Genomic DNA, 70,373 nt, shown 5'->3' on the forward strand with positions numbered 1-70,373 from the left:
CCGATGGTCCTCTCCATATACGATGGTCAGTCCGTGGCCCCATCGCTCGGGATATTGGAATTCCGCACGGATATGTATATAGTGGGTAGAAACATACACGATATGATATTGTGGTGGGCGGACTGCAAGGGTTGCAGAGATAGGAGAAGGTAGCGTAGGCGAAGTACGAAAGTATGCTGGGCTTGAGGTAGGTGACGGTCTAGATTCTCAGATTTCGCGCCTCAACAGTAGTTGGTGATGAAAATGGAAGAGGTTAGTTGAAGCATCGGTACCCTAGTCACAAAAATTTTCAGTATATTTTGTTGGCAGAGGGTACAGTGGTTGTATTGATTTTTTTTTCAGGCGAAAAATTTTACGGCGTCTTTTTTATATTCCGTAAGAATGAGCACATATGGAGCTGTGTCATATCGTTGGTATTTCATCGTACGTACTACCATCATTAGTGTCGTGTGCGTGGCCTATTGATAAAAAAGGGTTCGACAGAAACACGTAGCAAAAAAAATCTGCTCCTAAAAAATTGCGCTCATAAATATTACTGCTGTAATATTTGTGTGACAAACAGTAAAAAAAGCCAGTGGAGTCGGTTGTTTTCTGCTCATTTTTGAACCGAATGCCATTTCTATGCTTGTCAGTAAGAGAAATAATTGTTGGGAATGGCTCCAATTTGGTGTACCGTTTTTAATGCTACAAAACATTCGGCGGTACAAATAAATACTTTAGAATTACAAACCTGCTTCCATGACAATAACTACTCATTTATAAGGCACTTCGGTAAAACCTGTCACCATGCCTCCAAGTTGGTGGCTTGGTGGGGTGTGTGAAGCTTTTTTTGAACTTGATATTGAATGTTTGAGGAATACATACGTCGCGCAAACTCTAACGCGGTAAAGAGTTTCAGTCATGTGGAAGCCCCGTGTGTTATTTTGAGGTGCGCGAGTGAGACTACAGACAGTACACAAAGGCACCTCGCAGAACAAAAACCATTTCATACACACATTCTAAAGATCTGAGCTGTACTGTTGCTCTAACAAGCCTCACAGATGCCACTCTCTCAGTCATAATTCTTCCGAAAGCATTCGACTGTTGTTCTCTACATTTCTCCACCACTCATTGTGTGCCATTAGTTAATAAATATAACAAAAAAACGACTTTCCTGAAACGTAAGGCAACTTTAATGTTCAGCTGTATGTAACAATTACGGCCAATCAGCTCGAATGCCGCCGCCAATTAATAGTTAATAAAATATGTAGCGCGTCTCCCGGTGATCCTATTACGTGGGGAAGGGTTTAAGGAATGTACAAAATAAAACTGCGACCCACAGAAAATTGCAGTTGGATTAGCCGTCACAACGACGTCTCATTGCCCCGGTTTCTAGCTTGCGAAAATATAGGTAGGAATGCGTCTAGTGTGTCAAAAGCTGACGCTGACATATAAAGCACCAGAAAAGGCATTCTTTCTTGTTGTCACAGCATGGGTAGAGCCTGAATGCACGCTCAACAATTTATCTTTTTCTCCCAGTTGTCAGCTGCTTTGAAACTTGGCCATCGCACTTCAAAAAAATAGCAGCTTAAAAACGTTTCGCACCAGCGTAGGTGGGGGGGGGGGCTTTTTTGACAGGCAATAACATTCCTTTTGTGTTTTTAATTTCACCGATCCCTATGTAATCTAAGAGATACCATGATAGAAATAGCAAAGGCATATCGCGCCACAGACATTTGTTTTACTGCACTGTTGCAGGGGTTACTGCTTCATGCGGTAAATTAGACAAATGAGCATGGCTACAATTGACTGCTTTTCTTTATTCTTCATTTTAAGGAACAAAAAACGGAACAAAAAACGCTCAGCTGAACGGAGGAGCGCTAATCTTTCCACTACAGGTGATTATCTTGCAAAATTCATTCTTTATTATTAGCTAACGCTTTCTGAAGGTACCAAAAGAGATGTGAAGACACGTGGTTGTTTGAATATCCTGACGTATAATTACTGAATCTTCAATGTCCAAAATAAAGCTTTAAAATCTTCCATTTTATTTCAGTGCAAAACGTTCATTGAAATAAACCTTATTACTTCTCCTAAAAGACATAGCATGCGGTCGTCATGCCTTTCAAAAGCCTGAAAGCATTTTTATATTTGTAACGCGTTATTCTTAGCTATTTTTTCTAGAACTGCTGATTATTATGCCATGTAGATAACACTATAAAATACATCGTTAAAAGACCGCGAAATAGTCGCACTTTGAAATGTCCTGGATGTCTAAATTCTCCTCAACAATACTGATGCGGCTTCGCACTAGTGCCGCATCTAAGGTGGTGGCTCCACCTCACTTCTTTGTTCGGCCAAGTTTTCTGCTGGGTATTGCTTCCAAACTCTTGCAAGTTTTAGCATTATGTCATCGTTAGCCTCCTAAATCAATAAACATTGCTCATAACTACGAATTATTTGCAACGCGCTAACGTTTCCACGTGGTTTCACCCCGGCGCGATATTTGGAATTGATCTGAAGTCACCACATCCATGCTCGAGTAGCAGAGGTTGGCGCCATCCCTCCACTTTTTTAGGAGTCCGAGTTGCGCACTTCCTTTGTTTCCATATCCCTTCCTCCGTCACAGACCCGGCTGTTGCCCCTCATAGGGATTTTCAAACTTGCCACAGCAAGTTGTCCATCTCTATCAGCATCATTTGTCTGCAGGCTTTCAAATATCGCTCTGATTGAACCGCATAAGAACAAGCTGGAACCTGTTGCAAATACTACGCAAACTCAGCGTGCGTATCGCGAGCGTATGCGGAGTTTGTAGTAGGAGTGTCTACAGTGTCTCTTTTCTACTTTAGTCCCGAGTGCGCGCCAATTGGCTAGAAGAATTGCACCAGAAAGATGGCGCCACGAACGCTAGACCAACGTTTATAGATACTTTTTAAGTTTCGGAACTGCGCCCTCCAAAGCGGGCGCGACTTTACCCGAGGCGCTGAGAGAGCGCTCCGGTCGCGAGTTGCGGTTTGCCGGCGGCTGCGGCGGCGGCTCCGGCGGCAGCGTTGACGGTGTGCGCGGCCGGTCCGCTGGGCTCAAAGTTGCGGCCGCGGTGTAGTTGCGTGTCGGGCCTAGAAGTTTCTTCTTCCCGCTCGCGTTTGTATTTGCCCTTGTGCGAAAAACTTGCCTTTTCGGGGTATTCGGTTTGGGATGCTATTCAACAGTGCGGCCGCGGGTGAAAGCATTTCGTGACTCCGTCAACATGCTGTGATTTCTTTCATGTGCTGGGCTTGGTGCAATGCCAACTTGCTTAACTCGCAGTCGGCTGTACGGGATTTTCCAGCCCACTTTAGCAGCGATGCTGGTGAGGAGGCTGGGCACATGCATCGCGCATGAGGCACGTGCTAATGCCCTTTACAAAATGTACAACTGTGAGGAGACCCGCCGCGGTGCCTCAGTTGTTAAGGCGTTGCGCTGCTGAGCACGAGGTTGCGTGTTCGATTCCCGGCCGTGGCAGCCGCTTTTCTGATGGAGGCGAAAAGCAAAAACGCCCGTGTGTATGAGATTTCGGCGCACGTTAAAGATCCCCAGGTGGTCAAAATTAATACGGAGCACTCCACTACGACGCGGCTCATCGCCTGCGTTGCGTCGGTGCGTTGAACCCCACAATCTATCAAGAACTGTGAGTAGGAGGACGGAATATAACCTCATGTTAAAAAAAAATATTATCAAAATAAAACAGACTAATGAACAAAAACAAAGATTCCTAATGCTAATTCAATATAATCATAAAACATACACTTTAAATCTCAGTACTAAACTTCCTAATTTATCCAGGATTTTGGGTTAGCTTTACCCACGGAACAATTTGATTTCTTTGAAACTACGAAGGATACGCTGATGTCTTTTATAAAGAAAGCATGCAGTTGCTGCGCGTGTTTATCGGGAAATATCATTCGTGCTGCAACGAACTTGCGCGATTGGCATGCCAAAAGAAATCGTGTGCGGACTTGACAGCTACTGCTACGGGAAAAGCAATTTAAAATGCTGTCGTTCTTGGTATTTTAGCCACCACTAAAAATCACAGGGCGTACGTACATCTCCTTGCATAATCGACCCGTTTCAAGTAAATCGCGAACTCGAATAGCGCGGCAAAAAAATGTTAAACAACTTCCGAGAAGAGTTATTTTTTTTCGAGTACGCAGCCAGATAACAACCCGAGATGCCGGGGCGAAACGCTACTGGAGGGCCGGCATTTGCATGAGGGCGAAGTAGTCGAAGAGACAAAAAAATCACGTGACCACCAACCCTACGTAATATGTTACCCCACGTATTTTTTTTTTCAGGTGATGTTATATTTTTTTGCCATTTTTTTTTTCTTTTCTCTCTCACGCGCGCGCTGCGTTTGCACGGCGTTGCACGCGCTCTCCGGCAAGTCGACGTTCTCATGTGGGGCCCATTATTCTTCTCTGTGCCTGTTCTAGGTTTAAGCGCACAGAGCTTTTCTTGCGCGCTGACATCCCAGTGCTCACATGCTGTTTACGTAATGCTTTCCTTCCGTGTGGAGCAGGAAGGCGAAAACCACTAGTTTAGCGCTCCGCATGTTTGCTGTGGGTGCGTGGGTTGGAGCACACATCTGGTAATTATGCACATTCTTGAAAGCAAACAGCTACAAAAAACAGAAGACAACAACATTTTTTGCAAATAATTGTGTGGTTCTTCCACACTTGCATACGAGCATGCATATACGCGTCCTCCAGTCGCCTGAGCTCAAAGTTTCGGCGTAGCTGCGTGTCTCTACAAGTTTCTTCCTTTCGTTTGCGTTTGTTTTTGACCCCATTGCGCGAACCTTGCCCTTTCAGTGCGTTCAGTTTGTGACGCTATTGAACAGTACCGATTTCATCAAGGATTTTGTGACTCCGTCAAGACGCTGTGTTTTCTTTGATGAGCCTGGCTTACCGCAATGCCAACATGCTCCGCACCTGGCTGTACGAGCAGATACAGAAGCAACACTCAGAAGCGTCATTTTTTGGAGCCGTCATCTGATCAATACCTTTTCACCCAATTGAAAAGAGCGATTTACCACGCGGACAAAAAGATACGCAAAACGCGCAAGGCATGTGGACTTCATTTTCTCGAAGAGGATATTGCGATCATCAACGTAAAGTCGTCGAGATCGGCCGGGCTTATTGGGCACTGAAGGAAGGTGCAGTGTTTGTTAATTTTCCCAACTTTCCCAGCAACTTGTTGAGGGAGCAGACTCGGCGGTGGTCTACGAAAAAGAGAAGGTAGCGTCTACGCACGAGTTAGGTGATTACAAAAGGAGAGCACTTTCCTAATGAGCGACAAGAGGAGCTCCCCAAGGCCCCTGTTCCCCACCAATGCATCGATTTTGCCCAGATAGTCGAGCATAGCGCAGCAATACGGCTACCAGCCAACTGGAGAACGGCAGCACTCGAAGAAGAACCGGGGTGGCGTCGGCAAATAGTTTTTTACTAGGCCGGAAAGAAAGCGGGGGCCTACACAATCCTGAAGATTGCTGTTGTGAGGGACGATATCACCTATGTTGCTATGGAACGGGACGCTGCTTCAACAGTCGTGTGAGGAAATATCATTCTTGATGCAATAAATTTGCGCAATCGGCATGGCAAGAGAATTTGTGTGCACGCTTGAAAGCCACTGCTACGCGAACGTTCATTTAAAACGCTGTCGTTCTTGATATTTTGGCAACCGCTAAAATCCCTGGGCGGATGTACACGACTACTTGCATAATACCGTCCGTTTTGTATAGATCTCAAACTGCAACGGCCGCAACAAAATGATGAGCAACGTGCAAGAACAGTCATTCCTTTGCAGTACGCAGCCAGAAGCGGCGAGGACCGGAGATGCCGAGCGGAACTCTCCCCGCTAGCAGACGACGGTTGCTCTCCTAGCGCAACTCGGAACCGCAGCGCCGCGGTGGCGAGGGTCGCGGCCGGCCGCCTTCTCGCAATGACCGCGGCGGGGAGATACGGAACTGAAATGAAATTCGAAAAAAAATATCCTCGTTTGTGTCTGTTTTTAGAGCACATCGATACGCACCCAGTTCAATAGCGAGCTGTGTCAGCTGGCAGAAAAGCATTGTTTGCAATGAACGTGTGATGGTAAGTATGGCAACTGCGAGACTTCCACTGTGAATCTTAGGGGAAAAGGTCACAAGATGCTATAAAACGACGTCCCAATACATGCCAAAGCTTAGCGCTCAAAACTCCCAGGCGCGAAGTTGACGCGTGCCGCAAAAGAAAAAATGACGCATGGAGGAAGAAAAAAAACATCCCCCTCGCGAGGGGCACGATCAAATGCAGAGCATTTCCGCGGGGGGCGCGCCTGCAAGTCTTATGGATTACGTATTGGTTGTTGTTGTTGTAATTGTTGTCTTCCAGCGTAGACATTGTCGATGAAGTCGGTGGTGAAACGTGAAACGTGCCGTGAACCCCCTGCCGCGGCTATTACGCAACGTGGCGTGGCTATGACGCAACACAATCCAACACAATCCACTTTAATCCAACCCAATCCAAATCCAATCCAAGCCAAGCCAACCCAAGCCAATCGAATCCAATCCAATGCCCTTCGCGAGACAGTGTTATAGCGCCGAAATCGCGCCACCACACGAACGCGTGATGCGAACCCAACGCGGCGAGAGAGGGTGTTGCGCACGTCCCCACTTGTGCGCCCGAACCGAGCGCGGCGAGAGAGAGTGTTGCAAGCGGAGAGAAGGCGAGGAGGACGCGGGGGAGAGGGCGCACCTGTGGCCGACGGTAGAATGCGTCAAGGATATAAAGCGCGTGCGTAACCTTCCATTCTTTGTCGGCTTTGTGGAGCAGTCGGTAGAGCGCCGTGTACCTTGCGTTCCGCCCACAGAGTCGTGGGATCGAAACCTGGTGCTGGAAGGTGTTTTTTTATATAGTGTAGGGGGAGCGATGCGGACTACGGACGCCAACGCGGGTGACATCGTGAGTTGCTGAAATGCTCTGCATTTAAAAGTATCTATAAACGTTGTGCTAGCCATAGTGTACACGAATGTGAAGCGGTGCCACGGCCGCGTTCGCGTTGTCGCTCGGCGAGGTTTCCTTCCGAACGTTCACCTACAGAATACCAATTAAAACAGAATCGCTCTTAATAAGCCGGCAGCGGTATCAGGCTATGGTGGAGTTTTGAATTTGCTGGGGCTCCATCTTGCGCTTTATGCTAGATACTGAAGTGTTTGCGTGTGACATAATATTGTGCACCTCCAATCGGTATGAAAATAAGATGTACATGTTGCATTGACTTGAATGACAGTGAAAATGTGATGGGGTGTATATAATAAGTAAAATTAAAGGAACGACCGCAGAGAAAAAATACACTGTCACTGAATATCAATAGAAGCTCCACGACAGTGGAAAATATTCTTTGAAGGCAAATATGTGTTTATGGGCAAGCGCACTGATTTGTGCTTCTGTGTATTTCATTCGCCGTTTCTATGTTTGCATTTTGTTATACAACGCAAGAAAACAGTGTATCTTCTGTCGATAGCAATTGGTAAAGCTCTCGAGGAGTGCTGTTAAAGGTCAAAGTATTTTCATAATAGGCCAAGTCTTTTTGGAAAATGAAGTGCATGCGGTATTTTTGAAAGGGCTGCGAAAGTTGTATAGGTAACTGCAACTGCCTTTATAGATCAGCGACTACGCCAAAGAGGTATTTGTGGCGGAATGTGGTAAGACGTTCTCCTTCAAGCCCACAGTGAACGGTATTTTTACCAGAATGCTTTCTCTGGAAAGCACCTGCATTTTGCCAAACCACACAAAAAATATATCACTGGCAATGGCTGACCGGTGACGGTGCTCTCTGTCCCAAAAGTAGGCTCAACCGACTTTCACTTTTTCAATTGTTTGTGACATTGTTTGTGGGCACACAAGGGTGACAGAGTGTCTGGGAAAAATATGTAAGGTCGATATTTTTTATACACGGAAAACTCATGAAAGAAGCGCATTAACATACAGATGCCGAGGCGTCGACAGGACAAGCGCTTGTTCTATCTATGCGTCGTCTTCTGTTTGTTACTGCGCTTGTGTTTTGTGTGGCTATTAACACACACGCCTAAACCTTTTTTCGTTTCGATGTATTTGCACCATACTTTTAAGGTGTTTTTATGTTTCAGTCGTTATGATGCAACTGTCTGCCTATTTTGTAGCATAGAATGAGGAGTTTGACGTATCTCCCTCCCTTTAATGCATTTAAGAAAAACAATAGGGGGAGATCTGTTTGTCTCAACAATTGGTACCAAAATGTTCGCCGTAACTGCATTCCCGTAATTTGGCAACATAGTGGCTCTAATGCAAAGTTCAATGGGGCTCTCGTCTAGATAAATTCAAATTTTTATTGGTTCAAAATGACAAAGCCAAAGTTATTTGTTTAGAAGGACCAAATTGAAAAACACTCAAAACACGAATGAATTACTTCCTGTCCGAAAAGGGGTTTCAAACGGGAAGCCACTGAGAGCCTTATAAATGTTTTGAAATTGTCGTTGAACTACTTCGAACCCCGGGTATTGATGTTTTCGGGCATATACGTCCCGAAAAAACATTACCAACTCTCTTATTCTATAGTAACTGGGTGAGCGTACAGATCCACATTGGATAATTTTTCTCATTCCGTCGACGGCGTCCGCGTGCCATTGTATATTTACGCCCGGTGTTCCATTCCTTGAACACTTCTGTCCCTGCTTCAGTAGTGAAATCCCCAAAAGAAAAGAGGTTCCAGTCACGGACATTGGTAAATACAGGGCCCTGCTTTCGCTATCTTGTCATTGTACTCAGCCCAATAAATTTCAGCTATCCGCTTTTGCTTCAAACTTGTGCGCATGATTGATGGTCATACACGCAGAAACACTCGCACCAAGCCCGAGGTGTGTAATAAAAAGCAAGTTTACCAACTGTGTAGGTGGAGTGCTAATTAAAATCCTGTTCCCTATTCATCCAAAAATTATGGCAATGTCTCTGCCATTCTCACTTATACCACCATGACATTTGTAACTGGTCCAGATATTTAAACTCTTCTACCTTTTTCTTCAAGTGCCATACAATTACATAAAAGGTTCTAATTGTGGTTCCCTAAGCCCTGTCTTCTGCACGGAGTAAACTCGTCAAACAATATCGGCAGTTAACGTACATGACACATCGAACACAATTCTCTTCCTGTCTACGTATGAACCTGGACAAAATATACCCGTTTGCACCAAACTGAACATTATTGATGATATAATTGGCTGCCGATGCGCTGCGTGGAAGCGCTTTCGTTTTTAGAACACCTGTTCGAAGCAGCCCCTCGCCGCCACTCATCAGATTGCAGATTGCAGGCCCTGCCTCGTACCCTCTCGTGCAAGTTATAACTTGGTGAAACCTGGTGCTAAAATGCCGCATATTATCCCCTGCTCATAAAATGTACCTTGACCGGGCAGCGTACTTGCTCAGCGGGCAATTGTTCGCCCAGGTTACATATAAATAGCGTACACACTTCTTACTGCGGCTGTAACAGATGGAGCAAGAAGCACTGATCAGCCGACGCTCACGTAGCCTCCTTCGCAGTATAAAAAATGGCCACGTATCTGCTCCTTTTCTTTGAAATGTCGCGGCAAGACAGATAATCTACGGGTGCCCCTGCCAAGTTAAGGCCTCCGTTCTCTGTCTCACTCACCTCTCATGGTGTTGCTTTCCCGTCTCGTTCTTCCCAAAACAACACGCTAGAGGTTCGCTCCAGTCAATTCAAATTTACCGTGTTCTACTGCTCTAAGTAAGGCGTCTCGACGCCAGCACTGCTGTAAGGCGGAGTCGCGCATTAATTGGGCTACATTAGTACAACATATATAAACCCACGATGCCCTACTGCACAAGAGTTCTGAGCGGAACCGGGATCCCATCTAGTGGAACCTTTCGTTGCTATTGCGGTTTGATTTCTTAAATGCCACCAGGAGGTAGCGCTGGCAAGAGCAGGGCACGGTTTCCGGCTGTTGATGTAGTATTTCATTTTGGTATTATATTTTTCAATAAGGGAACACAGCAAATGCTACTCATGTAATATTTTCTGCCTTATATTGGTGTAATGTCTTGTTCTTGTTCAACAGTGTTGGCAAGCATGAACACTGACACCGAACCTAAACATTTAGATTTCGCTGTGAATATATAAGACTATAGCACCGACTTTATTTCACTCTGGCCGGGTGGCTGAATTTTACTGAACGGTTAAACTATTCAGTAAATTCAACGCGAAAATTTCAGGCGGGAACGCCAATGCTTACCGTACGTACATACGACGCACACATGCGCGAGAAACACGCCGCTGTCCTGTAGTACTAGCAACGTGGGTCGAGCTGCCACGACAGCTGTCAATCACGTTGATTGCTCATGGCACCCATATTTTGCACACGTCCTCCAACGAGAGTAGAGCGTACACATATGCTCGGCAAGCTCACGTTTTGGTGGAAGCAAAGCTGAGACCGAAATCTGCCCTTTACCCTTACGGCGTCGCATTCAAACATAGGCGAAAAGTCACTTTCTCGTGATGTTTCTCTTTTTACAAGAGAATTTTTAACAAGTAAACAAGATTTTTTTAGAATATGGCGACGATGAAATAAACGCACAGACACAATATGGTAGATTGGTAACCTGCGCCTCATCGTAATATCAAACTGATGAAAAAGCGGAGATATAAATGCCAAATTATGTTACCATCTATCTGCAGCAAATTATTGTTTTTTAGATGAGAGAGTTACAAAACATGCGATCTCTCAGTGAACACCGAAACGCTTTCATTTTACTTCATTTTAAGTGTACTATCACAAGCTCGAATATGCAAACCTGTCACGCCCAAACGCGGGCAACAAAGTTTTGTTGCGGATGCTTTCAGTTTTATTTTACGAGTGTGTACACGAACGTGCACGCATACGTGTGCACGTGCGTTTTGTTTATGCTTGTGCCTATACGAGGGCTCAATTATTACTACCAAAAATTGGGCTAGCTTTCAACAGTCCGCGAAAAATGTGCGCCTCGACTTTTTTTTGTGCCTAAAATTTTGTTCGACTTGTTCTGAAAATAAGGGATATTTAGAAAAAAACACACTTCGTTATATTCTACAGCATTTTTTGGAAACGTTTTATGCTGAAATTAGTCATAATAAAGTGATAAATTTAGAAGCAATTCTTCAGCCCCCAAGCCTTTATCACAGCTATATAAACCAACCTTTGGGTTAAAAATGCTCAAGATAGATGTGACTATTTCTATACCTTTTATCCTCGAGTAAACAGAGCGTATCGACAATATTTATAGTTGACCGAAAGAAGCTTAGGTGCGGCTTCTTTTTACAGCCGGGGTAAGAGCAGATTATAGTACTGAGCTCACTATTGAACAGTTAACCGAGGCAGTAAGGACGCAGCACTACCAGCCATAAAATTCAATTAAACTGGCAATGCCTTTCTGCAATTAGGAGGCACTGGAACCACTGTTTGTGGGTTGAACTGAAATTATTTTTCTCTTGGTACTGCTCATTAGACAAAGTGATCTAATGCTGAGCCTGACATTGTGGGGGTTCACTTTGCAATTAGTAAAAATCAAAATGAAGCACGGGATGCGGGGGCAGCCAGAGAATTTGGGATGTTTGCACATTGTCTGAGATATCTACGAAAAATAGCAATCCATGAGCTGAGACAACAAAAAATAGTGTGTGTTAAAGATAAGTAGAATCTTGGGGGTCTTGTCCGGGCTGTGTTTTTTATTGCACTACCTTATTTCTTTTGCAGGTTTTGTGAAATAGTGTGCGGACGGCTTAGAAATAGTGCGGACCGAGTATTGCAGAGGATGTAAGGAGTAGAGAACAAGATGGACAGTGTGGGGAGAAAAAAGATTGGAAGTAGCAAAGATGTTTAAAAAATTGGGAGCGAGGTATAGCGCGATAAGAAGGCAGAAAATATGTGAACTCACACTATAAAAAAATGGCCTACTATAGTGGGGAATATTAAGCAACACACAATAACAGCGATCGGCGTATTCTCAAAAGATCAGGATAAGTATCAAACACACCGTACTATTAACGTGTTACCTTTAGTAGACGTTTCTCGCAAAGTTATTGCCGCTGAATGCTGCGTGGGCCTCACCCAGGACAAGTTTGTCTATGGAAAACACAGATCTGTCAAACATTTTGCTGTAATGTCCTAAATGGTCTAGGGAGGCAAAATACAAGTTGGTTTGATTAAAAATATTTGCTGCTTTATAGACCCCTCAGCGCTTGGGCGGGAGCAAACAATGGTTTAAATACTAAGAAATTTGCCAGTTTGGTTTAAATGTTTTATTGTGTGGTAAGTGGTGTATTTTGTCACGGCTGCTATTAAGTACGCAGAAGAGATCTTCAAGCGAACGTCAGTCCGTAGTTTAGTCTGTAGCAGACTCCGTAGTATCCTGTTTGCCATCAGTCCTCCTAGGTGCCGTCACCATGCCTCGCAGAGAATCTGTCCACTTTTTCATTGTTTTAGACCGTATTTGCACTTAAGTTGTTTTTGTTACACTAAGTAGTAATCGTTTCGTCAAACATGGGGTGTGTTCGACCAAGAAGGCCACCGAAGACAAGGCGCATACAAAAATCTGCCACTCTCGTGTGGGAGATAACAAGCATATTGTGCTGCGTGCGGCAGCAGTACACCCTGGTTCTTTTGTGTTTACGTAGACTGCCCTAGCTTCAATTGCTTACCTCACCATTCTTGCTGCTATAAAAGATGGTGCATTACAGTTAAATGAAAATAGTTCATCCTAGAAGATTTTAAGCCCTCCCTAACTTGCGTTTGCTTTTTCCGGGCCAAGTTAATCGCACAGCTGTACATACTACGTCACAACTTCCATGGAAAAAGAGTTTGTGAACCGCTTGGCGTTTCCCTTTTTTCCTTATTATATATAGCTTATTTCCGCGACGTTTACGTTAAACGTTGTGTCAATTTGACTCTAATCAGTTAATTTTTTAGTAAACATAACTGGCCTTTTGTTTGCATGGCTATTTTGTTTTGATGTGGAGGCATAAGAGTACCCGTTCGATTTCTCAATCACGTTCCTAAAATTTGGCTCTTTGGTCGCCCCTTAAACCTCTCAGTGTCAGCCGATTTGTCTTGCAAATATTGTAAACAGTAGTAAACAAATACAAATTTTCGGCCTTTTAGGATAGCTATACTTGCCCAATATCTCTCAGTTTTTTTCTTTGAACCACGCAACCGCTGGCATTGACACATCTTAATGTTTGACCCTCTCCTTTAAAAAGCTCGTTTAAGACAACAACAATTCAAGAAAATCGGCTGAACTCAATAGTGACACTGCAATTTGGTGTTTTGACATGAATGCTCTATAGTGAGACATCTGCGTGCCATGTCGCGTTTCACTATCGTCAGAAAAAAGCGTGCCACGTGGAAAACAATGATACCACAGCTCAAAAAAATTCAATTACTAAATGACTCGCAAGCGCAAAAAAAGACGAGAAAGGACCACACATATTTTTCATTACCTGCATGGTTTTATGTTTGCATTTTTTGTGTTGTAACGCCGGCACGCCAGTTCGTTCTTTTCTTTTTTACAACACCTGGCGGAAACACGTAACGTTTGTCAAAAAAGTTACAATCACTGATTGGCTTTACGTTTTCCGCATACTGGTACTTCAGACGAGCAGCGGTAGAGCCGAAAGTCGCCGCATAAACGACAAAATACATGGACCCTGTCACTTTTTTGAAAACCTAAGGACTTTTGGGGTAAGTTCTGTGTTCTTGTTTTTCGTAAAGGATGTTAGTTTAAACTAAAAGAGGCCCTGTAAATGGGAGCCATGCCAGTGCTAAGTGCAGCAGTAAACCGTGCTTTGGCGATTGGGGGGCTAATGTGCAGACTCTTTATAGAACAATGACGGTTCACTTATATATTATTCTGCATTAGTGGTAATTTTACACCCATACTGGTTAGCTTTGTTAGATCTGACGAGATGTGCTTCATTCCGTGAAACCCCGACGTTTTGGTTGTACGGTTTACAGAAAATGGCCGCCGCTATACAGTGCAAAGTACAAACTGTCTTGAAGTTGTGGGGTTTTAACACATCTTTTCACAACAGCAGTTGAATCGTTAGCCACCATGCAATTCTGGAGCTTGTTTGCTTTATGTAAAAAAAAATGTTAAATTCAGTCATGGCACTGAACACACAGTATACAAACTAACACAAAGCGAAGATCAAATACATCACTCTAACAGAGGTCCACAACATCTGAAAACTCCGGCATGCAGACGCACACCTCCAAATGAAGCAGCCACTCCAGTGGGTCACACTCCGCCGCGTAAACGCTCTGCCCCAACGACGCCTCTACCCCAGAAATGCCCTTGGTTGGCCCAGGGTGTTCCGCAAGCCGCCTTATCATGCGCCACTTCGACGAGCTAAACACTCCTAGCAGCACAAAAAACATGTTAGGAGGCCCGAACACATCTTTAATAGACAAGAAGCGAGTTGTGTACGGGGTCATGTCAAAGCCTTTTGCAAATGTCCACTGCAAAACCTCTCAGAAGAATGCCACGTGACGGCCCAAAAGGAACAATGTTCAATGTCTGGTTGTTTCTACAAGCTCCAATGGTCTGACCAAGAGATCGATATCCCATTTTATGTGACCATATCCTAACGTGAAGCTTCGGCAAACTAAGCCTTAAGCAAAATGTTTCGGCATTCAGCGATAAGAAACACTGCTCTTCTGGTCCCGCTAATTCGAATAGCGTAAAACAGGCACCGGGAATTTATCGTCGAATGAAGTTTTCGTCATCGCCTTCTTTGAAAGGCAAGCGAGATACTTTGAAAAAAAAACCGCAAAAAGTTTCTTTAGAAAGTCCCATGGGTCCTTACTGTTAGTCACACTCGTAAACAAAAAACAAGTTTATGGTAAATTATGCGCTGCTGTAATATGTACACGTGGATGATTCACTAACTTTTAGAAGAAAACACAACACACGTTGGTGCACAAAGTATTGAAATAAATCAACGCCACCTGACGCCAAAGGAAGAAAGATATTCCAGAACATTACAAATTGCAGAACAAAATAGTGCTGGTCGTTGTGCCTTTCTGCAACACACACGCACTTGGAGTATTATTCACGCACTGGTAGCTTTAAGAAGGCAAGCAGTACCCTGCCCCTTATCACAAACAGTAAATTATACTCGCGGAATTTCTGGAATAATGTGTGCGGCGTGACTACTTGTCGCCAAAGCAATCCAGGTAACCAGGTGCACACTAGCCGTGCAAAATTTTGATTCCCATAAAGCTGTCGTTTTTCCCAGTCTTTCTTTCTGGCGTCGTTTGTGTGGTAAGGCGAATCGATGAAAGCGAAGAGACAGCAAACAAGGTGACGCAGAAAAGAAGCTGGTCCGAAAGATTTGCCCCAATGGCGAAACAAACAAAACCAACACTGAGACACAAGTACAAAGAGGCACTTAGGTATCCAAAGCCCTTCGTATCACACCACGTATTCAGATTTACCACCTCTGTACATTTTCTCAAAAAGGTTGTTAATACATTTCAAATATCTTCTCCCATCCTTAGATAATAGTTTGGGTTCAGAAATCTCTAATTCTCCACAGCAATTCTCTGTTTACGTTCTCATATGCTCTTTAATGTCCATGAACGTTATCCAAAGTAGTCTATTCTGCGCTTTCGCAATTTCAATGCATTGCGTTATCACGAACAAATAATCATTCAATTGCATGTCTTGTTTACTTCCATTCTGTAGTTCCCCAAGAATTTTATGTTCTTTCAAGCATGCTTGAATTTTTTATTTTATCGCCTGCATCAGTAATTTATACACCACTGACCCTACTGTGAGTGGTTTGTATGAGTCAATAGTCACTTTGTTGCTTCTGCATTTATATAGTAAATTAATTCCCCTTTCTAGCGAGTCCTCCAGTATTTGGTTTGCATCAAATTATCCATTGATCTCATGACCGATATCTTGCTTTTAGGTCCAAGCAGGTTATCAGTTGCATTGGCATTCCGTTCGGGCCCACTGATTTCCGTGGGGGGGGACCTTTTGCTCTGTTTTTTTTCGATCAGCGTTCCTCAAACTTATTTCCCTTTCCCCAGTTTTCTGTGGCACTGATGTTATCGGTGCAGGCTTCCCTACCACTAATGCCGTAAGCTTCGCACTACTTGCTCAATGAGTATGCACCAGCGTTTGCTCTGTTTTAAATGTTTCCCGCCATCATCCATCAAGAAGTTTTGATGGATATCGTTTTTTGACCTCAGTAATTTTACATGGCTAGAAAACTACTTGGAGGCTCTTTTGTCTTTCTTCCCTTTTTGTGGCATACATTGTTCGCTTTTCTGTTGGACCTTTGCTTGCATCATTTTCTGCACTTTTAGTTTTCTCCGCGGTAGTTATACCATTTTTTCTTCACGACCTCCAGTTTCATACCAGTTCTTTTTGCGTCTCTATGTTCTCTCGACGCCTTTTTTGCAGATGAATAGCTCTTTTATTTCCTTATTCCACCAGCTTCTCGGCTTTCTCTTCTTTTTATATCGGTTTCGTTCCTTTGCTTCCTACATCTTACTTTTTATGAACGTAATCATGTCGTCGTAATCCGATTTTTTTTCTGGGTATTTATTGATTTATACTTCTATCCTATCAGCCATAATCTTTGACTGCTCATTGTTTCAATTATTTTATCTGGTTGTACCTATTTCTAAATTTGTCGTGGTTGCGCCTCCAAAGTGCAAGGTAACCCGCTTGTGGTCGCTTCCTAAGCTGTCTGTTCCATTTTCATTTATCGTCAGTTGCCGCAACCTTCTGTATACTGCCTCGGAGACTGGACTTAGTCTATGCGTGACTATATGTTACCACTTTCTCATGTTAGTTGTCCTATGCACTTGTTTACCGTGTTTACTATTACAAGGCGGTTTTTCTAACAGATCAATCACTAGATAACCATTGTGGTCTTTGTATCTATCCAAACCTTCTATGTGGGAATTGATAACTCAAACAATACTAGTTCACCAAAATTTTTAACTCTTTTATAACTTTTCTCAAACAGTTTACCACTTCCTTATTTTCGTTCCCAGCACTACTCCAGTCTCCAGTCTACAGATGTACCACTCCTAACCATTTATTTTTCTCTTGCTATGGTGCCTCTACGCCATAGATGCTCTTTCAAGCTCCATATCTTTCCTTCCCTTTGCTGGCAAAACTGACATAACTATGTGGACAAAACTGATCGGCTTATATAACTGATCGGGCAGTCGCGCTGTGAGGAGAACGTATTCTTCCTCTTCAATGTGAATGATGTTCATATTCACAAGTTCTTGTCACCGAAAGTGCACTAAGATGTTTGGTGGCGCACCTATTTGAGGCCGTCAAACAGGCGACTCCTCATTTCTAAAAGACTGGGACACGCACGCTGTTCCTTTCCATGCCAGCGAAATTGAATTCACAGGACTACCTGACACAGCAGTAAAAGGATATAGTGATGGTCATCTGTGCAGTTTCAAGAGCCAATCATCTAACATTGGCTCACAGAATGTCGACACTAAACTTCCTGCAATACTTTAGCCGGTTCATAGCGCGCCAAGGAATAATCACAGTAGCGTATTCAGAGAAATAAAAAAATATTCAAGAACGCGAAATAGGACATAAAGAAAGTGCTCATAATCATTCAATAAGAGAGCTTTCATGATTACTGTAGCTCACGTAGGATCAACTGAACGCCGATAGCGGAGCGTACACCTCTAGTGGGGAGTATTTTATGAGCGTCTCAGAAGAATAATTAAAATTTTACGCTCAAATTCTCAGGTAGAGTGACAGTCGCAGTAGAATCGCTGTGAGCCATCGCGACACAGGTAGAACCAGTGCTACATAATGGGCCCTGAACCTTCATGTACAGTGACCCTGGAGAACCCAGGCCACTAATGCCTGCCGACATCATCCGGGGAAGGCAGCAGCTGAATAACGAACAATGTGCCATTATCTGTGATATCAAAGAGCCCAAAAAACAGGTGGCAGATCCGAAGACCTTGGTGGGAAAAAAAGCATCCAGAGTACCTGGAAGAAGTCGGGGCAACGTCTCCCGCAATGGCGACGACCAACAAAACATTGGAGGAATGCGACGTCGTTCTCCTTTGAGGAAAAAATCCGCGGATATTTTTGCGAAATGTATCTGGGATGTGACAGTGTGACCCGAGTGTGTCTTCTGAGTCGAGGCCACAAGCAGCTGGTACGACGTTTACCAAAACACATTTATTCACTCGAGGACTGCTTAAGTAGGCGTGCAACAGACCATCCATGCGTAAACAATGCATGAAAGCGCTTGACGGCAACAACAACGCAACACGGTGGTCTACGGAGCGCAACCAAAATGTAGCTGCTCGCTCTTTTAGAAAAAGGACGTGCGTCTTACGACACTGCATAGCCACGAGAAGGGGAGTAGAGAACTATTATGTGGTGACGCCACTGAGCCCCCAGGAAGCCCCGCAAGGTCGTTGCTGTTTTAAAACTGTCCTATTAGTGGCTGTTGAAGACGGTGGCGCTTACAGGACAGCAGAAACGATGGCCTTTCCGTTGCCGGGGCTTCCGACCAAGCAATGAGGGTGTCGGGAATGCCGGAAAGATGCGGCACATACAGCGCGCTGCTGTAAAAACTAGGGGCGCATCGGCCACCAAAGTGTCCGAAGACACAGCTAGCCGAAAATTGGTAAACAAAAAGACAAGCCTGCCTGCAGGAACCTGCAAACACCACAGAAGCAACGTGAAGAGTAGATTGGAAGCTGAGAGAAATACCAGAAACGGAGACCCAAATGTACCTGCCAATTGAGAAATAAAAGCTGTGTGCCCTCACGGGTACTGCGTTGGCAATAATTAGCCGCACAGAAAGAGCAGCCTCCAGCACCGTAACAATAGAAAACACATTTACTAAGTCCTACTTCGAAGGGCTTATATTTTTCCTACTCCAAGAGGGAAAATATACTTCGTCTTCTAAGAAAAACCCAGAAATCTATACTTCCTTAACTGATAAAGGCAGACATGGATGTAGATTTGGCGGGTCATTGGAGCGCTTTTGCGTTCAACACACAACAAACGGTGGTGGGAGGGATCCCTTTCTCCACTTCAAACATATTCCGTGGTAGAAGCTGCAAGGACTTCATCTCGTCACTGTCACAGCACTCAGACAATGACATGGACATAACACCGGGTAGGCCAGCGAGAAACAGCGCTCCATGGCAGGGCGGGCAAAACAGCCAGCACTGGCCCATAATATACCAGTGTGGTAGGGGGATACATATGTTGGCTGTTGTCCCTGCTGTTTTTTTCTACGCCTGTATTTCCCCTGCTCATGCATTATTTTGTGTTGACTCCATTGAAAGAATTTATGGCTAATATATGACTTTATTGCCTTTTTCGGTTCTGCATAAGCTACACCTAATGCTACGCCTTTCGTACACTTTTTTCCAGTGTGTACTGTATCATTTCCATGCCAAATCGTACTGTTACGAACTTGTTCCTCAAACATTACAAAATTCAGTTTTATTTGTTTTTTATCGTTTATTGAATATTTAGTATATTTCTGTTATATGTCTAAGTTATATCTTGTTCCTCTTCTGTGCTCGCAGTTAGCAAAATCTTTTTCACTGCTTTGTACACTCCTGCCTTGGCAGCTAAAACGCTGCTGGCAGTATTGACCAAATCAATAAATCTAGTCCTAGTCTTCGTCTACACCACCCAAATCGTCTTTATACATTTATAGTAGCACAAATAGTTACGCAGTGTACCTTCAGGAGATTAATAAAAAATGTAGATGCTTTAAATCAAATCCTACACAAACTTAAACAACCGTTCTTTGTTTACAAGAGACTCACTAGAACTCTAAGCACACCAACTTACTGAACACCTAGTCGGTATTTAGGAGAGACCGAGATAGCTTCACGCACAGACTTGGTGGCGTGGCTATAGTTATGCAAGAAGCTGTCCCTTGTAAACATTGTAAGCGCTTGTTAGGGCCACGACGCCAGACAAATACGCATCCGGACAATTCCCTGGTAGTTGTACAAAAACGCTATGTGGGAACTACTAGCAGAAGGGTATGCGCCAGTGGACTCGTACTTTGCAGTCCTCTCTTTCACACGCAATCATGCTTCATCATCGTCACTACCGTAAAATCCCGAGAGATAGCCCACCTAAGATTGAGAGGAAATCAAGTGAAAATACGAAGTGGGCTAACTTTCGGTGTGCAGTAAAAAAAGTTGAGAAATGTATCGCAGCCAAAGAACGAACACGCGTTTATTATGAGCACTGTATTCATTCGTCGTCAAAACCGTCGAACGAACAATCGCTCTCACTGCCACACAAGAGGTCGACCAGCTCCTCACAGACGGAGTTCCACGTGGTTGGCAGGGCAGCTGGAGGGATCGCCGAAGCGAGCCGCTCATGAAGTTCTCCGTCTTCTTATCCATCGAGGGCTGTTGATATACCGCACCGTTTGAAGGAGCGGGGGACAACTTTCTCGCCCACGGCCGCCTTACTCACATCTTACTCAAGTTGCTGCCGGCATTTCGGTGCAATCCGCCAACCTCCACTTTCTTCGCCACAGTGAAGCTTTGCCGCATCCTTCCGTTCTTCCTTCGCGACGAAAGACCAATGACCGGAATGTTCAAGGATGCGTGGCGGTCGCGTTTCGCGTTCGGGATTTCGCTACGGTTCTGCATGTGTGCGGGCTGCATTGCCAACCTAAACGTGCACATGTTATTTTTAGATCCTGGGACCTGTTATCGCAGCCGGGTTTCAGGTTCCTGTGACCTGTTATCGCACCCTAACTACGCTAGCTAACCTCGTTTCCGCGGGCGTCATCCCGGGCTATTGTCAGGGGTGGGTTATCTTTTGGTGTTTTTGAAAAAAACGGAGCATCCTGCCAAAAACAGGGGTGGGTTATCTTTCGGGGCTGGGGAATCTCTAGGGATTATACGGTAGTTGTCTATCATCATCAACGCCTGTCTTGGTTGTTTGTTGGGGTTCATCCCTGTCACGTAGGACAAGGCTCGCCTAATAAAGGCATCCCCCAACACTCCTGGTGCGTGCCTTACAAGAGGGAGAGGTAAGCTTTTTGATACCGTGTACCTCGACCCCCGGCTTACCCGTGGAGCTCCGCTCAGGTCGGCGTGTCCAGCGTTCAACCTTCACTATGACGCAAGGTTGAACAACGCCATGGGTGCTTCCCCGGGAAGTTCATCGGCGCCAGCCTAAACAATTGCCTGCCGGCACCGCAAATCTCGGTCTTTTACTGGGGTTCCCCATGAGGACGTGGAGGACAGGCTGGAAAATTAAGAGCGACTCAGCTCCTTCAATCGATGAGACGATTCCCTCACGCGGAGGCATGTCTCCTTTTACCTTGATTTGATAGCGGAGACATGGTTCTACAACAATGAGCACGCCTTGCCTGACTGGCAGCGCTTCATATGTGAGTTGCGCCGAATCTTGGGCACGTCATCTACGCGTGCAGATGCCGCCAAGAAGAAATATAATAAGCGCGTTCAACGATCTGGTGAGTCCTACACGTCGTACATTGAGGACGTCATCGCATTATGCCGCCGTGCGAATAAAGACATGACTGAGAAAATCCGAGTTCGCCATGTCCTCAAAAGAATTTCCCCTTGGCATTAAACGCGCTGGCCGCACAAAACCCCACCACCATTAACGAGATTGTCACGACGTGCAAGCGCCTCGACGATCTTCAGTCCTTCCGTCGGCAGCCAATCCAGTGGGATAGGCGCACCTCGACGGACAAAGCCAATCTGCCCTCTTTGATACGTTCGATCATCCGCGAGGAACCGGCAGTGCAGACATCTCGCGCATTTTCTGAACCAGGCCTCGAGGCCTCCATGACGGGTCTTCGCGAGCTAATCAAGCAGGAACTGGCTTCCCTTGTGCCTTCCTCGGAACCTAGAACGGACGTTCACCCAGTCTCTGACCACGCCGCGGCAGCTCCTCTGCCGTTTGCTCCCAGTGCTCCAGCTATGGCCGCGCACCTCCCTAAATCTGCATGTCTACCTCTGGAAACTGTCTCTGCCCCTGTCACTCGACCGCCTCTTCGCATCCAGGCCATGTCCGTCCTTACCCAATGCCACCTGCTGGTCCTCCTCAGTTTGCGTTCGGATACCCGGTTTGGAATACTCCGCGACCCATCTGCTTCTACTGCAGCTTCAGAGGCATGTCTCGGGCTTCTGTAGACGGCGCCAACAAGACGGAAGACTCGCTACTGCACCAACCCACAAGGCAGCTGTCAACCATCCTACGAATACTACTCCCAACGGTTCCACGGCGCCAGCCTAATAACCCCCAGGATCAGCAACGCAGCCCCGAACTTCCTACATGAAGTTCGCCGTCAGATTCCCGCCGCCGCTTTCTCTCGCCGCATCGTCCGGCCTCCCAGGGCGTCAACTACCACACAGAAAACTATAAACTGCAGTTTCTGGTGGGGAAACTGCGTCGCAATAGATTTTTGCAATTCCCCTGATCGGCCGTGAAACACATTATGGTTGTCGTTGAAAGAATTGATGTGAACGCTCTTGTCGACACTGATGTTAATATTTATATCATTCGTGAAGATGTTTGTTCCAAATTGCCTAAAGTAAGAACCCCTACCCTGGTCCCTCTCTACCTGGCCTGACAACGCCATGATTCAACCTTCCCGACTCAACAGCCCGTGTTACCGTTGCCGGCTGTCGATATCACATTTAGCTCACAGTACTACCTCCATGTGTTCATCAGAATATATTGTGTTTGGACTTTCTCAAATCATCGTCTGTTGTGATCTTCTGCAAAGAACCCTTGCTTCCTATGACCAACCCTTACCTGGCCAGTGTTTCTGATTCCACATAACTACGATTGGTGGCCGCCTCCAGCGATTTTTTTCTATCTTTTGGAAAAGAAACCATGCTCTCTGTTCACTCAGACAAAATTCTCGATGGCGATTTGTTTATTACTCCTACCGGAAAGTTCTCTCGACGAGGTCTTCTTGTTACCCCCGTGCCTAATACGGTTTTCTCGCGGAACTTCTCTTCTGGATGTTCAGAATACTTCGGCTGCGACTATTTTATCACCCCAAGGTCGAGACTATTCCGAGACTACTTTATTAGTCGAGACTAGGCCGAGACTATTTTATTACCGAGACTATTTTATTACCATTGCTTCTGTTCCGGGCGACGAAGCTGTGAGTTCCATTTCATTTGACTCTGTTTCGTCGGCAGAATGCTCGTCAGGTTATAAATCACCATCACTCGCCATTGATGATACTAGAGGTCCTGATCTCACACTGGAGAAAAAGAAAACACTACTAGATCTTCTGGCCAAGCGCGGAACCCTGTTTGACTCTTCTATTTCCTTCTGCTCTCTGCGGCAAACATCAGCAGCTACCTGCCGAATAGAAACAGATGGTTCGTGCATCATTCGCCGCCGCCCATATCGCGTCTCACCGAAGGAGCGAAAATCATTAAGGAACAAGTCGACGACATGCTCAAAAACCAAATAGTTCGACCTTCAACGAGTTCATGGTCGTAACCTGTTGTTTTAGTCCAGAAGAAGGGGTTCCTTGCGGTTTTGTGTGGATTACCAGGCGCTAAGTAACATAATTCGCAAGTATGTATTCCAGACGTGTCGAATTTTATGGTGCTCTGAAAACGTTGCAAGGTGCAGAATACTTTCAAGTCTAGATCTGAGGTTGGGGTTTTTGCAAATACGTATGCACGAACAAGACAAAGAAAACAGCATTTGCCACGCCTTACGGCATTTACGAGTTTAACGTAATGCTGTTCGGGTTGTGCTATGCCCCGGCGGCATTCGAACGTATGATCGATACGGTTCTGCGCGGCTTGAAATGGAAGACAAGCCTAAGCTATCATGATAACATTGTTATATTTTCTACCACTTTCGAAAAACACCTTCAGCACCTCAACGACGTTTTAATTTGCCTTTCCAATGCCGGACTGACCTTTAAATACGAAGAAAGGCCGCTTCGCAAGTACACCGAATGAAGTATTGTGCCATCTGGTTAGCAAGGAAGGAATCGGGCCCGACCCCCATAAAGTGAAAGCTGTGCTGAATGTTTCGCGCCCAGAACGCCAAAAAGAATTCCCCAGGTTCTTAGGATTGGCATCCTACTTCCGTCGCTTCAATTGCTACGGCCCTACAAAAACTTCTGGCATCTGGTACCCCATTTGTGTGATCCGAATACTGTGAAACAGCGTTTCAAAAATTGAAGCACCCACTTACTTCTCAACGTGTTCTCGGGCACTTCGATGAAGAAGCACCGATCATACTTCACACTGACGCCAGTGGACACGAAATTGTGGCTGTGTTATTACAGCGCAGATCGTCCTCCGTACACCCCGTCATTGCCTACGCAACTCGGACTTTGACACCTGCGGAAAGGAACTAAACAATAACAGAACAGGAGTGCCTTGCAGTAGTTTTGGCTGTCCAAAAATTCCGGCCATACTCGTACGGGCGGGATTTCACTGTGGTCACTCACCATCACTCTCTTTGTTGGTTGGCTTCCATCAATAACATAACTGCGGGGCTTGGACGCTGGGTGCTTCCTTTGCAAGAATACAGCTACGATGTTGGGTAGAAGTCCGGCAAGAAGCACACAGATTCAGATGCCCTCTCACGTTTCCCGTTATCGTCGACCGAAGATGGTATTCAGGAGTCTTCTGAAACAATGCAACCCTTTACTATTGTGCCAGCGCACTCTTGCGTGGAACCACCCAGTGATTTGAGTGCTTTCCAAAAAAAACGACAGCTTGTGCCGGAACCTCATTGACCAATTCAGCGGTGCGAGCCGACCACGCAATAGCCGCTCACGACGACAGCTCAAAAATTTTTTAAACATTATGGCACTCCTAACCGTTACGTCTACCACCAAACCGGCGACAGATGGGTGCACGTCGATCCCCGTCGTCTTGAAAACACCATTTTTGGGGAATTTCACGACGATGCTGTCACAGGTCATCTGGCCTTCCAGAAGACATTCGACCACATAAGGAGCCGATTCTTCTGGCCCGCCCTATCCGCTAGCGCGGCGAATTAGGTTGCGTCGTGCGCCGCGTGCAGTATCACAAACGGCCCACTTCCGGCCCCGTAGGGAGCCTCCAACCCCTGTCTGCTCTTTCATCCCTAATTGAAGTTGTAGGCATTGATCTCTATGACCCTCTCCGCATTACCTCGGCAGAACATCAGTGGTTTGTTACCGCCGTAGACCATCTCACTCGCTACGCGGGAACGGCATCTGTTTCTGCAGGCTGCGCTACCATGGTGGCTGAAATCTTTTTGAAGAATACTTTCTTATGCCATAGACCATCCCGAGTTTTCCTAAGTGACCGATATTGTTTATTTCTTTCTGCGGTGCTTGGGGAGGTTCTACGCGCAGCCGAGACTATTCACCGAACCACGTCGAACACCATCCCCAAACAAATGGCCTCTTCCACCGCACCCATTCCGACATGATTTCTTCTTACATTCAACCAGACCTCAAAAACTGGGACGTTATTCTACCGTTCGTCACGTACGCATATAATACCGGCTTTCAACTCACTACAGGACGCCCACCAGCTTCTGTTCTTGATAAGTCTTTCTTCTCCGCACCGGTACTTCCCAGAACCAACAATCGTGGTGAGTTCGATTCTCGACTGGATCGTAGCCTTCATCTAGCTCGTTAGAGGACAACACCTACAAAAGAGCGCAAGGCCAATAATGACACCACGCATCGCATTGTCGCCGTCGAAGCTGGTGATCAAGTTCTGCTTTCTACTCCCCTTTGCACCCCAGGATTGTGTGAGATGTTCTTGACCCACTACGTCGTCGGACCTTACACCAGTGTAGAGCAGACTTCCCCGGTGAATTACCGAGTGACCACCAACGCTTGTGTCACCGACCGTCGTTGTCGTCGACCCAAGATCGCGCACGTTTCCCGGCTCAAGCCATTTTACTCTCGCTCTTCGGACTCTTAGCACCCGAGTGGGCCGGTCCACCAGGGGGGGATACTGTAAGCGCTGGTTTGGGCCACTACGCCAGAGGAATATGCACCCAGACAATCCCCTGGTAGCTGTACAAAAAAGGCTATGTGCGAAGTACTAGCAGAAGGGTATGCGCTAGTGGATTCGCACTTCGCAGGCTTGTCTAGCACACGCAATCATGCTTCATTAGCGTCATCAGTTGTCAGTCATCATCAATGCCCGTCTTGGTTCTTTGGGGCTCACTTCCTGTGACGTAGGACTAGGCTCGTGCAATAAAGACGTCCCCCAAGGCTCCTGGTGCGTGCCTTACAATATATTCATTTGAGCACCGGCCGAGAAGCGGCTGCTGTGCGGGCTAATATTTTCCAAAGGATAACAACAATTTGCTCACTATACATTCCCCCTGAATATCGTCTGTCCAGAACCAAATCTGATCCCTTTATAGATGAGCTGCTGCAACCGCTTTTACTAGTTGGTGACCTGAATACCCGCAGCCCACACTGGGGATAGGGACGAACAGATACCCAGGCCGCTCAATAACAAATTTTTCTTATTATCTCGAGCTTGTCTTTTTAACACAAAAACAGCCCACATGCTAGAATACAACAAACCACGCATTTGCACGGTTATCTGGCTATAGGCTCTACCGTTCTTTATTCGTCCATCGAATGGGAAGTGGACTCAAATCATACAGAAGCAACCGATTGCCAGTCGCTCTCACATATGCAGAAAAATGCCCCTGCAGTTCCACTTCACATGAAAACTTTAAAGAAGCTAGTGCCGACTGTGCAACGTTTAAACAGAAGTCGAAACTTAAACATCAAAAAACACAAATACTATTGATTGCTGAAGCATGCATTTTCATCACATTACAACTACTTGATGCTGCTACAGGTTCTATTGCCCAGACCTCTTGTACCACACCTAATCTTCAGAGGTCCTGGTGAAATGACGACTGCAAGAAGGTCAGAAACACTGAGAATAAGGCCTGCGTGTTCCTCCGCAGGCATCCTAAGACAGAAAACTGATTTCCTTCAAGCATGCAGAAGACATGGGACCGCGAATCCAGCGTCAGGCAAAAACAGACAGTTGGAGGTCTTATGCACAATAAATTCTTATACATATACGGGCAAAATTTGGAGCAGGATAAGCAAACTGCAGGGGCCAAAAGCATATGTCACAGCTCTTGTCATCACAACTGGCTAGACCAAGAAAACACCCTGCACAACACTTTGAACATATTTCCAGCTCCTCCCACTACTTCGAGTTATTCTTGCAATACAAAGAGTCTGTTGAAATAAAGCCTATTCGTCCCAACAAGTAATATAATGACGGACATAGCTCAATTTTCTCTGCAAGAAGTTATGGTAGCCCTGAGCGCGTGTCATGTTTCGTTGCCAGGGGCCGATAAAATAACATATACGATAAGTCACCACCTACATGTAGACACCCTCAATACTCTAATTTTGTTGTACAGCAAAATAGAGTGCGCCGGGTACTTTTCTCATGCTTGGAAAGAGGCAGTTGTGTTCGAAATAATGAAGAGGGAAAAGATCCCTATTTGCGACAAGCTATCGTTCCATTTCTTTGACAAGTTGCTTGAGCCAACTCTTTCAAAAGATGAACAATAAACGGATTTTAAATTTTTTTATAATATTATGGTGTCCTCGATAGCTGCCAGAAAGGCTTTCGGTTGGTCATATAACAACGGTTCATCTTGGAAATGTTGCCTCTTATGGTAAATATGCTTGTTCTCATGAACAACACTGTATATCTGTATTCTTTGACATTGAAAAGTCCTATGACGCCGCGAGGCGCTATCGCATCCTGCACGAGCTGAAATTCTTGAAAACACTGGAAAGCTTCTTTTCAGATATAACATTTTCGGTTTTCTTGGTGCAGCATTATGCGGGACATTTACAGAAGAAAATGGCGTGCTCATGGTGGAATACTTACCTGCAGACTATTCATTGCAAAAATGAATACGTTAGGGAGAGCGCTGCCACCCACCTTTTTTATTCAATCTACGTAGATGATGTTCATGTCAGCTTCAATTCAAGTAACTCCTCCATCTGTGAACGGCAGATCCAAGTTGCTGTGAACAGACTAACCAATTGGGCAGACAAAAGAGGTTTTAATTTAAATCCGAAGAGAAACCCCTGTGTCCTCTTTTTCAGGAAGCGTGGGGTTCATCTGCAACCGACCATAAAACTCAAGGGATTGACATACCCGTAAAAATTAAACACACGTTTCTTGAAGTATTTTTAGAAGACAATCTTACATTCATCCTAAATATTAAAACACTTAAAATGAAAGCATGAACAATATCAACATCCTAAAAGTCCTTTCCCGGTAGTCATATGGTGCAGGTAAAACACGCATTTTTTGTGTTTTTCACAGTCTTGTGAGGTCCCGCATAGACTACCGAAGTGTAGTGTATGGGTCGCACTCACAAACGGCTCTAAAATGCTGGACGCAGTGCTGCACATGGGGCTCCGCCTGGTGTCCGGTTCTTTCCGAACGAGTCCTAATTAAAGCCTCTATATCGAAACAGATGAGTGGTGCTTAGAGCATCAGCGTACATACATGAAACTTTTGTACTGCGTAAGGACGACAATTTAAACAGTCATTCATTCAATGCTACTATTGAAAACACATCCTTCAAAATTTTTTATGTGCCGTCCGTCGCTTCATCTGCCCTTCTCTGTTCGAGTGAGAGTAGTGGCGGAGAAACTTTGGGTAATCTTATCTGAATCCTAAAAACTGAATTCGCCGAATTCATGCAGCCTTGCACCTGCACCCTGTCACCTGTGACATGTGGTTAAAAAAATTACAAAATACATTCACCCAAAGAACTTATTCGACATTCTCCATACTTGCAACACAAATTCCCGTACACTGCGTTTACACGGATGCCTCCGAAACTGCCACAGCGGTGGCATGTACTACACTTGGTTCCACCTTTGCCAGCACAAGGGCACTAAATAGAAACACAATTATATTTACTGTTTAGAAAGATGCTATATTAATTACTCGAGAATACATAATACAAACAAACATAAACACAATTCATTATATAAGCAGACTCCATTAGTGTTGTGACAGTACTGTATTCTGAAAAACACACTGGAACATTGTATTGAACAGGTTAGTGAAATAGATAATGGCAGCCTGCGCTTTAAAACAGGTCATAGTCGCGTGTTAGGCGCCTGGACACAGTGGCATTCTTCGTAATGAACCCGCCGTCCAGAGCGGCACTGTGGCAACACTTTGCTGTGGCGTCGACGTTTACCAGCTTCCCTGTCTTGACAGGATACAATTCATTCAAAAGGCAATCCGACAACGCTGGCAGCAACACTGAGACGCACCGACAGACAGCAAACTCCACACTATCAAACCCCAATAAAGGAGCTGTTACACCGAAAAACAAAACAGAAGAACAGAAGTATACATGTGCAGATTACGAACAGGTCATACTTCACTTGACTTCACTCTAATACCTTAAATACCCCCTTCAGGGTTATTACATAAGGGGTGGGAAGCAGATACAATAAACGAAATGCATATATCCTTTGGACGTGGTCTCCCGCTTTACAAGCGAAACATCAAGTGGATGCTGCGTAGCCATTCGATGGCCCTACCCGCTCAGTTTATTATAATCAGCATGACTAAATTTGTTTTCAGCGATTCTGGACGTTTGTGTAGCTGCTTTCTCCTTAAAATATTTCTAATATTCGGTAAGTGAGTGCGTTTCGACAGTCGATCTTACAGTAGAAGTTCAATAAACAATCACTGATCAGCCTAGCTAATTCCTAAAATCAAGGTTAACCGCCGCAACGCCTTCGTTACATAGGGGTTCGTAACACTTGGGCTTCAATGGGGTGAAAATGGGGAATCGAAAAACGTTATAAATCTTGGAATTCGTTAATATATAGAGGTTCGTTGCATTCAGGTTTCACTATGGTACTTACTTGAGTTCACTCGCGCTTTTTGCCAAACGTCTTGCGTCTTGATTCTTCAAACGTCTTGATTCTAGGTAGTACTGTTTTTGCTTACGTAATAAGAGTGTGAGTGCGTTTTGTTCATCCCACATGTAAACATCCTTTCCCTAGCAAAATCAGCGGACAATTTACACCCTTCTTCCTTGAACTGCTTTTTGTGTAGCCCTAACTCGTAGCGTTTGACTAACATGGCTTTGCAGAAATCTTGGCTTATGAATATGGATGATCCTTTCAGTTCCTTGCAGTTTTGCATAGTGTTTATTTTCTCGTTGTAGACGAAGAAATGTAACATAACAGGTGTCGGCTTGTCCGTACACTTTTAACCCATCTAGTGTACCCTTTCAAATGATTTTGTGGTCACGCCCAGTTTGGTATGAAACACACCGCTCAGAACATGCTCTCTATAACCACCAGGGGTTTCAGCTTTCTGCTCATCAAGCCCTAAAATTCTTCCAATGTGGCGTCCGCTAATATCTTCTAAATTATCCAGGTTTTTATCTTAGGTTGCGACGTTCAACGTAACAGCTCTACCAAATCTATACAAAAATCTATACCAAAACATTTCTTTCTTTCTATACCAAAATCTTCGTCAATTTATATCAGATTTCTTAAGCCTAGTGTTAAAATTCTGATTGATTTCTATTAGTATAACATTGTATTGTTTAGTTTTTTGTGCCGTCCTCAAAAAAACTAGTACTTTCAGCAACACCAAACATTCATTATGGGTTTTAAATATTACAGACGCCATTATCAAATACGTAACTATTGCTTTCTTTTATTCTTGCATAACTATTCCTGTTACACCTGCCCGGTGGATTTGCATAAAACATGTTGCTCCTTATTCAAGGACCTCAGGTTCAATCCAGTGCATTGTGGTACCTTATTATGTGCAGCAGAAGCCAAACGCGCCAATGTGCCGCGTTTTAATCGCAGCTTAGTAACCCCGGGTGCTGAAAATCAATCTGGAGCGTTCCACTTCAACCTGCGTCATAGTACATGTGTTTCTTAAGAAACCCAAATACCCGCAATACGCAAACAAAAAACGTAGAACACCAAATTTTCTAATGTAACAAAACATTTTGTATTACTTATGTACACAGCAATTGATAACACTGTGTTTGCAAGTCCAGTTTACCTGCATAACTTGCGACCTGGGTTTTGAGCGGTTGAGGTGAGTACTTCAAACTTTAAGGTTACGGCAAGACTGTATTGAAGAAACTGACTGATTGAGCGAAAACATGGATATTGCATTTGGCATCTTTTGATTAGGTCAGCATATATAGTCATACACACAGTTGCTTTCATCAGTGCCAACTATTAAAGTCATTTTATCTCCAGCATTTATATATACTACCCGGCCGCGAGCGAAGATTTCTTATTTTCACTGAAAGCAGTTCCATTGTTGAGGCAGGTTCCCAAGCACTGCACAAGCGTTTGAGTGCTAAAAATCATCGTGCACAATTAACAGAAATGATGGTGGCCTGTTTTAAAAGAATGTATTGCTGAAGTATTAAACACTGAATGCAAAGCTGACATTGTCAAAACAGGCAACAATAAAAACAAACAAGACTTTTAGCTTTTAAAACGAATACAAAAATGTTGGAGTGAATAATAGAAAACATGTGTAAAATTGAAGGCTGTGATCGAGTGTTTGTCCGCAAAAATCTTACAATTTTTGGTCTCAAGCACCCTATCACTTTGACATGGGTAAGATATTGCTATAATTTACAAATGAGACTTTGAAACTCTTTGAATGCTATTTGTATTCTAGATTGTGCTGCGAGATGATTACGCCTGTTGGTGCTACCGTGGTGGCAGTCACTTTGGTTTTCGCCATTGGCTGCCTTCAGTGGCTAATCAAAAGCTACAGGCGGCTGCGACTGTTCGAGGAGCTCGGCATTCCTGGACCGAAGCCCCAATTTTTTTGGGGCAATATGAAGCAAATGACAAAGAACCGAATTGAGGTAGTTTAATGTGCACATGAGAGCTTGTGCGTGTACTAATATGTTTCTATCTATCTCTTCTATCATTTCAGCCCTAATACTGGCACTCTTTCGCAACTTGGGCACCGCTTTTTGTTTTTCAGCTTAGTACAAACTTTGCCCAGAATGTCTCATTTCTCTAGAGCATCAATATATATTCTCTGCTAATATTTTGTTCCCTTGTAATATATTGCAGTCTCCGGTTTATTTTTATACAGTGCCTGTTTATGTGTTGTTACGTCACCTCACTGATCTTTTCTATAGGGCAAAGTTGATAGATACTCTGTAAACAAAAATATTCTTCACATATTATGAATCTGCCCCAAAACCTACCTTGTTGTTTGTTAACAGCACGTGCCCGTTCAGGCAGCACTATGTTTTTTATTGAAAGATTACTGCAACTTACATCACTTGAACAGACCTGTACAATCTTTTGCGACTTTTTTTCGCATTTGTCGTTGCAAACATTAAAATCGTGTTTTTTGCTGAGGTTTCACTTATTGTTGTCGAGGAATATATAACACGTATTTGCAACATCAAATATGGCTTGCCACATGTAGACAAGTGCATGATAAGCTCCTTGGGGAATGTTCGCTCCTGCTCACCTGTCTTTTGAACTAATCCTTCTGCCTTCTATAATACCAATGAATATGTACACCTTTATGCAGACCTTTTTTGTACTTATCTCTCTCTCATTAAGCGATGTCATACGTTTTTTCGAACGTAAGCTGGTCGACTTCTTCTGGAAACATTAACGTGTGGCCACTCAGAATAAAGACATCATTAATTCGTTGCCAAGCCTACACATTTTATGTTGTCATGGATAACTTTTTCTATTTATATGAATTTTAAACCTTACAGTTTTACTTCATGGTGCAAACAACTCACCCTATGTACACTCGTGGGTGTAATTTTTGTCTGTACGTGATGTTGGCATTTATTTTTGTTCCTGTCAAGCACTGTCCCTGCTGAGCAGTACCTTAACTACGTGCCAGAGAGCTCTACGACATTATAACGACTGCCTGAGAATATGGCTCCTGATGAGGGACGCGCCATCAAATTTGGATTAGCGCCACCGAAAGAAGAATGGTTGCACATAATAGGGACACAGTATTTTGTTAGGCCTACCACACGGGTCAGCCAAACGTGGGCAGTACTTGAAGAGTAATTATTTTGCTTGCTTCATTCAGCTTTTTTGGTGATGCTAGGACACACTTGTTATTTACAATTGTTACTGTACGCAAAATATACTCCATTGTAAAAATACAAAAAGTTTCACTGGACGTTCAAGAAATTACGAGGAAATCTCCAGATGCTGAAGCAGTTTGCTGTCGGTTTGGTTCTGACATCATATAATCTGGTGCGGTGAAACGAGTAGCGTTACTTAAATGCCTAATATAGAACTGTTCTTCAGGAAACAAATGCTACATAAGTATAGTGAATTACGAAGAAAAGAAGAGGACACACAGGTAATAAACTAGGCTGACACACATGTGCGAGTCTTCTCTGCTTTTATGGTCCGTTAGGTTGCAGAGATTCGTAAAGGACAAGGTAAATAACTTCTTCGATTGCGCTATAAACAATAAAAAACCGCATACAAATATAAACAGATCAGAACACGCGACATTTAGCGTGTTAAAAACCCGTCCTGACTTGATAGTCTGTCGGTAATTTGGCAGATATTTTGATGCAAAAAACAATCAAAAATATTTAACCAACCTTAATTAAATTTATGCCTCGTTTAGACATTTTGCAATAGGGCCCGGCACTTAGCCGACACATGTCAAATGTGACCTTGTGCCACACGCAAAATTTATGTCCTACTTTTGGTGTCGGAAATGCTAAAAATGCAGTCATAAATGTCTAGTTGAGAGGGCAATTATATATGCCAAGTGCGTGGCCTGAAAAGGTATTTTAAATAAAAACTTAAAGGTAGAGAGCGTTCTTAGTATTCCCAAAGAAAATAAAAGGAACAAGAACCTATTGAAGAATTCAGGCAAATATTTATGGGGGGACCTACTTGTGCGCCTTGCTACTTCCAAGGCATAATCAATTCATAAGTCGATTGTGCTTGTTATTTCACACAGGTGTTAATGGAGTGGAAAGCAAAATATGGAAAAACGTTTGGAGTTTACCAAGGGCACGAGCCTTTCTTGGTCATCACCGATCCTGATATGGTGCTTGAGTGCTTTGTCAAGCAAGCAGCCATTTTTAGGGACCGACCAAACACTTTTATTGATGCGGAGCCTTTTCGAAGTAGTCTCTTCAAAATAAATGGTAAGTATGCGCAAAAGTATTCGTCTGCATTTCTGAAGCATCAATTCGCATGAATAATGTGAACGATAAAAACAATGACAAAATTGTAGTTTTCTTATTTAGAGCATCAGACAAGCAGCTAGTACTCTTTTAAATGTCAACAAGACTTCGCTGGGAGCCAAGCCAGTTACGTGTTATTTCAGTTGGTTACTATTGCCTAACCGATTTGGTCTGTCTTATTTTTTTTGTATCCGTAGCACATGTTTACTGCTTCGTTTGCACTCCACAGCGGCAGTGTTGTTTTCATAAGGAAGAGATATGGCGTTGTTGTGACTACACTGGATTGCCTTCGTTAACGAAAATGTTCTTGATCGGAATTGATGATTTTTAAGAGGAGCACTGCAAAAAAATGCGTTGTAATTAAACACCGTAGCATTTATTTGCATGCGGTCGTCTATGTACATTCGTTCGCAAGCTACTTCTCGACGTTTTTGTATTTTGTAATCTCTTGACCGACAATAGGTTCATTCTGTAAAACATTGCTCCCTCAATAACCTTGAGTTGTCATTGACCACGTGAGATATAGTGCAGATGTTGAGAAGGCTTCCCACGCCTTCGGTAAGCCGTCAACCCCTACTACGTAGACACAGCCATTGTCTGGAAGTGCTACCAGTCGAGTTTTTTATTCTGCAAACAGCAACTAGAAATATTGCATCAAATGCAAATGCATCACGACATTCCTACGAACCCTTTGGGATGCTGTCTTCAGTATAAAAAAGGTCACTCAGAAGCGCGATGATAACCGCAATCTTGCGCACCAAGCGGCAAAATTACGAACGAAGTTCAATGAAGCTTCGAAGCGCCTTTATCGTTGTTGGGCACTGTTAATTCTGCCCCATTGCAGAACTTGGCCGGTTCGAGATAACAAGGGCGGGCATTGTCGCTGCCGGGAAGCAAAAGGACATTTCCTAAGGTTCAACTGTAGTCTCGAGGCCTTTATAGTATAAAAGTCTTTTGAAGGCGCGTAGGATGAGTCGGAAAATCAGGGAAAGAACTACATGTCATCAAGGTGGGATAGGCACGTCTCCACTTACCACCTAGAAGAAGACTAGCATCCATCATTCCTTTGTTGGGGGAGCGAGCATTGCGAAGTCCGAACAGCACGACGTTAAATTCGTAAAAACTGTTCGGAGTCAGGCAAGCGATTTTTTATTGGTCGGGCTCGGCCATAAATTCTTGGCCATAGCCTGATGGTATTTCAAGGGAGGAGAAAAGTTCTGTTTCTTGCAAGCCGCCCAGGGCATCTGTTACACAGGGAACAGGGTGCACGTCTTTCCAAGTTGTCTTGTCCAACCGGGAGTACTCCATGCAAACTCAAATGTACACATCTCGTTTCCTCACAAGCACTACCGGTGCCCCTCATAGACTATATAAGGACGAATAACACGACGTTTCATCTTATGTTCTATTTTCTCGTCAATGATACGCTGTTCCGAAAAGGACAAGCAATACGGTAGTGTCTCTAAAGGGCCATAACCGCCGGTGTCATTGCTGTGACTGACGGTGGTCATTCGCCTCAGACAGTTCTGTGCATTGTCAATAGACGATAGAAATTGATAAGGCTGCGTAGGCAGTTGACTACTGGCAGGTGGGGACATATTGGGGTGAATAGCTTGCTCAAAGAGACCAGATGATGGTCGGCGTGCCACGACACTAAGAGGGCACAGTCTATTCCCCTCCACATCGCTTAGATCGCCTAACACGTCAATTACGGTAGCACAATTCACAAGCTATAGACGGTATTCCTTAAAACGTTTAGCGGTCAATTTCTTCGCTTGGCCACACCAGAAACGGCCACAGGCATGGCCGATGCGCCACGGACACGGCGCAGCCTGGGCCACTGCGGCCGCACGCCGAAGAAAAAAAAGGCAACGGCGTGCGTCACCTGCTCCGTTCCAATCCGATTCTAAACTGTGGCGCCAACAGAGATGTTATCAATCGCACTCACAGTGAACTGAACGCAATACTTTGTGTTTGGTAAAGAGTTTGTAACGTGAAACACACTCATGTGTTTCACAGTCGTGATTAGCACGGGGAAGTGCCGCCATCCCGCGGAGCCCGACGTAACTTGTGACGGCGCACCGTGGCCTTTGCGATCGGCTACCGGCGGCGCGCCGCCCGCAGCAATCGCGGAGGCCACGGGCGGACTCGCACGGTTGCATGGAGAAGAGGGGTGCCTGATCTGCGGGCCGTGCGCGCAACGTCGCCTAGCAACAGATGCTTTGCCACAGATATGGCGGCGCACACTTGGTTGCCTGCATACATTCCACGCTATTGAATACCCAGGATACGTTACCAATATACTAACCACAGAGAATGTAACAGGGGCAAAAGCCAGTGTTGGCAAAGATATGTAGCGCATTCATCACAAACATTGAAATATAAACGCAAAATAAGCCAGTGTCGCGACTAGAAAACCTCGAATGTCATAATGAGTGCATCTGCGTCAGCGATAGAGTGGTGGTTTGGAAAATAAGAAAGTGGAGAAAAAATGCCCTCCAAGTACCCCACATACCCCAGAAAGTGGAGGATAAAGTAGCCCCGCCGGTAGCGTAGTGGTTATCACACCAGACTGGTATTCTGGAGGTCGTGGGTTCGGATCCCACCTGGCGGGCATTTTTTCTCCACTTTCTTATTTTCGTAATTCTTTATCTTGAGCTACTACATCGTCCACTTTGCTTTCCGAGGTCTTCTTGACGGCCAATTCTTATTTCTGTCTTATTTTCAACGAGCCCCTCATTTCCTATTCTTATTCGCTACATGCATAGCGAGGGCCTCTGTTCTTGCAGTCTTGGTGCCATAGGGAGCAGAAGAGGGTTCAACGCTGGTCGACCACTATGGACATGTCGTAGGCGCTCGAGTCACGGCCCGGGGGTTAAAAGGAAGGTCCGAGTGGCGCTGGCTACCACCCCCAAGCGCAAGAAACAAAAACACCTGAACATAAATACCCCTGAAAGTGGAGGCTAAAGTAGCACCGCCGGTAGCGTAGTGGTTATCGCACCAGACCGGTATTCTGGAGATCGTGGGCTCGGATCCCACCTGGCGGGCATTTTTTCTCCACTTTCTTATTTTCCAAATTCTTTATCTTGAGCTACTACATCATCCCCTTTGCTTTCCCAGGTCTTCTTGACTGCCAATTCTTATTTCTGTCTTATTTTCAACGAGCCCCTCATTTTCTATTCTGATTCGCTACATGCATAGCGAGGGCCTCTGTTCTGGCAGTCTTGGTGCCAGAGGGAGCTTAAGAGGTTTCAATGCTGGTCGACCAGTCTGGACATGTCGTAAACGCTCGAGTCACTGCCCGGGGGTTAAAAAGAAGGTCCCCTTCACCCCGAGTAGTCCGAGTGGCGCTGGCTACCACCCCCAAGCGAAGGAAACAAAAAACACCTGAACATAAATACCCCAGAAAGTGGAGGCTAAAGTAGCCCCGCCGGTAGCTAAGTGGTTATCGCACCACACCGGTATTCTGGAGGTCGTGGGTTGGGATCCCTCCTGGCGGGTATTTTTTCTCCACTTTCTTATTTTCCAAATTCTTTATCTTGAGCTACTACATCCTCCCCTTTGCTTCAAGAGGTCTTCTTGACTGCCAATTCTTATTTCTGTCTTATTTTCAACGACCACCTCATTTCCTATTCTGATTGGCTACATGCATAGCGAGGGCCTCTGTTGTGGCAGTCTTGGTGCCATAGGGAGCAGAAGAGGGTTCAAAGCTGGTCGACCACTCTGCATATGTCGTAGGAACTCGAGTCATGGCCCGGGGGTTGAAAAGAAGGTCCCCTCCACCCCGAGTAGTCCGAGGGGCGCTGGCTACCACCCCCAAGCTCAGGAAACAAAAACACCTGAACATAAATAGCCCTGCAAGTGGAGGCTAAAGTAGCCCCGCCGGTAGCGTAGTGGTTATCGCACCAGACCGGTATCCAGGAGGTTGTGGGTTCAGATCCCACCTGGCGGGCATTTTCGCTCCACTTTCTTATTTCCGAAATTCTTTATCTTGAGCTACTACATCCTCCCCTTTGCTTTCCGAGGTCTTCTTGACTGCCAATTCCTATTTCTGTCTTATTTTCAACAAGCCCCTCAGGGCCTGAGGAAAGCAAGTTCTCTTTGCTGAAACGTAGGCCACAATCGTGCTTTTACCTTGTTCGAAGTTTTTCTTCTCTTGTGTTCTCTCCCATCTTCAAAGTTCTACTACTCCCTATATAGATATAGATATATATATAAATATGTATATTTATATACCTACATACAGAGTGTTGGATGAACAAATGCCGACTTTAGATATTTAAATAACAAACATCTAGACATATACCAAAGAGAAAAGCCGTATTAACCTCCTTCTAACAGCACTACCACGAAGAGTGCAATGGAACAAGAACAAAGGCGCTGAATATCAACAAAAATGTATTAAAATGCAATCACTGATATGTTCTTTATTCAGATAATGCGCAATGACTGTGCACATTGATACCACAGTTTGCCACACTTTTTTCTTTTGTTAGCCGTTTTCCAGTCTCCACCCTGAAACAAGCAAACCAGCTTCCCTATCTTCAGGGATACGGAAGGGTTGCTTGCGAAGTTTCCTTCCAATCATTTATGTCCAAAGCTTCCACCACTTGTCTCATTGTTTGATTGTGGTGTTCGTAGAGTATCTTCGTGTAATGCAAGGGCGAAGCTCACTTGTATTTCTTCCACTGAAGTGACAAGTGCCTACAGGGCCTGCTTTTAAGTCACAAAGAATGGTCTCTGAGTTTAGTTTTCACACACTTTCCCGACGGCCATACATACACGCGATCGCAATTTAAAGGTATATGAAGCGACTGTGCCCCACCGTTGCGCGCATTTACAAAAAGAAAAACCACAACGAAAGCTCCAGTTGTAAATGTGATATGAACCATACTTCCCGATTGGTTGAGTCTAACAAGAAAGCGGTCGTGCATATTTGCATTTGAATTGCGATCGCGTGTACTTAGGGCAAGCACGGAGGAGTTTGAGTACTACACTCAGACAGCATCTTTAGTCTCCGAATGAAGGCCCTGTAGCCAGTTGTCCTTTCATTGCAAAAAATTGAAAGTGCACCCCATCATTCAATGACACGAAAACAATGTACGGACACGGCAATAAAAAACAAAATAAGTGGTGGACAGTTTTCACATTAAGTGATTGGGAGAGGAATAGATAAGCCACCCATGCTTATCCCTGTGAATTAAGAAAGTTGGCTTGTTGGTGTTAGGGTTGTGAGTGGGTAAGGGGCATTAATCTTACAGCTGTTTTGATATGTGTCCGCATTCATTGCGCATCACCAAACGTGTGAATAAATAAATTATGCTTTATTTTGAAATAAAATTTTGTTGGTAGTCAGCGCCAGTTCTCGCCCTTGTGTCTTTATCCCCGTCGTATCAGCTTTGTGGAAAGTACGCAACCTTACCAACTAGTAAGACTTCCATTACTTTTAAGTAAAAGCATGGTATCAGAGCTGAAGGCTATTCAATATTGTTCGCATATGGGTCTGCGGGAAACGAATGACGGTTTTTTGAACCAATAACAGAATTTTCGCGTGAGAGCCCTGTATCCGAAAATGTTAGGTTGACGTACATACTAAGACAGAGATATAGAGAAATCATATACAGAATACTGCTTGCACCGCTGAAGGTACAGGTGGTGCCACCTAACAGTGGCCCTACAAAATGGACGGTCATGCGCAGATGATATGTCGGGTGCGAGTGTGCGTATGATCTGTGTTTCCCTCGCCTTACTCGCATGCTTGCCTTGTCGACACGTTGCAAGAACACTGAAACTACTACCCCCAGCGCAACTGTGAACGAAGCAACGCGTTACTTCTTTCACCTGCGTCCGGAGCATCCATAAAAAACGCGAGGCCATGGTTGCATAATGGTATGTCATCATTTCATGAAGAAAACCGCGCAGAGAATTGAAAATAGAAAATGAATCTATATCGCATCGTTTCCTATGAAATACATTGTTTTGCATTGGTGGTGGCCATCGTTATTTGCGGGCTTTATTGAATCGAGCATTCACATTCATCCTGCGCCACCTGCCGCAAACGGCTGGTGCTCATATGCACCGAGCACTGAGCGGCCACAATCGCCTATCTTGATCCACGTTGTAACCAGTTGTGTTTACAAAGCTCTTTTGGCGTGGTAACAAAGAAAGCATAAATCAAGTGGAGGGACACAGGTTTTAGACGAGCAGGCAGCCTCGCTCCTGAAATTGTAATGGCGCACGGTGGTGTTTTTCAGGGGCAATGCCAGGTGGCGCCAACAGTATCTTGGCGTGTGTTTGCATATTACTGTACAGATGCAGTGGAATCTTGATGATACGATTCTGGGCGATACGAATTTCGGTAGGATACACACTTCTAAAAACGCCCTGCAAAATGGCATTGTTTGCAACGGGAAAAATTTCAGTTGTTTCGAACGGCCCTGCGCGGCCAGACGGATGGTACGAACGCACCGGCGAGGCGCCCGACTGCCTAACGAGCAAGTGACGGCTCTCTATCCCCCTCTTTGTCACCCTTTCTCCAGAAACGGCCGGGCTGTTCTTTTCTGCTCGCGAAATCGTGCCGCGCCGCGCACGCACCACGGGTGCTGAAACCACCGCGAAACCACCCGCACGCTTCGCGCGGCACCGCCGGCGGCGGCAACATGGCGGCGGCTTCGGCCGCGCAATGGCGCGGTCCCTCGAGAGAGAGAGATCAAACTTTATTTAAAGCGGCCCATGTCCGGGCTGCCGAAAATGTGGTTCTGGTGGGCCTGGAAGACGTTCAGGTGGGAATTCCGCAGGTGTCAGGGCCCCTCACGTGGGCAATGTGCCGGGCGAGGCGAGGCCAAAGGATGGGGCGAAGATCAGGCGGAGGAGCGGCCCAGTTTTCCCATGAGTATGGAATGTGGGATGGTAAAAGGTGTGGATGAAGAAAGTGAGGTGATCTCCTGGCGCGAGGACAAGTCCAGCAGGTGTGTTTAACGTCGGGATAGGCACCACACACCTGACAGTGGGGCGTGCCATCTCGGGTCATGATATAGTGAAGAACGAGGTCACAAGGGAGGGAGAGAGTCTGAGCCTGGCGGATGTAAGCGAGCGCCCGCTTCTAACCGCTCTTTAAAATGTCGCTCAAGGCAGACGCGAAGTTGCTTGTGTGGTAAAGAAGCTGATAATGCATGCGAAAACGGTGCCATAAAACATCATACGCGCCACTAGTGAAAGCGCGCATGAAATATCTGCCGTGGTGCTAAGCCTAACCATCTCTGGTGGAGCCAAGTTGGCTGTCTCGAGCGCTTCGCAAGTCGTCAGGCTCCCCCATCCTCTCGCGTGCGTCCTGCGTGATTTTCTGACCGAGGTAAGAGCTACCGCGCACACGAAATCGTCGATTCGGTCGTAAAAATAAAGCGCGCGGCAAGCCGGGGTGCGCGAATCACGTGCAAAAACGCACCATGCGGTTCACGCTTGACTGTTGCGGCGTGTACACCACGAGTGAGGACATGAGCGCGTACCTTTACGCGCTCCAGAAAGGACTGCTTTGCGACATGGGGGTTACAAAAAACAAAAAAAAAATCACGAATTTCTTCACGCGAAAGCAAAAAAAGAAATAAATGAAAACATTTTTCAGCGCTAAATTTTTTGGTCTGTGTTGGTTCATACAAATTTCGAATGATACCAATATTTTTCACCATCCCGCGAGATTCGTATCATCGAGTATTTACTGTACTTTCCTTCAAACATACCAGACCCCATACATACATACATACCCACATGCAAACATACATACATACATACATACATACATACATACATACATACATACATGCATACATACATACATACATACATACATACATACATACATGCATACATACAAACATACATACATACATACATACGTACTATAATGATACCTCGCAATCCAAAGAACGCAGCGGGTGGATTTCAGCACATGTCACGCATCCTGGCGACGATCTTCGTATGCGCAGTAGGAACAGGTTTCGAGAGTTTATGATTAACCTCGGCAAGAGAAAAACGTGGTCTTTTTGTTGTCGATCGATCCTCCGGCAAAATGTACATCATAAAAATGTCTCTGCACGCGCCCTTTTCTGTCAGCGCAGCGACGAAGATAGGTAATGCTCGTGTGACCAGGCGCCCAACGCGGTGGTGAAACAAACCGGAATGCTTACACGCCGAACGATAGTCTATTCATACCAATGTTAGACACGAACTCTCGTAAATTGTTCGTACTCTGCATATTCGCCTCTTTGGCAGTATGCGTGGCGTGTACTCAAAGCCACGCGCTCCATTTTTCAGATTACAATGTGCCCTTATAATACACACATACATCATACATACATACAATCATACATACATACATACATACATACATACATACATACATACATACATACATACATACATACATACATACATACATACATACATACATACATACATACATACATACATACATACATACATACAGCGAATCAGAATGGGAAATGAGAGGCTCGTTGAAAATAACACAGAAATAAGATTTTGCGGCCAAGAAAACCTCCGAAAGCAAACGGGAGGTGGTGGTAGCTCATTGAAACAGATAAAGAATTTGGAAAGAAAGAAAGAAAGTGGAGATCGCCCCAGACCGGTATTCTGGAGGTCGTGGGTTCGAATCCCACCTGGCGGGCATTTTTTCTCCACTTTCTTTCTTTCTTTCCAAATTTTTTATCTGTTTCAATCACCTCCCCTTTGTATTCCGAGGTTTCCTTGACTGCGAAATCTTATTTCTGTGTTGCATACATACATACATACATACATGCATGCATACATACACACATACATACATACATACATACATACATACATACATACATACATACATACATAAATACATACACACGTACATACATACATACATGCATACATACATACACACATACATACATACATGCATAAATACATACATACACACGTACATACATACATACATACATGCATGCATACATACACATATACACACATAGATGCATGCATACATACATACATAAATGCATACATACATACATACATACACGCGTACATACATACATGCATACATACATACATACATACATACATACATACATACATACATACATACATACATACATACATACATACATACATACATACATACATACATACATACATACATACACTCTAATAGCACGGAGGAAAGAAAAGGTTAGGAGAGGCCCTCACGTCACGTTGGTGAATCCTCACCCGCCATGTCGATGATACCACAGGTCCCAGCACTCTATCCTATTCTCCTCTGCTGTTTCATGTTTTATATCAGATTCGCGTAACAGGCGACTAGCGAAAGCAAAAGTAGATGACGGGAGCATTGTTTGGGTCCGTACAGCACGGCGGTCTTTGTGCGCTACGTCTCATCTGCGCGGAATTACACTTCATATACATCCGTCGCTGCAGTAGTTTGCAAGACGCCTCACTGTTGCATGCCGGTTTACCAGGTTTCCAAACATGCCGAAGCAGCCAACGCCCACCTTCTCAGCGGCAGACCAGTACAATGCAAACCAGTTTGCGGACTTCAGGAGATACCACCGCAAGAGAATGAACACTATGCTCACCAACTCATCTATTAACCATTGGGTATTGCTTTCGAAATAACAATAAACCACAAAGAAAACGCAGTAGAAAAAACACTGCGAACTAAGCTGTTGTGCACAGACTGCAGAAGACGACAATGCCTTAGCGACTGCGCTGTGTCGCAATAGTAGCGCGGCACACGCAGTGAAAGCATCGTAAAAATTGTCCCTCACATTTAGCCAGATTTACCCGTCCAAGTCGTGAAAAACTAGGCAACACTGCCTACGGGCTCCTTCAAAGTGACGTCACTTTATCAACGCATTTTGCAATGCATTGGGATGCGGGGGGGGGGGGGCTCTGCTGAGTACTCTTGCCTCAATGCTAGATGCATACAAGCATGCATGAAGCATGCATGAAATGCTAGATGCATACAAACAATTACAAACAAAAATACCTCATACCTAATTGTGACATAGTAGTGTAACTTATGAACGTTCATGCGTACGAATTACTGCATTGAAGTGTACACTGTGACCCTTCTGGTTATTTTATACCTACGCTTTGTATAATACATAGGAAATGTAGTAATCACTTTGCTTTGCGCTATTTCTCTATTAAGATTGTGCGATTATGCTTAAATTTGTGAACAGACGTGTTATTATGTACGCTGTAAATCGGGTGACTGAGGCCTCTGTCAGGCCACGTTCCCCTTTAGACCCAGCGTCCCATTGGTTTTGCCAAGAAATAAAAATCAAATACTCAAATTCTCATCGATGAATAAATACGTTGATATCATTCAAAATCTAGAAAGGGCTTTCGTTTTCAGTACTATAAATACCTCTTCGGAAGTTTAATTTTTACATCTCATGGGAGAAAATGTACTTTATTATGACCTTCCTAAATAGAGAACCAGAAGCCGGTTTCGCAGATGTTTAATTGTTAATTGTATATTTCTCCACGGTCTTTTTGGTTTCAGGCGAGGAATGGAAATTTGTGAGAGGATTTCTGAAGTGCGCTTTTTCATCAAACCAGATAAGACAACTGTCTACTAAGGCAAAAGTCTGCACGGCTCGGTTTGTGAAAAGTGTGATGAAGGCCTCTGAGGTCGACGGATCAGTAGACGTGACATATTTTGCCATGGGCTATGCTGTGGACTTTCTCACAAATACCCTTCTAACGTGGGATGTAAGTATTGCGTGACAGACATGATGACCTAGACGCAAACTCTCAGAACAATTTGTAAGTATCCCATCGGCCAGCCATTTTGTGCTTCAAGACACGACGCCAAATTACGGCTATTTCCACGCAGAAATTTGATAAATTAAAAAAATAATCAGCGTAGGTTGTGTACGCCCGCACTAAAAGAACTAAACAGAAACTTATATTTTATTTAGCAATAAGTAACAGTAATATTTATAAGAAAACATCTAGAAAACATTCAAACTAAGAGAAAATTCGGCCCCCAAACTTTCAACCTACCACTTCGACAGTTATTCCTTCTGTCTTCTACACTTTGGGATTTGAACAATTTTATTGAGTCGGGTATCCATTGTGCCTTCCATATACTAAAAGCTGCAGCCCGTGCAAAAGTGGTAGCGAAAAAACAAACTTTCTTTCTGGATATTTTTTCTTTCATGGACATTGCAGTGTTTAATTACTGGTGTGCTCTGTCAACCCCGCATTCTATAAAATGACCGCCGGCTTCCCATTTGCAAACCAACGGCGGTTGCCGTGTACCTGTGCAAAGATTCACAGTAATTGGTGCTCAGTCTAACATGCAGCTTAATCTAGCGGAATGAATGTGGGGTCAGGATAACTGAGTTGGTAGGGTGCTATGTGTATTGTAATGTACGCAACTTTTAGAGCAAAATTGTCTATGGGTAACCAGGCTGATTAGCAGGGTTCGTTCTTATACGCTGTCGCAACGATAAAAAAAATTGTCCACAATGTTAGTGTAAAAGGAAGTATAACCTTGTACGTTCATGCACATACGTATCAAAAACCATAATTTGATCACCCATTTGTCCTCCTACTGCTCTAGTCGTAACTAAGAATTCGATAGATTAGCGGCCCTTTGCTCTGGGTGGAGCAATTATTCGTACCCTCTCTGGCCCCTTCGTGGGAACGCTGGAATAGCCACGGTGTCTTTGCAAAGGATGTAGTAACCGTACTACACAGCCTGAAATGGGTGTTCTTCTACACTGTTAGGTAAGGGTTGCCTACCCACCTCAACCACCTCATCATAAGTAGTCTTTGAGGAACTATTTCGGGCGGACGGGTATTGTGTGCACAAAAAAAAACCAACGATTTTATTTAGAAGCCCGACAGGAGCGACTGCGTGAATGCGAGGATGCCAGGAGGAATATCAAATATGCCACGAGGAAGCCACTAGGACTACCCTGTTCCTGTCGATGAGAGTTTGCCATCTTATATGCGCATTAACGAAGACCCAGAGCGAGCGTGAGTCGAACACGTTATGTCGCCACCGGCAGCGGGAACCACTAAGTCTCGCGGAAGTCACAGCGTAGCCGCAGCATGCCTGTACCAAGTGGGTGGTGGAGAGCAAACAGGAGCGTGAGGGTGGAGATAATTAAAATTATCGGGATTCTCAAAGAACACATCACATCTCATCACGGGTCATGCTTCTCGAAAAGCTGGAGGGCTAAAGGTTTTTTTCAACACTGCCGCTCCAAAAATTGAAAGTGTAACTTTACCCCGGGTGCAAATTCTCGATATGAACTTTTTCTACGAACACTGCAATCCCAAAAATGAAATGTATTTGCTCATAAGAGTTCTGATAGAAAAGACGGAGCGGACATGACAATAATTTGTAACATAAAAACCACCAATAAAGAATTCCTATATATGATCCGCCGTATCACAAATCGCCCTCATTTTATCAAAGAACCGCACTCTACTAAACTTTCACAAACTTTATTACGTGTAGAAACACCGAATAAAAGCTATATCAGAGTCCTTCAAAGCTTAACTGGTCATGAAGCTGCTCCGTTAACAACTGGTCAGCTTCATATACTGCGTTTTTCCGCCACGCGGTGGTGCAACCGTCTGACTGGAGTCACTCTTCGGGCGGCGTTGCGCTGGCTCAAACGACGCAGACTAGGCGAGTTGTGTTTGTTTTCTGTGGAAAAAAAATGTAGCATGCCTCTCACGCTATTGTGGGTCGACTTGAGTAGTGCAATGAGGATGCCAAACACGTTTTTTGCCCATGGTGTCGTTCCGGGAACAAGGCTACAACATAAAACGTTTCCGTGTTCTGTTCACCGAGAAACGTGGAGCTGCGTGAGAATTGGAAGCGCGCCATTCCAAGGCAAGGAACTGGAGAGTTCAGCTTCTTTGCTAAGTATCTGAATGTTCGTGAGAATGAAATGTCTGTAAAATAAAAAAAAAGCAATTTACCGTGTGAGAGACTCCAAGACCTGTACAAGGCCAGCTTGAAGGTGGATTTGTGTCAGATCGGTCAGGTATTAGCGGGTCCTAATTACATGTTTGCAAACTTGTATTACCTTGCGCTGGGGCTGGCATGTAAACAAAGCTTTGCGATGTCCTTATGCTTTTACTTTTCACAATTCTGATACCTTTTGCTTAGGATTCATTTTATTTGTTCTGTAAGCGCGCGTGGCCGCTTCCCGTTTTCTTATCCGGTGTTTCAACCGAATAGCCCGTTCGCTCTTTTTTGTCGTACGTCGCGTAGGGCAATATTGTCTGATATGAAAAGGGTGTCCCCTTGGTACTAACGTGATTTTTAACACGAAAGTGATTGATGCCCGGGTACGCCAAGATCTCGCCGGCGTCATATCGCCAGAAAGAGTTCCAAAAGTTCCAAAAAAGAACATCGCCAGAAACAGTTTCAAAGACTCAGCGGCAACCGCATTCGAGTCACGAACTCTCGCGCCGCAACAGGGGTACACAGCGCTCGGCTGAATATGATATGGATTAATGCGCAAGTATGTATACGAACGCGCCTTTTATATTTCCCGCCACTTTCTACATTCAGATGCCGCTGTCGTCTAGGGGAGGCGAAGTACATGATGGCGTAAGGAACGCCGATAGATGAAGCCGCGATGTCAGCGTCTTCGTGTACACGAGACGCAGGGGAATTGCGGCAGCCCCGCCATCTACTCCTTTCGGATTCGGGTTCTGTTCGGTTTCTTTCGCGCGGTTTTTGAGGGGCTGTGTTTTCATTCGGATTTCTTCAATGTTCCGGCGCGTGCAATCCTGCGCCCATCGTCGATTCCTCTAATGGTGCCATAGCGACCTAACATATATAGTGATGTGCCTATTCATCACAATAAGCATTTATAATCCTTTGAATGCATATTTCACTTTTGTTTTTCCCGATTCCTGTGAAAGAGGCATCAACCACATTTTTTGTTTCTCCGACAACGTTCTCGGTCCTATTTTCATTGATCTGTACTTAATAACATTCCAAGAATAGTGCTTGCATAGCAAACGCGCCGCAACTCCTTTTATGGACGTTCCTCTCTCCACGTCACGCTGCGGACTGCTTCTTCGACATTTGTGTTGTATTTTATTCTTTTTTAGAGCAGGAAGTTTGTAATAAACTTCAAAAAATAAATTTTTGTACGCTGGACCATGCTCTTTTCTCGCGCTTCATAATACTGAAGTTTTTTTAGCGTGTGAAAAAGTCAGCGGCAATGCACCCGGTGTAACATTTATGTCTTCGTGTTTCGATCATTTGTGCACGTCATCACGTCGATCCTCTGCGGCGTCTTTAAATGTTTGTATGTATGTACCAAATCATCCAGACGACAATTATATTGCGCTATCTCTTTGAATGTTTTGCGCATTCCAGAGTGATCAACAGATTCATAATTACCGTAGTTCAAACGATGCGTATTTCGTTCCTTTCAGTACTTTTTATTGTATTAGAGATAGGCCCGCAGTGGTCCTTCACTACCGAGAAATCGTATCTATAGTGGTTACAATTTTTGGTTTAAGAAAACCAGCAATAGAGATTCTAAAATCCGTGAACACGACGACGCAAGCACTTGTGCCCGAGGACGCTGAAGGAAGTGCCTTTCGCGGCTGAAGTATACTGCAATTTATTTAGAAAAAAAACAATTTCTCCGAGATTATGATGCTAATATCAAAATGTGTAGCAATATAGGTGAACGAAAACACAGTTTTTGTTCTAGCAAACCGGCTGAACCTATTCCTAATTAAAAAGTTCTTAAGAATGCTTGGCTTTAAGCCGTAATCATGAACAACAGTTACAAAATTGTGCGGTTTCACTGCACAGATCCACATCGATTGGACGTGTGACCATTTTTGAGTAATTGGTTAGTATTTCGAAAACGTAAAGCTGCCTGCGTTTGAAGAAATGATGCATATTACGCTTTACCTAACGCACTTCTTGTGTTTTACAGATGAACTGCCAAGGGAACCGCCACAATGAAGTTCTGGAATGCTTGATAGAATTGTCGAAAGAATTGGACGGTGCTGCCATTGAGGTTGCTTTTACAATGCCGATAATTCGCTATATTCTCTCGCGGCTCTACCCCTTTACAGAGCACGCCAAAAGGTTTAACAAGCTTATAGAGCGCGTTCGTAGTATCGTGCACTCCCGTCGCTCTGGAAAAAACAATACGGAGAGAGACGTCGCACAAGCTATTATTGACGCGCTACCAGAAGCTTCCAATCCTCCCTCAACGGTGGGCTGTAAGCATCGAAACATCTTCCACGACCAGCATATTTTCTCCAACATTGTCATCTTCATGTTTGCCGGCTTTGATGGCATGTCTGCTTCATTATCGTTTTTGCTGTACCTTCTTGCAAAACATCCTTTGGAACAGGAGGCAATTATCCGTGAAGCAGAGGAGCGTTTCCCCCACAAGGAAGCTCGAGAACTCGGCTTCGACGAAGTGCGGCAGCTCAAGCGCCTCGACATGGTAACCAAAGAGGGCCTCCGTCTTTACCCTCCGGTCCCAGTGACATTAGTACGGCAGTGCGTGGAAGACACAACCGTTTGCGGCCAATTTGTGCCGGCGGGAATGGCTGTCGCAGCCTGTCCGTGGTTGATACATCACGATGCCCATATTTGGCCCAACCCCGAACTGTTTCTTCCAGAGCGATTCGCGGATAGTAGCACCGAGTCTAAGAAGGGGGCATTTCTGCCACTCGGGCTTGGACCAAGGAAGTGTATAGGCGAAGAGCTCGGCTTGCTCGCCGTGAAGTCGGCGCTGCTTAGGCTTCTTCAGTGTTGCACGCTCACATTGAAGGACGAAAATGCAAGGCCTGTTCGGGCACTTTCTCGCGCATTGACGCTAGTTCCAGAAAGCGGGATATACATAACGGTACACCCGAAGACACCAGAAGCAGATGTCGGCTTGAAAGTAAACTAAATACTACAATTTCAAACGTATAACTGTGTAAAAAGTAGTTCTACACATTCTGAGACTGTTTTTGTGGATTCATGGTACCATGGCACCAGCTTCTAGATAAAAATAAATATTTTATTTGTACACCGTCCTGCTTTAGGGAAATGGATTAATTTCGCTTCCTCGCTTCACACCAGTAGCAAGTCCATAGAAACGCTGCCGCAATTTGAAGTTTTAGTTCTTGCTCAACGATACTTAATGTGTAGTACAGAAAAAAAAAATTTTAATGAAGACGCATTGAAATTCTTTTAACGACATAGAGATATAAAAAAAGTAAAGTAAACTAAATTAGCACAAAATAACTCAGAAAGTGATACCTGTGTTTTGGGCAACACGTTTTGCTGGTGATAACCAAGGTGATGATTTTTGGAATAGCTTTTTCTAAGACATTTACCGCTTATTGTCACTTTTTACCCGTGGTTGGTGGTGAAGGGCCCTCACAATGTTCTCTTTTGCGCAAAGAACCTGTATTTGCTGGAGAATAAAAAACCACGTTTAAAACTTGGAGGATGCATTTATAACAATGCCACAACACGTGTTTCTTTGCATACGTGCCTGAATTTTGGCCCAGTAGCAATCAGACAAGTGTACTGATGCAGCGCAAATGATCTTTACGCATTAAAAGAATAGCACCGCCTGGGACTCACTCTACGGGAAGACAACAACAAAAGCGAAATCGATGTTTTGGGCCGTGTAAGAACGCTGAAACGAACCAAATATTTTTATGCAAACATAACACTCTAGCAAGAAGATACAAGGCTTTGCTTGAGGTCAGCATGCCTAGACGCCATAGGCCACAAAAAACGTTTTCGCACCAACCAAAACTATACCTATGTATGTTACAGGTGTAGTCAAACTTGTTTGGAACACAGCCTCGTGAATTTACATGATGTTACTTCGAAAACTGGGCAGCTGTATTGGTGTGCGTTCAAAAGACTTTTCTCTTATTGAGGAAGCTTCTCGAGAACCGGTATTCGCTTTCCGAAAGCCAGTAAGGCAATTTGTTTTATACTCATATATTCTTGTTCCAGGTACTTATAGCGGCCCCTCTACGTTCAGGCTTTAAAACTGTAAATTGAGTCGCAGCATCTGACAAATGAATGCACAATTTGTCAGCCACATAACAAACCTCGTTGTCTAAACAATTGGTCACATCACAAAAATTGTCAACCACCGGCATGCGTGGTGGGCAAGCGAGACATTTCGACCTATTCAGGCCTCGGTGATCGGCAGAACAACATTCTCCATCCCTTACCTTCATGCTAGTGTTACTGAGTTGCAGAAAATCAATTGCCTCATTACAAATCCCTCCAAGCGGCACTTCCGATACCCCTGTACTCTTCCACTGCCCGATTAGAATGTCTGAGCATCCGTAACATTGCCGAGGAGCTTGCGGAAGTGCATCTGACAGGACAAATAGAACGCTTATTCACTACATCAACCGGTCTGCACATCCTAGACCGACTCGGAATACGTGCGCCTACTTTGCCTGCTCATATATCCGTTATTTTTTGTGCTATTCGGGCTCGACGTGTCCGTCCTTTACCACGCAACCTGCACCCTGTGTATTATGTGGGCCACAGCATGAAGCGATGGCAGGCCTACCTGTGAAACCGGATAACGTATACGCAGAAGCGGCAGAATACCGTCACCACGATGCTTATGTCTTGGAAATCGTTATTCCGCCGGACGAACCCCTGTTATGGTCCCTTACAGTTCGCACCCCACGCCCTGCCATGGCGGAGGAGGCTGCATTTGCGCTCGCCCAGTAACAAAGGCTGACCCCTACGATCGTAATCTCTGATTTAAAGACACCCGTTTAAAATTTCCCCCGTGATCTCATGTCGCCACTGGCAGTGACAATTATCGCTCAAACTCCTCTAATTTCACCGGTATAACTGCAATGAATCCCGGTACATTCGGGCTTCGGGGGAACGAGGTGGCCTACGACATGGCTCGAAGATTCCCAAATCGAGCGGGAGCCAGCTTTGTTCGTTATTACCCGCACATAGCGAGCGCGCCACACTTCCCTACTTGATTTGGGCTGTCCTTCCAATCCCTTCCCTTTAATCACAGATAACGAGCAATGGAAGGGCGCGCTGGTTAGCTGCGACCCGGGCGTTCAGATCGCCCTGGTAAAACAAGCTGTCATCGTCGCGAGCGACCTTCAACCGGTGCCCACCACGCTTCCCTAACACCAGCCACTCTATAAAATATTTGTTTCTCTCTCTTCCTCTAAAACAGCGATATCCCAAGTTACACTTATGAGGCTGGCGTCATGCACCGAATGCGACCTGAACGCGTAACATCTCTGAGTGCGAAATCGCGTTTATTTTTCCTCGTCGTAGAGTCAAGGCGGTCGCCAATGTCATTTTGAGTAGTCGCTCTAGGACGGCAACGCCTCGACAGTGACTGCTTATTTCTGGCACATTGGGATCTGGTAGCACCACAGCTCGTATCGTACACGAGTATAAAGCTTGCTTTCGGTTTTTTGTTTTTTGTGGAAGACTTTTTGCTGGGCCGGGTTTACCACGGGAATGACGAGAATTTGTCAACGTGCAAGCAGTGGCCTTTCCAATTCTATTGCTGCCTCACATTCGTTTCCGCTATGTATAAACTATAGTTGGTTTCACTACCTAAACTCCAATATTTTCTCTCTGTCTGTATGTCGTTTTGTACGCCTGTATGCGCCATTTTGTGCGCCTGTATGTCATTTTGCACGCCTGTCCTTTGATTCAGATACGCGGCAAAAGACCAAGAAAATAACAGGTGCGAAGTTTATTTACGCAAAATATTTTGAAAATATTTTGGAGAGTATTCGCCCTTCTGGTAAACATTGTTCGAAAAACAGGAAGGATTAAGCATATTTGCAAAAAACACCAATACATGACTAGTACTACGCTGTTTACGTTAATCTTAATAGTGTTACGCTTCATAGTTGTGACAGCAAATGAGAAAGAGCTGTTGAAAAGTATTGTTTGCCCCATCGTACTAAACAGAGTTTGGTCCCAACCCAAGACCTCATGGTCGCATTCCTTTTCAAACAGTGAGAAAATATTCAGAAAGAAAATGTTTAGAAAGAAAATGACATTTGCAGCGAACAGAGCAGCCGAGCCACTATGTTCGATTGTAACGTACTAGGGCCATGCATGGCAGGTGGTGCTAGCTTTATGCTTCATCAGAGTGCGTTGCTCTGTGACTTCCAATGGGTCAAAGTGTCTGCAATTATTGGTTCATTTTCGTGGTATTTTAACATTTTTTTCATGGCTTGATTTATAAAGTGTGTAACCCTATTTTGCTTTTCTGTGTGTTTGTGTTCTTCCTACCCTACTAACTTTCCAAAGGTGTACGGGGAGCATGACAAATATGTGATATAAAAAACAAAAATAAATAAAATATTAAATTTTTAAATAATGTACTGGCGCAAAAACATGTCGAAACAAATCGTACAAGAACGTAAAAATTGCACTGCTCGAATGTGTACCCTGAGCAAATTTCTCTACGTGTGGCTGTAACACATCGAAAACGGTGCGAGCCTCGCGGGGAAGATATCACATGATGAGATACAGGGGTACTGGAAATAAAGTAAGTCGTGTGTCTGTCTGTCTTTTCTCCGCGCCACTGTAGCTTGCCTTTCAAGTCGCATTGGGGATAACATTAGGCATCCTGGTAATGTTTACAGTACACAATTCGTTTCTTTGGTCGAACGGTAGGCGGAATCTTTTGAAGAGTGGTTATTGGAGTTACAGCAAGAAACTCAGCAGCGTTTTTATGCCATTTCAAATCGACCTCATATTATTATTGAACCCACTTTATTACAGGCCTTCAAACGGCCAATCGGTTACTTTACTCCCCTGTACGATCAGCTAGCTTCAATCAATGAACAAAATTGCAGTTTTCATTCTGTTTCAATTAAAAGAGCAATACAAGATAGGGTAATTTTGGCGAACGGAAAAGCGTTGCAGTAGCAACGTATGCACATATTTTCTTGATTCCTCACTTCCGTCTTGATCCAAGGATTTTTCGTTGGAGCGTGCATCTTTGGCAAATAGTGCAGACGTCCACTTCCATTCAACAACCCCAAACAAGCATTTCTTCCGCAAAAAAATATATTTTGATCATGCGGCGCCTAAAAATCAGAAGCACTGCGATGCCAATTTAGGGCAATCAATAAACGTTTTGGTCATTACTTGGCTGTGCGGTTAGTCACCATTTTTATATCCAATCGAAATGATCCCTGTAACTTTTGATGTCGCTTACGTCGCTTTTGTAAAGGCGGGATCCTTTACAACAGATAGATTCAGGCATGCCTGGCCGTGTTTCAAAAAAAAACTTCTCGAAAACATAGTACTCACAAACACAAAAGACTCATCTAGTGCTCATAGGCCTCGGTGAAGTGTCTTTGTTAAGATGAATTGTTGATGCAAGCCCCCACTTCGTGGCCCCCCCCGCCCAAAGGAATAAATTGCGTCCCCTGAAATGATCGGTTTGGGCATGTGGACGCCTACCAGTTCCTAACCCTGCACCTTAAGTGTTGTTTCAAGCAGATAACATATGTCTAACGTACAATATTTTGCTCACATCTCCAAAAAAAAAGCAGTGGCTTAGCTCGGTAAGGCCAGGATATACGTAGCGTGAGCAAACGTTCAGCTGGTTATTCTTAGCTTTCCTGGCTGTCTACGATTAGCTTGATTATCTAGTTTACTGCTGTTTCAGTGACACACACACGGTATACGCATTATGAGACACATGCATATTTATCAAGCGACTCTGGCGCAGCGTCAACGATCGCACCAGAGCTTAGCTGGTTCACAGCAGCACGCCGGTGTTGCGGTGACGCGCGAGCCATTGGTCCCACACCCGGCCACTCTCGCATGGTCATCAAGTGTGGAACGGAGGTCGGCGAAGACATTGGGCGCGTGGGGCGTGTGAGAGACACCGGGCAGCGAGCAACGTTCTGTACGTCGTGTCACGTCACTGCTCCTCACGCATGCGCAGCACGGCTTTTCAGGAGCCACGCGAAACTGTTCAACCTCGGCCACTGTAGCTCATGCTACAAAAAATTCCCCGCATTTCCCCGAGGGGAAGAATGTGAAAGTGCGAATGCACGAGTTGAATTTGTGCGGTTCGGAAATGTTCGCGTAAGAGAGATCCCACACACACACATAACTACAAAGAAAGAAAGATGCATTTATTCACAGACACCTATTTGTGTTGTCGTTGTACTTGATTGCTAGAGCGGATCTCAGCTTTGGAATTTCGTGTCAGTACTCCTTTGAGCGGGTGCATTAGCCCTTCTCACGCCCGATTCCTGGCCAATCCCCCACGTGGGTATGTGCCATGTCAGCGGCCAGGCAGCACGCGCCCATCTCCTCCCGTTGCCAAGGAAGACGAGGAGATTCCTGGCCAATCCCCCACGTGGGTATGTGATGCAGACATCGCCGGTGGACGCAGGTTCAGGGTGCTTAAGAAGTGCATTCGCACTTAAAATTTCCTGAGTCCGTACGTGTCGCGGACGCTCACGGCGTTCTACAAGATTCCGTAATGGAAACAAAAGGGCCTAGATTTTAATGTTAACAAGCCATGAAAATGATAGTCTTGCTTTTTTCAAAAGCCTTTTTTTTGCGTTATCCTTATATGTCTCAAGAGATTGATGCGTGTTTAAACTAGATTATTTCCGTCATAAGACACAGTTGCAAGACTGACCATAAATTTTGCATGTTGGTAAATACGTCACATCACTGCGACCTGTTTGTGTTCTCTTTTTTGCGTTTTTTGAGCGCTCATAGTTAAGCAAGTAAGTCGCTTTCATTACAATTATAGTTTTGATGCCCAGTTATTAAAACATAGGGCAAGCGCTTCGCAGCTAGGAACTTAGCACGCCTATTTAAACGGAATATAGTTTAAAAGCAGACGTTTCAAAACTTTGTAAGGCTGTCGCAACGTTTTCAACGAAGCTGTATCAACAAGAGTGCCTCTATTGCTAATCCTTTGCTTCTGCGCGAAAGTGCTCATACCTTTTCGTGGTATAACACTTCACCAACTGGAAAAACGAGGAAACAAACATCGTATGCCATGTCTTCTACAAGAGCGATTCGCAAAGCGTTCTTAGTGCCACTACGCTTGTTACGCTGGCAGTACAATCTGCCGCACTCTAATTGGTCGCTCTCACTGGTTTGTTAGGCGCGGAGACCAGGTATAATCTTAAATTATTTACGGCAATCTGCCCGCAGTTTTTCTTGACAGAACGCTTGACAGAATTTTGTTACAAGCAGTAGTATGCACCGTTGGCGATTGGTACGTTTATTTATTTACATATTTACAAAACCATTACAGCCCCGCATGAGGGCATAGAATAAGGTTAGGCCGAAAACAGCAAAACCAACACAAGAACAATATAAACATAATGTTTAACAAATAAGGCTAACACTGCATTTCCAACCCCATGTAAAACGTACAGCAGCGTCAAAAGCTGGAACTGTGGATGTCACGCCCGCACCTGCTCCTGTGCCTTCACCTACTGTAGCTTCAGTGGAGGCACCTGCACCAGCTCCGAGAGCAGCAGCAATTTCCACGAGTGCCGGGACGACAACGTCAACCCCAATTGTCATACCCACCCCTGCAGTTCTGTCCCCTAGAGCTACTGTTAAATCTCCCGCTGGCTATGCGCCGGTCATCAGCATCATCATGTGGATTTTCCCTGTCCGTAAAGGTATCGTCCCCGTAACGGGCAGCCATGACTTCACCCCCGCTCATCGCTTCGGCTCCGTGTGAAGAAATGGAAAAGCCGTATTGCGACATGACACCATGCACGAAAACAAATTAGGCGGAATCACAAACAACCGAAAAGGGAATACGAGGCGGGCGCAAGAGCTAATGGGGAACACCGCTATATTCGCCGCGCAGAGGCTACCGAAACAGCGAAATATTGATAATTTCCCGACACCCCTCCCACTACACTTTCTGCAGACGACCTACTGAATCCAAAATGTTTCAACGGGCTGGACGCATCGTTTTAGCGCCATCCGCTTCGGCTTGGCGACGCCAGGCTCTGCTGAAAGTTGTACGACGGGGGATGCACCGTTGGAAACGCAAGAGGCGACAGCACGACATGAAAGCTTCACACGGATTCGAGTTGCGAAACGGAACCCAAACATTTAGGATTGTGCTCTTCTTGCTCCTCCTCGCAGCGATTTTCTCGCTTACGGAGGGAGAGGTATGATCGGCCGTTTTGAGCCGACAAAGAATTCGGCGACAGTTGGGCACCGTTATGATCGTGTCAGCCTGCGCATACAAAACAAGTATTCGTTCCCTGAAGGTCCGAGGCACCCCGACTGTCAAGACTTTCTAGGAGTCCGCTGTAAGTTGAGAAGCAAAAGGAGACATGAAAGGAGACAACGAAAACTGGCAAGTCTAGATGGGCGACTCAGCGTGGAGAAGTCGAAAATATGTCAGGACCGGAGGAACAGCGCGTGTCTGCAAGGAGCCAGAGGACCCACTCAAGCTTTTCAATGGACGGCGGGACTCAGTTCGCGCATCGTTCGAAAAGAAACGTCAGAGAACCACGACGATGTTTGGCTCAGACGCAGTAACAGTGCCACCTGGAGAAGCCAGCGACTAGCCAGCAAGTTCCATGTGCGGTACAGCGTTTGTGCGGACACGAACGTTGCGCGCGCGGGAGGATGTTAAACTCCAACTGGCTATGCGCCAGTCATCAGCATCATCATGTGGATTTCCCCTGTCAGTAAAGGTATCGTCCCCGTAACGGGCAGCCATGACTTCGGTCTCGCTTCGGTCGTTCTTCCGTTAACAGCTCTTTTCCTGGCTGCATTGAAGGAAAACGGGAGTGGCGCGCTGAACATAACTCGGCAGACCTCGGCAGGCAGGCCTCTGCAATCAACTGCATCGTGGAAGCGGTGCGCCTCTTCCTCGGCTCCCTTTCCTCTCCACTGACCAAAGCCATCGTGATGCTCATTGACTTCGTCTCGCCCCTACTGGTACAAAGGTGGCAGAGGCAGCCACACCCACACGTTTCCCCACGGTCCAACAAATACGGGAATGCCTGTGGACTTGGTCAGACGCTTCCAGACTTCCGCAGATTTGTGTAAAAACACCAGTTCCCTGTTGTTGCCATCTCGGAGTCCCGACGTTCCAGAGACATCCGGCTTTCAGGCTACGCTGTCCTCCGTTCATCAACTGGTGTGGCAAAGACAAGAGTCTTGCTATATGTGAGAAGCGACCGCACCTTTGTTCAACACAACCTACCACCTAACGCGTTGAACGAATTCGCATCTATTACCGCGCGATACGCAGACATTTATTTTACTGTCATCTCTGCGTATATTCGGCTTGCCGCATCGCTGCGTATATCCCGTTTGACGCATCGCTGAACACCCAGGGTCTAGAGGAGATAATTCGTCGTACACCACCTCCGCATATCCAGATGGTAGACTTTATGCTCCTCATCTGTCTTGGGGCACCAAGAAGACGACGGTAGAAGGGTGTCACCTGTTGCACGTTGCAGACTGCTTATGTCTGTGTGTTTTAAACATTGGTAAACTCACACTTTAGCTTGGGTAGATGTCATGTGTCATTGACGTCATGTTAGTTTCTCAGCATTATCAACGACCACAAGAAGGTATGCAGACATTGAGTGTCATGGAAGCGACTGTGTACCAACTTTTATTTTTGCCGACGGTTTGCCTGCCGGTCGCCGTAGATCTGCCTTTCAGTAACGGGGGTAACTTCACTACAGCAGTCAAAAAGGAGCGCTGGTGATTTCGACTCATACGACGATGCTTTTAACAGCATCACAAAGACCTGGGGATTGTGTAGCAAAACCGCGACACTGGCCAAGGAGTACACAGTGGCTGACGTTGAGTATGAAAATCTCAGGACGTTCTGAAGATAGGTAGAAAGGCACGCGCGGAAGACTTCCGCAGTAAAAAACATTAGAACAGCCATACGCACGCAAAGGCTCATTTAGGGACATCTGAAGAAGCTGGCCAAACGTGAATGGGTGTCATTTTGTTCGAAGGTTGACCCTAGAAGCCGCTCACAAAATATGGACTTCAATGCGCCGTCTCCCGGACCGCGAGCTCAGTTTTACCCCTTTAACTCCATTTCTCTGAAAATGAAGGTAAGCAATTTAGATGCCGCTGAAGCCTTATGTGCTAAAATTACGGCCGCATCGGTGTCTTTACCAATGACTATTTCCAGGAATGCGAACCCGTCACTGAACATAGCCTACCTGGATGAACCTTTCTGAATGGCAGAACATGAAGCTTCTCTGTGCCCGCTTAAGATGGGATCTTCTCCGGGCCATTATGGCAAAAGTTATACGTTTTTATGTCATCTCAGCCCCAGTGAAACGCGGTGACTCCTGTCAATATTCAACCGCTCCTTGTAGTCAGGCCGCCATCACCCTGGGTGGAAGCGCACTTGCATCGTGCCAATTCTCAAACCTGCCAAAGACCCCTCCAATATTTATTCGTATCGGCTAATTGCGTGCGCTTATAAGCTGCATCGGTAAGCTCATGGCGAAGAGGGTACTGCTTCGCTTAGGCTGGGATCGGACTTATATAAGCGTATATCCGTCGCAGCAGTCGGGCTTCCCCAAGAAACGGAGCAGCATTGACAACGACGTTCTCTTTGCAACACATGTGAAGTACGCAAAGATTCGACGACACATTAGCATTGCACTCTTCATTGTCATCAAATCAGGAAATGCCTATGTTCTCCAAGGAGTTGTCCGGACAGCACTAAGGTCTGTTGGTATCGTAGGACAAACGTAGGACTGGATGTCTGATTACCTTTCTCGTAGGAGCATCTACGATTCTCTAGCGGACAGTAAGACATCCCTCTATCACGTGACCCGTGGGGTCCCTCAGCAAGGGGTGTTGAGCCCGACTCTGTTTAAAATTTTGATAATTTGCGTTGAGAGATGTCTGCCGAATTCGGTTGAAATCTCCATGTGCGCTGATATTTGTATCTGGTGCTCGGGCCGCAACAGGCATGTGCTCCACTCGAGGCTCGACCAAGCAGTCAACGCGATTGAAAAATTTCTCGCGACACGTCGCCTTGTTATATCGCCGACCAAGTGCGCCTAAATCGCCTTCACAAAACAGGACGTCTCAAACTGCCAGTTACCCGCCGCAGGCAAACCGATTCCTTCTGTCACCTATCGCAGGTCTTTGGGCGTTACCTTCGACTGCCATCTGACATGGACGCTGCCCATCCAAAGCCTGAAAGAGAAGTTAATGTCATTCGCGCACATTTTCGGCATGTTTTCCAGCAGCACTGATGGATGTAGCTTCAGAGCTCTTTTAGGGCTATCTGACGCCCATTGCAATGTCTTACTTCGTTATAGCCTCACAACCCTGACTTCTCTTTCCAAAGGGAATTTTAAGTGCGAATGCACTTCTTAAGCGACCCTGAATCACGCATCCACCGCCGTCCGTCCATCCGCACCACATACCCACTTAGGGTGATTGGCCAAGAAGAGTTCCTAATTTCTTTAGCACATGCCCACTTATGGCGATTGGCCAAGAAGAATTCTTTCGCATCACCCGTGCATTCCCACTTCCCCATCGACGACTGCTGCTTCGCCAGGAGCGGAATTCGGGGCGAGTACTGCGGCGTCTACCTCGTCGGTCACGTCTACGCGAACCTCGTGTCGCACGCCGTGTCCACCTCGCCGGTCAGGGACGAGTCGCCGTACAGTGCCGTCTACACCGACGCGTACTCGGGTGACGGAATCGTGGTCGTCACCCTCTACCTCGCGCCAAACATCTCACGCGACGACGTCGTCGAATACGTGGACGCGGCGATGGAGAGTGTGGCCAGGCGCGTAAAGCCCTCGGACCCGGTCGTGGTTGTTGGGGACTTTAACGTGGACGTGCGAAAGGGCGGCGAGAGGTTGATGGAATACATGCTCGCCAACCACTCCATGACGTGCCTACCGCTAGATGCTCCCACCACCATCAACGGCAGCTACATCGACCTGGCCTTTGCGAGGAACTGTCTGATACGCGCGGTCTTGCAACAACACTTGACCGTACATTTCAGTGACCACAAGGCGGTCATAATGACCGTCAACTACAACGACAACACCAACAAGTGCTGAATAAAGAATACTGTCGTTTCACTTTACTTGCGTGTGTGTGTGATCTCCTCGAACATACACTTTAATTCACCAAGATTTCCAGAGAACGACTAACGGGGTGTGTGAATCCCCACTTGATCACGCGGTGGTGTTAAATGCAACTAACGGGTGAATGACAACACAGTTCAACATAACTCCCCCTCATAGCATCACCCGTGCATTCGCACTTCCCCATGCTCCCCTTCGGGGAAATGCGGGTGAATTTTTTAAATAATAGAGGTTTTGCAGGTTTAATACTGAGAATATGTCTTGGTGTCCCCAAGACTATCTCCACAGTGGGAACCATGAAGAGAGCAGGCGGCTACCACCGACTGCTTTGCAGGCAATGGAACAACTTCGGACGCGCCTGCGTTTGTGGCAAGGCTACACGGGCATCCTTTTGCTGCCGCCTGGGTCTCTGAAGAACTGCACTAACTGCCTTCACAGCAACAGGCATCAGCCTCTTCTCCTCACCCTCCGTGGCCTTTTCCTCCAAAAAAACCGCCATCTCCACGAAGTGAATGATGCTGAGAGGGGCAACCTAAAATGCTTATTCCGTAAAACCGTGAAACATTCGCCCAGACATCATATACAGACTTGACACGTCAAGCTTTCCACACCTCCATTGACAAGCCTGTCTACGACAACGATGTTTGTGGTGATTATGTAGGGCTTGTTTGGGATGATGAGAATCTGCATGGGTAACTTAGCGAATTCGGTGTGTGATATTTTAGCCAATTTGGCCGTCCCCTTCTGTAGGGCGTCTTCTGTCGCGTACGGCCGGTCTGTGTCTTCAGCTCACAAGCGACGAACGACAACCTCTTCTTCTTCATCTCCTTCTTGTTGGGTAGCAACAAAAGCGTTGAACGTTTTCACTTCGGCCAATCTTTGGTTGGTCAATTCCTAAGGGGATCCTGCCACAATCTTCATTATTCCGCCGTGTATGGCAGCAACTAGGGACGTGACAGGGCCAGAGCAAGAGTCCTGAGCTCGCAGGCGATGAACGACAACCTCTTCTTCTTCCTCTCCTTCTTGTTGGGTAGCAACGAACGCATTGAGCGTTATTACCTCTTCGGACAATCTTTGGTTGGCCAATCCCTAGGGGCATCCTGCCCCAATCATCTACAATGTGCCGTGTACAATGTGCCGTGTACGGCCGGAACAGGGCCCGAGAAAGAGGAGTTTCGCCCTTTAAATTGTCACAATGAAATCTGTATTTAAGCGGAAGGTGGATATACCAGCAGCAGCACTAAAGTTATTTGCATTGGAGCACATTGAAAACAAATTCAGAGGCCAGACTCACGCGTACACTAATATCTAAGTGACGGCTACATCGTCGGCGACAGGGATCTCGCTTCCTTTGTCGCTGAATACCATCTCCGCATACTCAGTTACACGTCCTCTACGACAGCTATTGAGCTGGCTGGATTGCCCGTTGTTTTTCCGTATATTCTTAAGTAGCCGGCAAATCAATGGGCGGATTTTACAGACTCTAGGTGAGCACTAGAGAGTTTAAAATCACTTGCAAAAGAACAGCTGGCTGGAGACCAATCTTTCAACACACAATCTATGCAAAGGGGACACAGGGTAGATCTGCAGTGGCTTCCTGCCCACTGCAGAGTTGGCGGCAATGACGCAGCTGACAGCCGCCTCATCTGCCCACAGTCTCTTGACTGAAGCTCTGCCGATCCCATTCTTTACAAAGGATGAGGCAATACTCGCCTGGTCAATCGCTTGAAAAGCGCAGATGTTTATCTGGACTGACACAAGGCAGGAACACGCACCTCTTTGCGAGATTGATCATAAGTGAACCTTCAGAATGCCACATTGGCTCAGCAAGCACGAGGAAGCTATTCTACTTAATGTGCGCTTGAATGCGGCCTCCACGGGACATTCCCTCTACAAAATCTAGCAGCGAACTACCCCTTTTCATTCCACTCGTGGCTTACGAGAAGAAATTCGCCATGTTATATGCGTGAGGCGAAAGTACACCGTGCTCCGACAGAAATAATGTTATCTTTGTGCAGGCAGCTCGGTGCGGCACTTGAACTCAAGGCTGTTTTGGAACTTCGGTGGGGTCTCAATCAGGCTGCACGTGAAATCAAAACTTTCTTGGCGTTTTTTGGAGGACAGAACTGGACAGAGTTTTGTGATTGAAAATTTGGGGCGTATCAATCGACATCTTGTCAGTTTTGTAGTTTTGAGTGTTTTTTTGTTTTTTTTTCGTTTGTTCTTGCTTTCTTACCAGTTTTCTCTTTCTCTATCTTTTCGCTTTGCTTTGCTATGGCTTCGCTAACAATGCACGTCTTCATGAAGTTTCGTATCTTTCCTCGCCTGATCATCAAGTCGCCCAGATATGAGATCCATGGTGTGAGTACTGTAATTCAGACAACGGCAAGTTGTTGCAGCCTGTTATCCCAGCGAGAAAGAAAATAATACGTAAATATGTTAGTTCTGGTGATATAATGTGTCGATGATGTTTGTTCTCGGTTGTGGCCTGTTAGTCATGTGACGAAACGCTGTACGTATGGCTCATTACGCAATTACAACTGCCTGCAATGTAGCACAAAATAAATTTAAGGTTGAAATATCTTCGTCCTTTTTGAAAATGTGAATGCCAAGCCGCGTCAATAAGTTTGTAGGTGAGTCACCAGCACAATATTTAAAGGTGACGAAACACGTAGCTTTCCGCTGGACCCTTTGCCATGCCTAAATTCCAAAACTAAATTCCAAGGGTTCCAAAACTGTGAATGCATGTTCAAGTCTCCCAGGCGGCACAGAAAGTGTGCCCGAAGACCGGCCCGTCTATGGCCGCTTTCTGGCATGTCCGGCCAGCATCCAGGTTCTGGCAGCCACTGATCATGCGTTGAACGGCCAACATTCGGCAACCAGCGCTTTGGCATTTTTCCGTCCGCCCGTGTCCGGACGCACAACGGCAGCTAACCGGCTGCCAGATATTCAGTTCTCTTACGGCTGCCGATGTTGAGAAAGAGAACGGCCGAAGTACGGCCTTAGGGCATCCGTTTTTTCTTCGGGAAGCGGTAATCGGCCGAAGCACGGCAGGCGACCGGCCACAGAATATGCGTATTCTTGCGGCAGTTGGTGTTCGAAAGGAGACCGGCCGGAGCGCGGCTGCCGTGCATTCGTTGTTTCAACGGTGAACCGCGCGTCCGGCGGACGTACGGCCCCAGAATATACGTTTTGCATTCGGTTAGCTGTCCTCGGCCGAATTACGGCAAGCGAATGGCAACAGAATATTTGGCAACCGGTGTTCAAGAGGAGACCGGCCTACGTAAGGTATCTGGTTATACGTCCTTTTTTCGGCAAACGGCATACAGCCGAACAACGGCTCGCGCCTGGGCGCCGAGAATTCATGCACAGACGTGTTTGGAAGGAGACCGACCGGTTTTTTCCTGGGGGGACAAAAAGCCGTTAGGGAGCCGAACGACGGGGACGCGTTTTTCATCTGCTCCGTGTGTCTACGTTTTAAATGAACGAACATCGTTTGTCAAACAGTAATGGGTGTTCTCGGTGAACGGGCAAGGTGCATGGACTCACTGGACATTAGCAGGGAACCTTTTAGGCCATCGAAATGTCATTTATTGCCACAAGAAGACTGTGCCACACCGACGGGTGAGCTAAGCCTCGCCAGTCATCGCCGCTACCACGCTCTGCCGCCGGCTTCGTCGACGCATCATCTCGAGGCTATTCGCCCGCTCAAGAAATGGAGAGCATTGGAGACATCGATCCGCCAGAGATGTCCGATCCGAGATGGAGATGGTTCACCAAAATAACTGGCCTTCAAGGGCGTCGAGCTAGCGGCAACCACGCAGGAGCTAAACCACCACCATGTCAAGGACTCCCCACCAAAGAAAGGCAAGTGGGAGCAAAAGCGCAAGTTATTCTGCTTACAATTAAACTGCGACAAGCAATGTTGCACTATGTTGTTGGTGATAAACGTAGAAGAGACTCGCTCGTGCATTGGTAGGATCAACTTCATGCCCTGCACTATGTTACTTCAGGGGATTTTATGACTGCCTATTTAGAAAAAAAATTATTTTAAATTTGCGATAACAACAGAGCGTTGTCACTGACGAAGCCTAGCTGTTAATTTAGTTCCGATGTTCGAAGGTGAGCTTAGCTACTCTTGGGATATGACTCATTTGGGTAAACATAATCGCCAGCATCCTAGCAAACACGGATTTTGTCAGGATTTTCTTGCTCAATGCAGATTGTTGAGTTCACGCACGATTTGGCTCTTGAAATAGATAAGCTTAAAGTGGTTGACTGTATATTCTTGGACTGCAGAAAAGCAAATGATGGTGTTGCATATCACCCTCTGCGTAGTACATTTCATTCTATGAACTGAATGAATCGGTTTTTGCATTGTTATTACTATTGGTCCTATAGCTTTGTTCAAAAGTACTGTGTAGTTAACCGGACTATAGCGAATGAACGTGATTCCGTATACCTGCAGCTTTATTCGCATTTAATAACATCCTGGTGTGCTGATTCAGAAAAGTTTTTGGATGTTAAACAGTCTGTTAACGGCACCTTTACAATAAAACCTTCATTCCAATTGGATACGTATACCGTAAATTATGCTGCTGTGACAACGGCCGAGGAATATAAATACCTAGGAGTTTATTTAGGGAGTGGTTAGAGGTTAAATAGGCAGGTGCACACCGTAAAAGTTACAGCTGCATATGTTTTTGGCTTTCTTAGACGAAATTTCAGTGAACCTCCATCTAACTGAAAAGAACAACCGTATTTAACTCATGTGCGCTCAATCTTGGAGTACGCATGTGTTTTCGTGGATCCCTACACCAAAGAGCTCGTTGATACGCTCGAAAACATACAGAATATGTCAGTGCGATTCGTATTAGGTAATTGGCACGCTCAACTTAGCATGAGAGAAAGTAAAAATAAACTGAAATGGCAGGACGTGAAAGATCACAGACGAAACCACAGGTTTAACTTTTTTCGTAATATCTATCATTCGAAAACTGTTGTAGAAGGGGAGAAGTATGTCCAAGCGCCATTCTACATATCGCAAAGTGGGACCGCTAGCTTAAAGCAAATTATTATCTTTCCTTTAAAGGTGACGCCTTGCGCGATTCATTTTATTTTACATCAATGCTTCAGTGTAATTATCTTCGACGTATGATTGTATTAACTGTTTATATTGACGATTTTCAGCGCGCTTTGTAGAATTATTTTGTTATTTTGTCTCATATTTATTGCTTAGTGTTATGTATCTCCCTTCTGTAATGCATGCAAAGGCAAGCAGGCATCAAATAAATAAATAAATAAATAAATAAATAAATAAATAAATAAATAAATAAATAAATAAATACATAAATAAATAAAAGAATGAATAAAAATAAATAAATAAACAAATAAATAAATAAATAAAACAACGAATAAAAATAAATAAATAAATAAATAAATAAATAAATAAATAAATAAATAAATAAATAAATAAATAAAATTCCAGAGTGGCAAGTTTGCCTCCGACGGGTTGAGAACCCTATGCATTCAACCTTGACCAATAAAATATTTATTGCCCTCTTCGTTGCAGTATGCAAGGTTTCCTGTATACATGCTACCATTGCTATGTTATTGGTTTGAAACAAATTATGTAACTCTAATTTTACGCCTTTCCTTGCGTGAACACAAAGGGATACAACTGCAGCCACCTGAAGCAGGGCGTCATTCGCGACGCGTCTATAATTTTTTGAACGTAGTATGACATTAGAAGAAAATTAAGCTCTTTTGGACTATTAAGTGGTGTGGACGTATACTCATGAAAACAACAATAAAATAGATTGAAAATGAAAGTACCTGTTCGCTCCTTCTTAGGATCAGCCCTGCGCAAGATCATCAGAAAAGTTGATCGAGTAGAAAATGTCTTTGCAAGAAAAATGGGCAAAAACTGGACATACTTTTTTTGTGAAGGAGTTATATTAAATGCTCCTGAGTGTTTTTTTGAGAACCAAAACGCTTCGTAAAGGCATTCACGCCGGTTTTATATACGTCAAAATTGGTCAAGCAACTGTTATAAAAATAGTTTATGTAGTCATAGCATGAAAGTGTTCCCGAATATTGCCCTAAAAGAAATTGGCTAAAAGCGGCGCAATTTATCTCTCTGAAATTCAACCCACTTAAGTATGCGCCTTCCGCCCCCCCCCCCCCTCTTTCCCCGTTTATTACAGGTAAGCCGCCCCACAGAGGATATCAGGACCTGGACAATACATCTATTCAAGCTCTACAAAGAACTGAATAGTTTCTGTGTTCGGCAGTAAATGAGGCACAGCAATTAAAGGAACGACAATTTGTGAGCACTGTTTAATAAACGAATTTTGCTGTCTACTGAGGCTGGGAAATAATCAAGGCTGCGCTGAAAGCTTGACGGCTGGTGGTTGCGCGCGAGCTCACTTTGATGTGGCTGCATTGGACCCAAAATGCTGGGTTTGTGCTGCTTCTGCATTGCGCGAATGAGTCATCTGCTTGCGCGACATGCAGTGACCGGCCTCAGTACAGCTAACGTACTGTGGCTGAACTGCAATGCCCGTAGCACGGCCGTATTTCCGGTAGCTGTAGTCCGGCTGGAGTCCGACGACCGCATCTCGGCTGTCCTCCGGCGGACGTACTTCGGCCGTGCACGGGTGGCTTTGGAATGGCCGGAGCCCTACGGCTGGAATCTGGCCGTATGACCGTAAGCCGGTCGACTGGCCGACGGACACTGGCCGTTGGACAGCCATGGGAGTACGGCCGTATACGGCCAAAAGGCCCACATTTGGACATGGGCCGAACATGGCTGCCGGAAAACGGCCGGACAGAAAATCACCGGCCAAAGTACACCGGCCTGTTTTAGGCCGAACAGTCCTGTGCTGCCCGGGCTGTATCTGATGATGAAAGTAAAAGGTTGAAGTTTAGTTCCCGGATCAGCTTCTAGCTTGTGATGGAGAAGACAAAGCTTAAAATGCTGGTGAACATTTCTTCTTGACATGGCTATCCCAAGATAGAGTATTTTTCACTATTACCAGAGATTGATTATATTCATAAACTTTCAAAAACGGTCCAGATGGAAATGTATTCGTGAAGGTCGGGATGGTATATTTGTTGGTTATTCCCATTAACACAACTTTGTTCTCATTTAGCTTCATATCCCGCTCATCGCACAGTAATTTACTTTCATGAATGTTGAAATAGGTCCCCTTTGGTACCCTTCACAAGTAATTTTACAGAATACGCCTCGAGCGCGGCCTGTAGGGGCGCCACTGAAATCCCCCTAGCGGCCCGTTTCGAAAGCAGGCGCGGGAGTCCCCGGCCCGCTCCCCCCTGTCGCCGTTGCTTTTGGGGCTCGTTCAAGACAGCGATTTACCGTTTGTCCGCGTTCGAAATACCGAATAACGTGGAGCAGGCACTCTGTTTGCAAGCGTCGTGTGTTCACGAGAGTATAAACGTTTGTGACGCGATCTCAGTGAGATGTATATGAGCGCCGGGCGTGTCACAGGCCGGCGTCCCGAAGCCAGCATTTGCATGCAGCTGATTGCAATTCCGCTGCCCTGAAATTTAGTGGCAGTGTCTCCGTAAGCAGTGTTTCCTCCTATGGTCATGTAGCGGCCATACACACTATGATGTAAATCGACTTTGTGCACTTAGAAAATCCAGCGGAGCACTCATACCTGACAGCACGCAAGTCACGCCTTCCAGGATCACATATCAGATATTGATCAGTACCACGAACTGCGGCATAAATTTCACAAACATTGTACCAAAGAAGTACGATGGATAATGCAAAATTACACTCCTGAGTCAGCACACGACGACAAATGTAATGCTGTGTCGTCTTGTCCCGAGGTGAGCGCTCGCACAGATTCATCTGATACATTTATCCTCCACAGAAGCGCAAAGCTGGGCTTATAGAGTAATCCCGTCCGTGACCAAACTCTTCTTCGAAACATCGTCATATGACACTGGGAGACTGCAGAATCTATAGCATAAACCAAAATCAGAGACCCTTATCAGATACGACCATCTTCCAACGATCCCGTGTGTACGATATTTCGGCGCACGTTCTGGATCTCCAGGTGGTCAAAATTAATCCGGAGCCCTCCACTACGGCGTGCCTCATCGTCTCCGTTTCGTCGGCGCGTTAAACCCTGCAATCAATCAATCAATCAACTCTTCCAACGACACCTCGTATCGCTTGTGAACTGCCTACCCTGTATTCTTCAAAAAATGCGTCCGCCGAGTGATCAGCCGTTCGTTGATGGCGAAAAACAAACGAAAAGTGAACACGCAGCTTGTGTGTGTGATTACTAAAACGTATATTCGTTGATTTCGCTCCGCATTTGTAAACAACGATAGTTGAGCGTCCTCCTTCTATTCCCCCCCCCCCTTTGTCTAGCGAAATAGTGCATTTCGGATCTAGTTGGTCTTTAGCATTTCAGAGGCTGCACTCGGTTTTTTTTTTTTCATTCCCGTACGACTATTCTATTTACTCCTGACTTGCAGACCATTCATTTTCCCGTGGTTTCATTAACATACACCTTGGTTCTTACTATAAGGCATAAGTGGGCACATATCTGATAATGCACAGCCTTTGAGTGTACTTAACATTTTCGCGTGGCTTATACTCCCATAAAAGGCACAAGTTTTTGTCAGCTATTGGGTTATCACATCCCCGAAACATATTTTTCTACGACGTACATATTCGAAGCAAAGCCACATTTGTTGTCTGCGCTGCAAAACGAACCAACCTCTTACAATGCCAATATCAGGTCTAAACGAGGCGACAATGAATAGAATTCACTTGTGCTGACGTGTTCGAAGGTGACAGCGGTGATATGCTGCTGCCGTCGCCGACGCCCGCAAGAGCGGCCAAGAAGCACGCAGAACCGC

The 70,373-nt window shown here is 45.3% G+C and overlaps 1 protein-coding gene across 1 annotated transcript; it reads left to right on the top strand.

Moving 5' to 3' along the window:
• Positions 1-13,668: 13,668 nt before the first annotated feature.
• LOC144141240 (cytochrome P450 3A24-like) lies at positions 13,669-50,825 on the top strand. The gene is made up of 5 exons (XM_077672798.1): positions 13,669-13,759; positions 31,796-31,988; positions 34,094-34,283; positions 44,878-45,086; positions 49,310-50,825. The coding sequence occupies exons 2-5, from the start codon at positions 31,809-31,811 to the stop codon at positions 50,282-50,284; spliced, it is 1,554 nt and encodes a 517-aa protein (XP_077528924.1). The 5' UTR covers positions 13,669-13,759; positions 31,796-31,808; the 3' UTR covers positions 50,285-50,825.
• The last annotated feature ends 19,548 nt before the right edge of the window (positions 50,826-70,373 follow it).

The sequence above is a fragment of the Haemaphysalis longicornis genome, unplaced genomic scaffold, assembly GCF_048455015.1.
Source record: "Haemaphysalis longicornis isolate Haplotype H1 unplaced genomic scaffold, Haemaphysalis longicornis Haplotype H1 scaffold_6, whole genome shotgun sequence".
In the NCBI taxonomy this organism is placed as follows: Eukaryota; Metazoa; Arthropoda; class Arachnida; order Ixodida; family Ixodidae; genus Haemaphysalis; species Haemaphysalis longicornis.

Bases quoted from the DNA above. Each gene is read 5' to 3' on its own strand.
- LOC144141240 (XM_077672798.1), top strand. From the start codon at position 31,809: ATGATTACGCCTGTTGGTGCTACCGTGGTGGCAGTCACTTTGGTTTTC. The intron at 31,989-34,093 runs GTAGTTTAATGT...TATTTCACACAG, and splicing joins TGACAAAGAACCGAATTGAG to GTGTTAATGGAGTGGAAAGC. The intron at 45,087-49,309 runs GTAAGTATTGCG...TGTGTTTTACAG, and splicing joins ATACCCTTCTAACGTGGGAT to ATGAACTGCCAAGGGAACCG.